At 36.2% G+C, this 72,089-nt stretch overlaps 1 protein-coding gene and 1 pseudogene across 2 annotated transcripts; one reads left to right on the top strand and one right to left on the bottom strand.

The window, feature by feature from the left end:
• Positions 1 to 13,675: 13,675 nt before the first annotated feature.
• LOC124971585 (actin-related protein 2/3 complex subunit 5-like) lies at positions 13,676 to 33,609 on the top strand (annotated as a pseudogene).
• Positions 33,610 to 44,197: 10,588 nt separating this feature from the next.
• On the bottom strand, positions 44,198 to 46,317 carry Tceal7 (transcription elongation factor A like 7). Of its 2 annotated transcripts, none has more exons than XM_047536770.1 (3): positions 46,191 to 46,317; positions 45,475 to 45,545; positions 44,198 to 45,120 (listed from the first exon to the last, which is right to left on the bottom strand). In XM_047536770.1, the coding sequence occupies exons 1-3, from the start codon at positions 46,214 to 46,216 to the stop codon at positions 44,804 to 44,806; spliced, it is 414 nt and encodes a 137-aa protein (XP_047392726.1). In that variant the 5' UTR covers positions 46,217 to 46,317; the 3' UTR covers positions 44,198 to 44,803. The 2 variants fall into 2 exon arrangements, with proteins under 2 accessions (XP_047392726.1, XP_047392727.1); XM_047536771.1 differs by lacking the exon at positions 46,191 to 46,317 and adding an exon at positions 45,646 to 45,686.
• Positions 46,318 to 72,089: the final 25,772 nt, after the last annotated feature.

Below are 72,089 nucleotides of genomic sequence, written 5' to 3'. Positions count from 1 at the left end.
AGGCAATATCAAAACTCATACACTTGGTTTCTGGGAAGTCTTAATGATTAAACTCATGTAGAGGATTTGGCTCATACACAGTCTTCAACAAATATTGATTATGGGTGGGGTGTGGTGGTACATGCCTGTAATTTCAGCCAGCCTCAGCAATTTATTAAGGCCCTAAGCAACTTAGCAAGAACCTGTCTCAAAAAGTAAAATGGGATGGGGATGTGGCTCAGTGGTTAAGTACCCCTGGGTTCAATCCCTGATAACAACAACAACAACAACAACCATACTTTAGTAGAGGACATGAATTTGCAATAAAAATTTTAAAAATTACTTAGCTCTTAATGACAATATTTAAAAAAATAATAGCAGGAGACATAAACATCTTTTTGTTTTCTATAGGCTTTGGTCCCCCTTTGTGAAGGAAAATAAAGAGCTCAGTGGATCTGTGGAAAGAAAAAAACCCTCACACCTTAACATTTTATTTCACTGCTTTTTGATCACATTATTATATCTTCTGGGAAACATGTGCACTTAAGCCCTGGAGAACTCAATATGTTATGGTTTGGGGCTGCTGGACAGAACTCTACTTTGAGAGAGCTGTTAGTCCCTGTTATGTTTCAGATATGGTTTAAGTGTGTCCCCAAAGGGAACAAATGTATTAGAAATTTGGTCCTACTGTGGTTATGTGGGAGGTAATGGAATCTTTAAGAGCTTGGTCCTACTGTTATGTCATTAGGACATTGAGGCATTGCCCTTAATAGGAATTGATGTAATTTTCATGGGACCCTGTTTAGTTCTCACAAGAAGGTTATTATTAAAGGGCAAGCCTGACCTCTGAATTGCTCTCCAGCTTCCTGTATCACCATGTGATATATCCTCACATACTCTTGCCATAATGCCATTCACCATGTGGTGTTGTTGCCAGAAGGCCCTCACAAGAGGGAGTCAATGCTGGTGCTATGCACTTGAACCTTCAGAACTGTAAGCAAAATAAACCACCCAGCCTCAGGTATTTCATTACAGTAACAAAAATTGGACTAATATAGTACCAGTGCCAGACTTAGAGTTAACTTCATGCCCCTCAGCAAGTTATACTGCCTGTACTGGCCTTACCTCATAAAACAGTACAGGCAAGCTCTCAGATCTTTAAGAGAAGTATGAGATCAGTAAGACCTTTAATATATTGTCCCTAGGGAAGATTGAAACATCTTGAATGGCAGCTTTTTTCCCCCAGCTTCATGGGAAGGATTCCAGAAATACATTTGATGTCCTGAAAAGGGAAGGGCGCTTGGTTGCTATAATTTACTTTAAGAATCCCAACGACTCTGCAAAGAAGACATTTCATTTCCATTTTCTATAAAAAAGGGGAAAATCAGAGAATTTAGGCCATGTGCATAAATACATTACTTCCTTAGACCAGAGCAGTAAAGGCCTCTGCCCAACGCCCCACTTTTATAAGATTAACCTTTGGTCCTGTGGATGCTGTCTTCTCCATGTAATGAAAAATCAGTGGGGCAAGATGTGCCTAGTTGGAGTCTCCACTCCTCCCCTTTTAGATGCAACTCTAGATACCCAGGATCTTAAAATATCTTGCTTGTTATTATTTGGATGTGTGTCCTCCAAAGGTCTATGTTTCAAAGACTTGGTCCCCAGATTGGCCATATTGGGAGAGGTCCTTAGATCACTGGTGTCATGCCCTTGAATGGGATTGTGGGACCTTAGCCTCTCAAACTTTCTCTTTGCTTCCTTCTTCATGAGATTTAACAATTTGTTCCACTGCACATTCCCACCATGATATGCTGCACCTTACCAGAGGCTTAAAGTGATGTGATAACTTGATCTTGGACTGGATTCTTTAAAACTGTGTGCCAAAATAGGAATTTTCTCTTTATAAGTAAATTGCCTCAGGTATTTCTTTGTAGTGAGAAGCTGACTAATACAGTTTCTTAGAATATCCTGACTGAAGGACCAGGAACCCATATCGAAAGTCTGCACATGCCCCTTTTCCAGGTCTGTCTTCCTGAAAGTGGGCCACATCCCCTGTGGGTTTACTCCTAGTCCAAGAGCTACAGGTGAATTAGATGATATACCTGGTGATTGGGCAGGCTCAAAATGGCTACGGTTAGGCTCCCTTGCCAAGACTTCTGGTGGGCTATGTTATGTTTTTACTGTGTAGTCAGGGCTGCAAACTGGCTATGTTATGGTTACTCAAGGCCAGAAACACTCTGATTCAGTGTATATACTCAAAGTCATAAACATTTAACTTGTAAGCATGTGCCCCACCCCCACTTATGTAACCTGTTGGCAGTGTGCCTTCTTTGTTTGTCCTGCATATAAAAATGGTCTATGGAAAAGACTTGGGGGTTAATGAAGGCAAAATGGGCTAATGGGGGCTAATGGGGGGCTAATGGGGACAAAATGAGGATTAAGATGAACCTGGCTAGAGTTGAAACTGAAGCCTCAGGCTGGAGGCTGGAGGCTGTGACCACTACTGAATAAAGTGTCTACTATGCTAACTGCATTTGGTATCTTCTTCTACCTGCTAAACCCTAAATGTATTTCCTGGATCAGAGCCCCTGCATGACAGTTGGTAAAGTTCCTCAGGTGAGAGATACCTTAACTGCAGTAGACAGGAGGGACCTATGGCCACAAAGCAGCATGTAGCTCTAGGTTACCAAAGTCCTATTAGCATTAACTCCTGTGTAGAGTTGGCATAGGATGGATGGGTTTCCTGTGAGCATAGAGAAAACTTCTGATTGCCCTGTGGTGAACATGGACCTGGCAGAGCAGACTGTGAACTGAGTTACAAAGCCCAGGTGCCAGTCTGCAGCCAAGCACAAAGATGGCAATGCCAGTGCAGATGAGACAAAGAAACAAACTGAAAAATTGCACACAAGACTGCTGGGGCCATGAGATAAATGTTTCTTACAGATCTGAGAGCAAAGACGAATGCAGCTTTATCAGACACTGCCAAAAAAGGGAGTTACAAGATAAGGAAGAGGCCCTCAGAGCCAGAGTACAGTCATTGGAGGAGGAACTCTGTATCTTGAAAATACCCCTTAGCCTCCCCCATAGTGCCAATGTAGTCCCAGGAGGAGGAGGAGGAGGAAGAGGAAGAAGAAGATTAATGCCTCCAAACCTGACCAGTGGTAATGCAGAAAATGAAGCAGTAGCAGTTGATGGCTCCTATGGGCAGCTGCCGGCAGGGCCAGTAACCAAGTTTGCCACATTCTGCCTGTCAAGTAATAATTTGGATAGAAGTCAAGAGAGACCCTGGTCGCTTTGTTGTTATGCCTATGAGATTTAGGGATGCCAGGAGCTGACAGGGGCCCAGAGAGAGCCCAAGTGTGCTAGAAGCCATCAGAGGAAAGAGACTTCAGGATATACTGTGTTAGGGCCCATTACCTACATAGGTGAACCAGAAACAAGCCATACCTTGGAGGTAAGGCACCTAGACTGTTCAGTGTTTGGTACACTGATAACTCAAGTCATGGACAATTACCTGTGTGGATGTCAGTGACTGTGAAGTAAAAACCAGACACTGAGTTGAGCCAGTAAGTTGAGCTAAATGATGATAGCAAATGGAGCATCCTCCATATGATATATACTGACAGTTGTGTATTGTATTAGGGGCAAATTTTGTGGCAAGAGCTTTGGGAGCTAAGCCCCAGGAACAGGTGATTATATATTACGTTACTGACTCTGTCTAGGGAATGATGGAGCAGATGCTTTGGCTAGGATGCAGTGGTTGGAGTGGGCACCTCCCACTAACTTGGCAGCTTGGTTGCACTGCTGCCCACAGTATGCACATGTGAAAACTCTATGGACTATAGTCAAACAGTGGGGTCTGCCTTTAATGTGGGATGCCCTGGTAAAGGTCTTCCAGGCATGTGTGGTTTGTGGTCAGGAATATCTACACCCCTGATGCTTTGGAGCCACAGATGGCCAGGTTATGTGGGGACACATCCTTTTGACACAATGGTAGATTGACTACATTGGCCTTTTATTGAGGTCAGAAGGAACCATGTTTGCCTTGATGACAGTGGATATAACTACAGGCTTGTCGTTTGCCTGACCTAGTAGTCAAGTGAATCAGCATGCTATGGTTCACACTCTTACAGTGTTGATGGCCTTATACGACTGACCCATCACAATATAAAGTGACCAAGGGACTCCCTTTCACAGGTGAGGATATACAGTGATGGGCAACTCAGTTACAGATTCAGTGGAAGCTGTACACCCCATACCACCCACAGGCTGCAGGCATGATTGAAAGATATAATGGCCTGCTTAAGCAATGACTTAGGACTGCGGTCAACCCACCTTCCATGAAGGGGTGGGCACAGCACCTATAGGTAGTTGTGAGAGCTCTGAATGAGTGTCCCCAACAAGGGGTACCAGCTGCTGTGGAAACTTTTCTACACCACACAGGTCCAGGTAGCAACAGAGGATGTTGAACCTAAACCAGGGTTTGGGAAACAAGGGAATATTCTTTTGCCTGCTCCTACTGGATTGAATAGGGGGAAAACTGGATTGGACATGGCTCTGGACAATAAATCCCCCCCCATCTTCATTAGGTAGCCCTATTAGCCCCATGGAGAAAAGGTTTAGAGTATGATCTCCTTGTAACTAGTGAATGTCCCCCTAGGTACATGTGACTTGGCCAGGTCCCACAGATGGGAAACAGATTTTAAAGGGCACGTTTGTTATTTTCCTTTGACCATTTATGAGTTCCTTGGTGCTGGTGCATACCAGGGATGCTGGATTTCAAGACGAAGCTGTATGAATGTGATATCACTACACTAGGAAGCTGCCACAGGTGACCACTGTGATTTCCCAGGATTCAAAGCAGGCATACATTTTCCCAGATGGATGTGATTTACCTGTGCTAATGCCTGTAACTGCTTTGTCCTTTCATCTGTAGGCATATCCTCATCAACACCATTGTGAACTGGACACACACCTACACCAGAGGTGCCTACTGGGTATGCACTGAAATGCTCATAAGTTTTGCTATACAACTCTGTTGAATCCAGTCTGTCCCTGAACAATTCAACATGGCTGGAAAAGATTTTATTGCCACTTCAATATGAGAGAAAACTGACTATGGCTTTTAGTAATCATAAATGATAGGGCTTCTCTTTTGGTTGTATGTTGTTACAGCTTCTCTTATTGCTGTGGACTTTGAATGCAGGGTTCTGCCCTCCTTGCTAAGAGATCATTGCAGAATACTTCAGATACATAGATTGTATGGTGAGGAATCTTAAAGTGGTGCATTGTTGTGGCAGGTCCAAAATGGTTATAGTTAGCATCCCTCACCATGACTTCCGGCAGGCTATGTTATGTTTTTAGTGTGTAGTCAGGGCTAGGAACTGGCTATGTTATAGTTAGTCAAGTACAGAAACACTCAGATTCAGTGTATATACTCAAGATCATAAACATTAACTTGTGAGCATGCACCCCCACTTATGTAACCTGTTGGCAGTGTGCCTTCTTTGTTTGTTCTACATATAACAATGGCCTATGGAAAAAACTTGGGGGTTAATGAAGGCAAAATGGGCTAAAGGGGGAGCTAATGGGTACAATGGTTAGTTGGAGTCCAGCTATAAGGGTTAAGGGGAGAGCTAATAAAGAGGCAAGCACACAGGATGGCGAAGAGCAATAAGTGACTTCTGTGGGAAAGCCAGTCCAGTTTATTATCTATATCCAGGGTCACATCAAGTTACACTAGGTTACATAGTACAGTTAGCTTTGCACATGTGCAGATCACATAACTTGCTTGCTTCACAGAGTCCACTCATATCAAATGTTATTATAATAAGATAATGTCTCCAGGCCTCAAGGACAGAGGCGTTGCAGAGCATCTCTAAGCCATTCAAACAGGGCACCTATTGTATCTTGAAGAGTTTTCTCAACTCAAGGACTTTTGCTCCCCTGTACGTTGACTGACCTGAAATCCCTATAAACAGGGGCAAAATGAGGACTAAAATGGACCTGGCCAGGAGCTGGAGATGAAGCTGGAGGCTGAAGGCTGTGACCACCACTGAATAAAGCATGTCTACTATCCTAATTCCATCTTGCTTCTTCTTCCACCTGCCAAACCCCAAATCTGTTTCCTGGGTTAGAATTCCCACACAACACCTAGAAAGGTAGATCCTCCTTCACATGAGGCCATTTGGAAAAAGACAAAAAGAAAAGGGAACTTTCAGGTCTTGACCTAGGTTAGAAGACTTTGACCTGGTTCTCAGAGGATGAGCAGAATCTAGATGGAGGGAGAGAAGGAAAAAGAGCAATCTGATTAAACTCAGATCCTGTGCCATTATCATTCATTATTCTATCCTGTCTTATGCTTCCTTGTTGGGCATTTAAATCTATTGATGACAATTTTGGCTGAAAGTGGGGTTAGGGCAAGTCCATTATGGCATGGTCTCTACTAATCCAAGGACTTTCTCACATATTTCTAGGTCATGAAATCTGAATCAGTTTATCTTTCTGGGCAGTACTTAGGCAATTGCATGTAAAATATGTATCTCCTTTGAGTATGTGAATTCATTTCAAGGTGTTCAATCTAGGGAATATTTCATAGTATTCACAATATTTTTCTACAATGAAGTGTGTATACCTCAGTTCCCAGCATCCATCCTGTGTCTTGGACCTGGATATACATTGAACAACCACAGGAGCCTCAGGTAAAATGCAGCAATGAAAGGGCAGTTGGAAACAGATAATCGTTTCAGGCCACACAGACTTACCTACAAGCATGGGCACATGGACATGCACATTCTCACAAACCTAGCATTCTCCCAGATGATTTTGCTAGAGGAATAAGAAAACAAAATTCACAATTGTGCTAAAACAATTTAAATTGCATAAATGGTATGTACCATTCAAAAATAGAAAATTACCATTGGGATATATTAGGACATATTTTTTTATAATAGGAACAAATCAGAAGCAAATGTCTTACAATAGGGATAGGTTAAATTAATTATGTAACATCCATATAATAGAATTCTAAGAAAACATTAAAATGTGATTGTTTTAAATGGAACATATGTTTCCCCCAAACATTTATATGTTGGAGCCTAATCCTCAGTATGATCATGTCTAGAGGTCAGGCCTTTGGGAGGAAATTATATCAAGATGGTGGTGCCTCCATGAATGGAATTAATGCTTTTATAAGAAGACACACAAGAGAGCTTACTTTCTCACTCTGTGCTGTCTGTCCTGTGATGATACAATGAGAAAATAACCATCTAAAAAACAAGAAATGAGCACTCAACAGATATTGGATCTGCTGGTACCTTGATTTCAGACTTCCCAGCCTCCAGAATTGTGAGAAATAAATGTTGAAGCCACCAGTCTATAGTAATTTCTTATAGGAGTCCAAACTGACTAAGATAAAGATCTATGGAGAATAGAAATGAATGTTAAATTTTGACTTATACAATTAGAAAATATGAAAAATACTGATTACAGTCAGTCCTATTCTTTGGATCTGAAACGGCCCCCAAAAGCCCATGTGTTAAAGGCTTGTTCCTCAGCTTACATTATTGGAAGTTGGTGAAACCTTTAAGTGGGGGTGTCTAGTATAATGTTTTAGGGGATTGGGTACATGCTGCAAAGGGATGATTGTGGGGCACAGGTCTCTTTCTGTTTCCTGGCTACCATGAGGTAAGAAGCCTTCTCCAATATACATTCCCACTGTGATGTATTATGCTGTCACAGGCCCCAAAGCAATAAGGTCAACAAACTATGGATAGAAACCTCAAAAACTGTGAGCCAAAATAAATGTTTTCTCTTTTTAAGATGATGATATCAGGTATTTTGTACCAGTAACAGAAGGCTGACTAATGCAGTAATTCAGAGTTGGCAAGAATTGGAAAAACAAGTATTCACATGCACTGTGAGAATACAAAAGAGTACAACATTTTTACAAGTCACTTTGGTATTATCAAAATTTAAAATATGTGTGCTTCGTGACATATCAGTTCCTCTTCTAGGGATATATCATACAGAAATACCACTGTGCAAAATATTGTTATTGTAGTAATTATGGTAATAGTTTTTTTTTTAAAGAAAAGTCTTAAATTTTTGTAACAGGGTATTGGTTTAAGAAATATTTGATCATTCATACAATGCAATGTAAAGGAGCAATGATAAAAAAAATAATGGTTTAGAGTTACATTTACTCACTTGAAAGAAAATGCTCAACATATATTGTTAAGCAGAAAAGGTACACTGAAAATTAAGCCATGTGGTGTGGCACACACCTGTAATCCCAGCAGCTTGGAAGGCTGAGGCAGGAGGATCACAAGTTCAAAGCCAGCCTCAGCAACTTAGTAAAACCCAAGCAACTAAGCCAGACACTGTCTCAAAATAAGACAGAAAAATAAAAAGAAAAGAAAGTTAATACATGTGGTTTTGCATTTTTGTAACAGTACCTATATAATGCATATAAATAAATATATATACTTATTTTCATGTACTTAAAATATGAGCATATAATAAACTCCATTATACATAAGTAAAATACATACAAATCATTCCTATAAAATTCCAGGTTATATATTGAGATGAATGGAATGGCTGATATGAACCTATTTGATTGGCTGACTACACAGCCCAAATTCATCAAGGTCTCACCCCTATTTGGTGCCACAGTTGTTCACTGAGTAATCACATTTAAATAGCATGCATCAATTTTACCCTTTCTTCATGCCCCATTGCCAACCATGGTAAGTCCAAATTCAAGTTACTGCAGGGTCTAAATATATATCAGGATTATATTAGAAGTGGGGCATGGGGTGCACGCCTGTAATCCCAGCAACTTGGTAAGCTAAGCAGAAGGATTGCAAATTTGAGACCAGCCTCAACAATGTAACAAGATCCTAAGCAAATTAGCAATACCTTTATCAAAATTAAAGGGGCTGGGGATGTACCTGAGTGGTAAAGTGCAGCTGGGTCCAATCCCCAGTTCCAAAAAATTATACTAGAAATGTGGATGAATATACACTGAACAATTATACAATATATTTGAGAACAAGTAATTAATATAAAAGGAACTTTTACTTTCTACATGTTGCATTTATATACTAGTGTAAAATTTATATTTTCTAGTTATGCATTAATGTTTAGAAAAACCATTGAGATAACACTTTGAAAATAAGCAGAATAAATAAAATATTGACAAATGTAATACAGCCATGAATTTATTAAATTTTTGTAATATACTGGTATGTGTAAAAAGCAGATTAGCAGGTTACAAACAGTACCCTGCAGAGGATTCCACTTAAAAATATATATATATACACATATATACATATATATGTATAGATGCATAGAAAATAATATGGAAAATATACATAAAATATTACAAGTAGGGCTGAGGTTGTGACTCAGTGGTAGAGCACTTGCCTAGCACGTGTGAGGCACTGGGTCGATCCTCAGCACCACATAAAAATAAATAAATTAAATAAAGGTATCATGTCCATCTACAACTAAAAATTTTTTTAAAAGACCCCAGTTAAGGCTCTCAAAAAATATTAGAAATTGATATGATTGGGTGGTGTTTTCAGAGGGTACAGATAACTTTTTCAGAGGGTCGTGTAATTTTCAATACAGGAAAGTCTGCAAACAATATGATCTCATTTGATGATATTTTCCACACACTTGTCTGTAATTTAGCAAGATCTAAATTAAGGGTCCCCACTACGTGTTTGATACTTGGAGTTCTTGTAATGGTTGAATCCCTCATATTTGCTTCCATTTCCTTGTTGATTTCTAGGAATAGATACATGTATTACTAGTATGAATTGTGACTAACATGAATTAGAAACGAGGCTCTCCTTCCCATCCTTTCTCTTTCCTTCTAATCAGGTTTGAGATTTTCAAGCTATATACAGTTGTTAACATCAGGAAGGAGATATGTTTCTTATAGTTTGCCTGATAAATTTGTTTCCTAAGAACATGTTTTTGCTTGGAAAAGTAATATTTCTAACACTAATATAATATTTTAAGTAGATTGTAAAACAATATTCTTGGTTACCAATTCAATAGTTTTAAAAACGCATATAATGGAGTGATATTGGCTAAATTATATTGTTATATTGTGTGCATGTACGAATATGTAACAACAAATTCCATCAATATGGACAACTATAATGCACCAATATAAAAAGGAAAAAATACCTATGAACATGTGAATAGAAAAAGAGATAGAATTGCATTTCTGCTTTTTCTTGATGTATGGAATTTGTACATAGTTTCCTGATTTTTCCATTGAAATGTTTTTGCAAATAAACATATTTAAAAGCAGGTTATAAAATGATGCAAATATAATTATTTTAGTTATGCTTAAAAATATATATGGAAGAAAAGAAAACCCTCAAGAAACTATACTCAATTTATTTTATTTGATGACTCTTAACTATAAATTTCATCCATTTAATTGTTCAACAAATATTAATTCAGTGCTTACTAGGTATTGTCAACCAAAATTCATACATCCCTTCCAGACCTTTCTTAATTATTCCTCTGTGTCCAATTAGAGTGGAATTACATCTTAAACCAAGACTGAATTTCAAAGTCAGTATATAAGTTGAAATGCTACCTAAGCAAACTTACGTACTACATAACTTATTGATGAAAGTTATAATGTTAGTGGGAAAAAATCAAACGGAAGTATTTAACCTTGAAAGTACCCAACTGTTTCATCAGAATGTGGAGTTTTTAAAAATTGCATTTCTATAATTCTTGTGCATTTTCCAAATTTTCCAGTTTACTTGAAATACATATATAGAATAATATAATACATTCTTTAAAGCTAACTCAGACTTCATTTGTTGTTACATATATATATATATATATATTACAACTGTGTATAAAAAATAAACAAAATATGTATAAATATATATAATTTTAAAATTAAAATATATATAGCTAAGGTTCAAGATGAGGGACTAGAAGAAGGGATGTCAGTTCTCACTGTTCTTGTGAGTGGGACAGAACTCGTTTACCTGTCTGCTGAACACATAAAAGAAAGCATACCATCCATCTTGTATGATATCACTCACATAGAGTGTTGGTACAAGTGTAAATTATCTTGCTGACCTTTTTGGCAGTACCCAAGAAAATAAATAAGATTTTTTCCAACTTCTTTGACCTTGCAATTCCATTTTTAGAAATTTTAAACATAAAATGTATTTACTACACCAGGACACTATATTATACACATTTTCTAGCTAACAAGGCAATGTAAATATTTTTGTGCCATTAAATATTATATTTCATCATGTTAAAATTAATGGCAATTTAGTTAACTCTCTCTTGTTTAATGTTTGTTACCTCTCTATTTTGGCTATCATAACAATTATTCACAAAGATTTTTGCACACAACCATAACTTTTTTCCTAACTAAAAATTTCTGAAAGTGAAATTATTAGGTTTAAGAGTCTGAAAAGTTGTATAAAATATTTATATGTGCATTGCCAAAAAAGCCTTCAAGATAATGTAAATAATTTTACTTGCATTGACAGTCACACACACACACACACACACACACACACACACACACGGATGGTATGTTATTTTAAAAATATTCACCCATTAGATAGGTGAATAAAAGTACCTTAATGTTTCATTTGGTATATTTTTGACTCCTAGTGAGACTGAATACCTTGTACTTATTTTCCACATATGACTTTGGTCAACAACATTCTATTGTCCTTTCAAAAGTTTTCTATCTATTGTAACCACTGTACAGATAACCATTGTTTCAGATAGTCTTGCTTGTAAGGAATAGATTGAGGATAGTTCAGTGAAGTCAAGATTCATAGTGAGAGTTTATGAGGCAGTAAAGAATATGATCTTAAGGGAATATGAGAAGAGGCTGAGAAATTTCTATTGGATGTCTAGGAGGTAGGATGTGAGCACTGTACTGTTCTGTCATTAACTTGGCTCAGTTGCTGTCTCTGTCTCCCATCCTCTCTCATCCCTTTCTCCTCCTATGTCGCATAGGTTCAGCATTCTTCTGATTTCATCTTACTTATGTCAGGCTACTTCAGCTTCCTAGGTACAAACCTTCCCACAAAAACCACATACCCTATTAACCTCAAACTCACACAAATTGCTTAATATTTCAAGTGGTTCACAGAATCCCCCAACTGAGAACACCCGGTCTAGGTTATTCAGTATAGTCATCCGGTGAGAGTTACTTGAGCACTTGACCTAAGCTTGGTTGAGAGGCTACAAGGTGAAGGTAAACTCAGCAGACAGTGGCATGAAGCAACTACCTGAGGCTCCTCCTGTGTTTCCTGGGGGTAAGGAAACCAGAAATGAGAGGTGTAGCAGACTGTATCCATGAACAGAACATAAATGAACCACTTATTTATGAAAATTAAACACTTCTCAAAGTGAAAAAGTAGGAAGTCATTTTTCTAAAACAGGATAAAAACAAGCAACTTGTTAGACTCTCCAGGGATTAATTTACTGAACACATAAAATTTTGACTTATCTTAGAAAAATTTGGGTTTTAAATTTCTAACTGGTGAAATTATTTTGTCGTTTTGAAATCTATTTGGGAAGTACCATTAGAAACACTGTCTAATTGGCAAATATAAACATAAACAAGTCAGAAAGGAGTTCCTATTTAGTAGAATACCTTACTTTTTATTATAAATTACCCTTTTTCCTAAAGAGTATGTCTTAAAGATTTGGAACAATTAGCATGTTTTTAAAATTTGCTCTTTCCTCTGAAGTTGATAGAAAAGATTTTTTAATTTGATGTATTTTAATTTAGTCAAATCACCCAGCACCCTGATAAAAAGAGAAATCTTGGGATACTCATTCCCCCTAAAATATGTAAGCATTGTATTCTTAATTTTAATATATATATATTTTTTTTTGCGGTGCTGGGGATCAAACCCAGGGTCTTGTGTTTGCAAAGCAAGCACTCTACCGACTGAGCTATCTCCCCAGCCCGCATTGTATTCTTTAATGTAAAAAGAAAGATTTTTTTTCAGTGTTGGGAGTTGAACCCAAAGTCTTATGCATGCTAGTCAAGGACACTACTACTGAGTTACACCTCTAGCCCCAAGAGATCATTTAAAATTTAAAAACTGGAATAACAATAACGACAAAAAAGGACACAGAAGAAAGTTAATTTTCCACTTCCATTCCCAGACTCCTTTCCTGATACCCAGTTTCCTTGCCATTTATGTACTACTAGTAAGGGTCTCAGGGGGAAAATAATGACTACTGGGTGAGGAGAGTGGGGATCAAGGAGCAGATTGAAGGAAAATTAAAGCAGAGAAAAACGATGGACAACAACCTCAAGAGAAAAATCTCTTTTTTTTTTTTACCCAAGGTCTATTTTGTGTGGTTCTTGAAGCAAGTGATATACAAATGTGGGTATAAGGGTATATGCTTATACCCTTAAAGAAAACTTTGCACATTTAGAAGTCTCATTTGCTGTGTCCCATGCTCATTTTAGTGTAGAAGAGTTTGGTAGTGGGAATGTGAATGAATCACAGGAGAGGAAAATAGATGATGGATGAGAGTTCTATTTCTACCATTGTGAGTATTTAAACAGCAAGAAGTTGAGTACCAGAGGCCAGGCTGAGAATGGCTTCAGATAAAGAAAACAGATGAGGAGCAACAAAGTTGGTGCTCTGAGAGATAGGGAATGGCTGCGGATGACTGCGGGTGAGTGCCAAATGCTCCACAGCTGCATTTCTAGGTCTTCCCAACTCAGCTAACTGGGAGGTGGAGGAAACTTCAAGGACAGGCCCAAGTAGGTGCGAGAGAAACACGGTGGTGCGGGCTGGGCAGGGTGCGTATGGGGGCGGGGACAGAGCTCAGTGCCAAGGTAACATTCTAGGTTCTGCCTTTTGGTACCTGCAGAGGCCCAAGGAAAAATCTACAAGGAAAATGGTAGGTTTTGAAGGAGGGAAAGGTCTCTGCTGAAGGCCTCCTCAAGGGTACAGGAGGTCTCTCTGGTTATAAAAATGAAACTTTAAAACCATTGGTAGCCAGAGCAGTAAGTTACGCAGAAGTGCCTATGTTCTTGGTGCTGATGTGTCCACCAAGCATTGTCTTTTAGCTTGCTTTATATCTTACATGAGTACTGAAGTGTAAAGTGGAATAAGTGTGAGAAGTATCTTCCAGGAAAAAAGTAAAATCAGGGAAGGAGAAGGACTCTAATAGGCCACTTCTGCAAAATGAAAAAGGAGTTGAGACCAGGAGACTGAAAGAAATATTAGGAACAGACCATCTTCCCAGGATCTTAGAGGGGAGAATGGAATCAATAGTCTTTTGTCAACAATATTGGTATGATAGATACAGATCATACAGAATGGTTCATGGAGTAGATAACAGAGTTAAGACAAAAGCCTAGCCTAGGACACTGAAATTAAGACATAGTCCATTGGCCTTGTTTTTGTGGGTACTAGGGATTGAACCCAGGGCCTCTTGCATGCTAGACAAGTACTCTGCAACTGAGCTACATCCCCAAACCTAGTGACCTTAATGGAGACCTTCCTTATTTATCGCCACTACCACCATGGTGAGTTTTGCCTTATATTTTGAAAATTAAAGTTTTCTCTGACATAAATACTTTCAACCTTGTTTTCTATTTCTTTATCTTCTCTTGATGTACTTTTATTTCTCCAATTGTTTCAAAACTTTTAGTATTGACAGTTTCTACCTGAATATTCCTTTCTGACCAAATCAATGAATCTTTCTTTATCAACAGATGTGTTTCATTCACTTGGCTCAGAAAGATGGCAATTATGTATTTTAAAGTGAAAAAACAAGTTGTAAAAAGTGTGCAAATTTATCATTTCACTTTAAATCATGCATAGTTATGTATTTTATATATACATATATATTCACAGAATCTTGTAGTATTTTTAATAAAATGTATCTGTTTATATGGCAAAATTATGAATAAATTTAATTTTTCTTTTTGGTACCTATATTTCCCCAATTAATTGGTTAAAATTAAATAAAAATAAAAAATTTATTTGTTAAAATTATTTCCCTAATTAAAAATAAATTAAAATTAAAATTATATTTTAAAAACAAATTGAAATAAAATAAACAACTGTTAAAATGATTTCCCCGATTAATTGGTTAAAATAAATAAAAAACTTGCTAAAAGAACAGAAAAAGAGTTTCAATTTAATTTTCAAATTTTCTTATTAAATAATATAATCCTAGTATGTATTACCATATTACATGAATGCATCACCCTTGCCATCTGTGAAATGACAACACTATTAGTCTCTCTAGGCTGCTGAGTGGATCAGGTGAGACACTGAATGTGTGAGCTGTACTGTTTAGATCCTTTGTCAACTCCTCTGCACTTTCAGAACTCCAGACCCCAGAAGAATGCAGGGAGGGCTGATTAATTTTTAACCTCTGCTCAGAAACAAGTTCAGGTAGCTGAGAAGTAGGTGCCACCCTCTTCTGGATACTACTGTTACTTCTCCTTTGTCTTTTTCCTTCTGCTGTTGATGTGTTGCAGTCCTTAAGGTGACAGAGTCCTACTGATTTCTCTCAGAGTACTGTTATACTTATGAAGGTGAATGTCACACAATTGTGTAACTTATATTTTAACAAAGGTGTTTATAAAACAAGTTTTTCTTGTTTACCTTTTAGGTTCTCTGCTTTCCAGAGGAATCAGACCTGATTCCATTTGGGTGGACAGTGCTAAGTCAAGATATGCATGTGAGACTTCATTAATAAAATAAATGATGAATAAACTAGTTACAAATTGAAAACTGAAATTTGCCACCTTCTACCTAAATCATAATAAAAAGTATGTTGTGTGTGTATGTGCACATGTGCATGTGTGTTTATGCATACCTTCCAAGAATACATGCCAGATAGTTATAACATTGGCTTTTTATGCCTAGCATTCTCTTTCCAGAGGTGACTTCTCTCTTGGGATACTACATAGTCCCTCATACAAAAAATAATGGGCACACCCACCTGCTAGGGCAACATACATATCCCAAAGTGTGTAAATTAAAGAGATATGCACTATCTTAAGTAAAAACTGATTAATATACCCAAACTTATCTTACCCTTACATAAAAGAACTTAAAGTATTTTGTAAGATTAAAAATATCCTTTAGGGGATACAGCTCAGTTGGTAGAGTGCTTGCCTAGCATGCACAAGGCACAGGGTTCAATCCCCAGCACCAGAAACAACAACAATGACAAAATGTCCTTTAAAGTTTTAGACTCCATTAGTATGGCAATCATCAAAACTATAAATAATAATAAGTTCTGTGGAGGACATGGGAGAAAAGGTACACTCATACACTGGTGGAACCCAAAACTGGGACAACTGCTTTGGAGAGATTGGTAAAGGAACCACCATATGACCCAGCTATCTCACTTCTTGGTATTTATCCCAAAGAACTAAAATCAGCATATTATAATGATTCAGGCACTCCAATGTTTATAGTAGTGAAATTCACAATAGCCAATTATGGAACCAGCCCAGGTGCCTGTAAACAGATGAATGAATTGAAAAGATGTGAATATATTCACAGTGGAGTTTTACTCAGCCATAAAGAATGAAATTGTGTCATTTGTTAGTAAATGGATAGAAATGGAGAAAATCATGCTAAGTGAAGTAAGTCAGACCCAGAAAGTCAAGGGTAAAATATTTTCTCTCATATGTGGAAGCTGAGAAAAAGAAGGGTGAAAGAAAGGTGGGGGATCCCATGAAAATAGTATTATCAGTGGAGTAGAGGAAAGGGATAGAGTGGGAGGGAGGAGGGACAGGAAATGGAAAGAACTGCAGAATGAAATTGACCAAATTATGCTATGAACATATATGAATATACCACAGTGAATTTCTCCTTTATGTATATCTATAAGACACCAATTTAATTAAATAAATAGAAGGAAGAACAGTAGACTATTGAAGGGGAAAAGGAGGAGGAAGAAGAGGAGGAAAAGAAGTACTGCAGACTGCAATGAAGCAAATTATATTCCATGCCTGTATGAATATGTCAAAATGAACACCATATGTGTAACTATAATGCACTAAGGATAAAAAAAGAACAGGGAGTAAATCTCTTCACTTCTTCAGAGGCAAAGACATGCATTTCTAAGAAGCCAAATAGAGGCAGGATAACATGCAAATTAAAACATGAGTAAAGTACATCATGGTTTTCATAGTATATTATACAGACTGTCTCCTCGGAATCTCTGTGTCTTTTATTAACAATTCACACTTTGTCATCTATCTCAAGATTCCATGGATTATACATACTTCCAACTGAGCTACAAACACATATTATCGTCATGCTTCCCTGAGAGATTCTAATGCACACTGGAGAACCATTGGTAGTGCAGTGGAAACACAGTTGTATTGAGTACAAATATTCCTTGAGACTCAAGTCTTCAAGTAAACAGGTCAAAATGCCAGACAGCCTAGCAATGCACATATTACAGGATCTAAAATATTATCGTATGTTAAGATTTATTTGTGAAAATCTTTCAACATTTTTTACATTGGGATTCATCATACAATAGATGTGCAGGTTTTATGTGATTTTTTTTTCTCTCAAAAAGTGCTTCTGTATTCATGGATTAGGTAAAAAACTATAATCAAGAAAAGTAAGGTATATTTGGGTGTGGTGGTACATGCCTATTATTGCCAGCAACTTGGGAGTCTAAGGCAGGAGGATCATAGGTTTGATGTCAGACTTGGCAATTTAGTGAAACCTCATCTCAAACATAAAAGGGCTGGAGGTGTAGCTCACCTGGGTTCAATCCTCAATACCACAAAAGACAGAAAGAAAAAAAGATAGAAATAAAGGCATATAAGTATGTATGAGCAAGTGCATATTCAAACTGAAAAATAAGTAATCACTACAGATAACATTTGGAAATAGATATAATTTTTTTTTGGAAATAGATATAATATTAAAGCCACATTTTTCTGTTCTTATCTTCTTCAATGCTTTTGTAAAATAAATTAGGGAATATTTTTCACCACACAAAAACCTATTCATTTTTGAAAATGTGTATGTGACAAAAATATTCTTTTTATTTTTTAAAGTTTTGTACAGTTTCAATCTGAATGCCTTTCACAAATTCTGCATATAGTATTAATTATTAATCATATTAATTTGGAATATGAAGAATATAATTGTATTAATAACAACACTCATAGCATACTTTTAGTGTGAACCATGTTCCAGAATTTTCTGAGTGTTTTACAAGCAGTAAGAAATTTATTCCTCAGAAGAAACCTACGAGGGTTATACAGTCAGTGTCTCCATTTTAAAAAGGAGGAAACTGCAGCACATAGAGTTTAAGAAAATTGCTTGATGTTGTACAACTAATAGCTGCAAAAGCAAACTTAAGTCAAATATCTGGTCTCTAGAATCTCTTCTCTTAGCCTCCCAAATAAAGTAGATGATACATATATTAAAATGATGATTGAGATAGTTAGAAACAAACTTCTGCTTTCTTAAGCATAATTTTGAAATTACATTGTTTTTGCTAATATTTAATAGTGGGAAATACCAATTCCACTATTTCTTCTAAGGGTAACCACGATTTTCCTCACATTGAAAAAAAATTAGGCAGAATGGAAGTAATCAGTCAATTGTTACTGGGAACTGAGAAAAAAATGAAAGAGCAAAGGAAAAAATTCTTTATATGATGGACTTGACAAGTCATCACATTAATTCCAAGTTATGAGAAATTAACTTAAGAGGGATTAGAAACTATGAAAAAGCAGGAGATAGGGCAGAGAGAAAGGCTATCCATTAGAAAATGAAGAAAGAAGGTATTTATTGTATGAATGCATACAATAATGTGCTATGTCACTTCTTTCAGTGTTTTGACTCATACGCATGTTGCAAAATGACTAGGTTTTTGTGTGATGAAGAATATACTGTAACTTGTTTTACAATATAATGATGGGTTTATTTTTCTCCTCAAACAAAATTTGGATATTAGAGAAACTTAAAAAGTAAAGGGCCACCTTGTGACCAGAGTCAGCACTGCAGTTTGAACTGGAACAGAGAAATAGTTAATCATGATTAATGGTGGAATTAAATTTGGATGTGTTGAGATTAAGGTACCCTTGAGGCATGCAGGAGGAGAGTTCCAGTAAAGAACTAGATAAAAGTCAAGAGGCAAAAGAGAGGTCTGGGCTAGAGATGTGGAATTGGATGTCCTCACCCAGGAATGTAGTAATAATTGTAGAAGTAGATAAGCTCAACCTAGAAGAATGTGGAAACTGAGAAGAGAGGGGACTTTCAATATTTAAAGAAACAATATAGTTCAATTTTTATAAGTCCAGACATTGGAACTAAATTCACACTCTTTTTCTGGATGTGTGACATTTCACCTATTTTTTAAACATCGTAAATCCCTTTTATAAATTAATGAGAGCTATGGACTTCCCTCAAATCACACACACACCTTAAACAAATGGGTATATTCACTGACACACTTATGGGCACAAAATGTGGAACACAAGTTTAGGCGGTTCACAAGTTTCCTGTATTAAGAACGTGTGATGCAATTTAATCAGTAGGAATGTGAAGTGGGTGAATCAGATAAAAACAATAATTAAAAGGCATAAATATAAATCTATTGATAATTAGAGTGAATGTTAGTGGGATATATACTCCAAATCAGACTGGAGAAAAATAATAAATCATATGCTGCTTACAAGGAATATACCTTAAGTATAAGGATTGAGGATTGTTGAAAGTCAAAATGTCAATCAATCAATGCCTACAGTAACCATAGGAAAACTGGTGTAACAATGAAACAATCCAATAAGATAAACCTAAAGGTAAGAAATAGTATTAAAGATAGATATATTTTAATGATAAAATAGTCAATCTAAGGATTGAGGCTCTAATCCAGCATGTGTGAGACCCTGGGTTCAGTTCCCAATCTCCCCTAAAGATAAGGCTGGCAAGTGTAGCTTAGTGGTGGAAAGCATTTGCACAACTTGCTTGAGGTCCTAAATCTGATCCCAAGTACCCCCAAAACAGAAAGAGTCGATCTAAGAGGAAAACATAAAAAATAATTCTCTACACTTTTTAAATATTGTGTATTAGCCCATTTTCCATTGCTAAAACAAAATACCCAAGCCTGAGTACTTCATAAAGAAAAGAGGTTTATATAGCCCATAGTTTTGGAGATCGAAAGTCCAAGAATGAGCAACTCCATCTATTTCTCCTCTGGTGACATTTGCAGGGCAGATGGTATCACAACAATGGGAGCACACGGAGAAGAAATCACATGGTTAAAGAGGAAGCCAGAAAGTGAAGGTTAAAATTAGCTCTTTAATAACAACCCACTCTCCTAAGAACTACCTGGAGTCTCATAAGAACTACAAGAACTACACTAATCTCTTTTAAGAGCAGTATACCAAATGACCCAACCACTTTCTTCAAGGTCCCACCTCTTAAAGGATCCACCACCTCTCATATAGCCAAAACTGGGGAATAAGCCCCCATCATATGAATCCTTCAGAGACAAACCACATCATGTTGGTTCAACAAATACAAAACTAAATAAAAGGAAATAAAAGGAAAAATAGAGAAATTTAAAGTCATTGTGGGACCTATAAATATAGCACTTTAAGTAACTGAATGAATCAGAAAAACTCGGTAGAAATATTGAACATTTGAGCAAAAAGACTAACAAATTTGACCTAATTCACACATATAGAACATTGTAGCCTACAGATGAAGATTATAAATACTTTTCATGAGCAGATGGAATGTTTCATGAAATTAATCTGAGATCATTATTGAAATACTTCAGAATATGTTCTCTGATGACAAATGAAGATCAAAGTTAACAGATAATAAGCAAATCTCAAAGTGTTTACTTTGAGATATATTTCTCAATAATTTGTGGGTAAAGAAGAAATGGCAATCAAATGTGTCATTATCTTTAAACGAATGATTATCAGAACACAACACGTGAAAATTTGTGGAAATGCAGCCATATCTATGCACAATAAGAAATTCTATGCCCTTAAATGCACATATTAGAAAAGAAGAAAGCCATAGCCAGATGCAGTGGTGCATGCCTGTAATCCCAGCAGCTTGGAAGGCTGAGGCAGGAGGATTACAGTTCAAAGACAGCCTCAGCAACTTAGTGAGCTCAGCCCTAAGCAGTTTAGTGAGGAGTAGGGGGAAGAGGAGGAGGAGGAGACCAAATACCAATGATCTAAGATTTCATGAAAAGTTTGGGAAAGGTGTTCTGGATTTTTTTGTTGTTGTTTATTTTGTTTTGTTTTCTAAAAATGACCTGGCATTAGAGGAAATGTGTGTCAAAATGCTGGCTGAAGATAATCTAAAGGGGGTGGGGTGGGTGGGAACGGGAAAGATGGTAGATTGAGACAGACATTATTACCCTATATACATATATGAAAAGAATTTTTTAAAAAAATATTTATCACTGTCAAAAATGTTAATGAAAATAAATAAGAAAAATTAAGTTAAATAAATAAAAGCACAAAAAACATAATCTAAAGGAACAGACTCAGTGATGATAAAAAATAAGAAATACAGTGATTATAAAAGTATTTTGGAAAAGTTATTAAACAAATGGAAAACTACAGTCTTCAATAATCTGACACACACACGCACACACATACATAACTTTGGGAAAGAAGGAAAATCTGATTTCTAGAGCTACCACATTATGCTATTCACGTGTTCAATTTTCATCCAAAAATGTTACAAGGCATACAAAATAGCAGGAAAGTATAGCTCACTCAAAGAATAAAGTAAACTGACAAGAGTCCCTGTGGAAGTCCAGTCATCATACTTAGGAGATAAATACTTTAGAACATCTATTTTATCTATGAAGTTATGCTATGTCCAAGTATGAATATACCAAAATGAATCAAGCTTTTATATATATAAAAGCTTTTATAAATATACAAATGTGTAAATAACTATAATGTAGTCATTGAAATAATAATAATTTAATAATGATAAATAGTAATGGGGAAATCAGTAGAGTAGAAGAAGCAGATGGGGGAAGGAGGAAGCAATGGAAAGGAAAGACACTGGGGAATGAAATTTTTCAAATTATGTAATGTATATGTATGAATATGCTTAATAAATCTCACTATTATATAATTACAATGAATCAATTAAAAACAACTATTTTAAATATGCTAAAGAAAAATCAGGAAAACAATATGTGAACAATAAAAGAAAAATTATAAAAAAGAAAAAAAATTCTGCAACTGAATATTACAATAAATGAAATGAAAAATTCACTAGAGCTGAAAGATATTAATTTATACATCTAAGATGCTCCATAAAATCTAAGTAGGATAAAGCAAAAGAGATCTATACCATGCCATATCATATTCAAACTGTTGAGAGCCAAAGACAGAGACAATATTTTCCTTAATTTTTTCTAAATATTAGATACAATCTTGAAGGCAACAAAAAACATGCCATGTAAGTACAACAGATCCTCAATAAGTTTATCAACCAATGTCTTATAAGAAACCATGGAGTCAAGAGGGCAGTGAAATGATATATTTAAGATAGTGAAAGAATAAAACCTGTCAACCAGTGCTCAGTGTCCAGTAAAGAAGTCTTCTAAAAATAAGAGAGAAATTAAGTCATTCCCAGATAAACAAAAAGTATAAGTATTTGTTTTTGAGAGACCTCCTCTAAAAGACATGCTAATGACATCCATCAGGTTGAAATGAAAGGATACCGGTCAGTAACAACGCCATATTAAGAAATGAAGATGTCTGATAATTACATGGGCAAACATGAAAGCCAATCTTACTATATTTTTCATTTGTAACTCCACTTTGCATTGCCTGCTTGGTTTAAAAAATGTATAAAATATTTATAAAATCTATATCATTAGGTACAATTTTAAAGATCAGTGTCAACAACAAAATAAAAGTGGTAGACAGAGCTGTGTAGGAGCATAGATTCTGCATGCTACTCAACTTATGTTGCTATCAATTCAAGCTAGGTTGTTATAAATTTATGATGTTTACTATAATCTCCATGTTAACCACTAAGGAAATATCTAAAACTATACATACACAAAAGGAAATGTGTGGGAAAGCAAAACAGTTTACAACAACAACAAAAATAAAGCAAGCAGAAAGGATGGCAATAATGTAGAAAACGAGGGTCAGTAAAAGTACAAGACATACAGAAAATAAATAGTAGAACAAAGTCCATCCTTTTCAGTAATTAATTGAATGTAAATGGAGTAAACTCTTCAATCAAAAAGTAGAAACTGGCAGGATGCATAAAAACCATAATCTGACTGTATGATGTTGACAAGAAATTCACTTTAGGTTCAAAGACACTAAGAGGCTTAACACGAAAGGATGTAAAAGATACTCTATTAGTAAACAAAACAGAACTATGGTGTCTATATTATTGTCAGTAAAATAGAGGTTAAGTTTAAAATGTTAAAAGAGACAATGAAGGACATTATATATAGATAAATGCTAATTCATCACTAAGATATAGCAATTATAAACATATGAAACAAGCAACAGAGCCCTAACATCCATGGCAAAAACACGATAGATTTGAAGGGAGAATAAGAGATGGACGCATCAACATCTCACTTTGTATAAAGGTCAGACCATCTAGACAGAGGATCAACAGCAATTAAGGACTTGAGCAGCACTGTAAATCAAATGTAGAAGACATAGGCAGAATGCATCACATACTGACTGCAGAATACACATTGTTCTCAAGTACACATGGAAAATTCTCAAAGATAGATCATAATTCAGGCCATAGAACAAGTCTCAATAAATATGAGAATACTGAAGTCATACAATGTATCTTCTCTAACCACAATCAAATGTTTTAATACACAGAATAATATAAAGAATTTCTAGAAGCTGAGCAGGTGGCATAGAGGAGAATTTTAAGTTTGATGTCAACCTCAGCAACTCAGTGAGACCCTGTATCAAAGCAAAAAATGAAAACGGTTGGGGCTACAGATCAGTGGTAGAACACGCCTGGATTCAATTTCTATTACCAAGAAAAAATATGCAATAACAAAACCTGATTAAATGTAAGGAGATAACTTTTCCCAGTTAAAATGGTATAATGAATTGAGTTTCCAAAGAAGACACATTAATGGCAAATAACAAAAATAGGTATTCAACATTATAAATTATTTGTAAAATGCAAATAAAAAGCACAATGAGATACCAGTTCATACTCAATATTTGTTATATTTATAAAATAGAAAACAACAAGTTTTGGTGAGGATGTGGAGAATAGGAATTTTGTACATTCCTAATGGAAAGGATAAACAAGTTGCTGTGGAAAAGAGTCTGGCATGATTAAAAAATGTAAGCAGCATTACCATATGATCCAGCATTTTTACTCCAAGGCGTATATGCAAAAGTATTGAAAACAGGCATTCAAACATATACTTGTGGGATTTTCTTTCTTTCCTTCTTTTGTTTTTTAAAATTTTTTTTAACTTTTATTTTGAAATAATTATAGATTCACGCAAAGTTGTACAAATAATCTAGTAAAATCTCAGGTACTGTTCATTCAACTTCCCCCAAGAGATACATTGTAGTAACTATAGCTACTTAAAACCAGGAAATCTTTATTTTTAATTTTTTCTCATACATGTATATAGGGTAATAATGTCTGTCTCATTCTACTGTCCTTCTCATCCCTACCACCCTACCCCTCCTCTCACTCCTCTCTGCATAATCCAAAGTTCCTTTATTCTTCCCCACACACCCCCTACTATGGATCAGCATCCACTTATCAGAGAATACATTCAGCCTTTGGTTGTTTGGGATTGGCTTATTTCACTTAGCATGATATTCTTCAGCTTCCATTTACCTGCAAATGCCATAATTTCATCCTTCTTTAAGGCTGAGTAATAATATTGCATTGTGTATATGTATCACATTTTCTTTATCCATTCTTCTGTTGAAGGGCATCTAGGTTGGTTCCATAGCTTAGCTATTGTGAATTGAGCTGCCAGAAATATTGATATGGCTCTGTCACTGTAGTATGCTGATTTTAAGTCCTGAATATAAACTGAGGAATGGGATAGCTGGCTCAATTCCATTCCAAGTGGTTCCATTCCAAGTTTTCTTAGGAATCTCCATACTGTTTTCCAAAGTGGTTGCATCAATTTGCAGTCCCACCAGCAATGTATGAGTGTACCCTTTTCCCCACATCCTCACCACCTTTTCTTATTTTATTGTGAGACAGAATATCACTAAATTGCTGAGGCTGTCCTCGAATTTGCAATCCTCCTGACTCAACCTCCATAGTAACTGGGATTACAGAAGTGTACCATTTTGAAGTTACTTTATATTTTTGGAAATCAACAGGGAAGACATTTGGTCCCCAAGTTTTGTTGGAGACTTTTTATTACTGATTCATGCTCATTATTGTTAACGTTCTATTTAGGTTTTATATGTCCTCATGGTTCAATTTTGGTAGGTGAGATATGTCCAGAAATTCATCGGTTTCTTCTGGGTCTTCCAGTTTATAGGCACACAATTGTTCATAGGAGTCCACAATGATTCTTTTTATTTTTGTCATATCAATTCTAATGCCTCCTTTTCCATCTCTGATTATATTTATTTGGTTCTTCTATATTGTTTCTCAATTATTCTAGTTACAATTCTATTATCTTTTCCAATAGCCATCTATATATTGTGTTGATCTTTAATGTTTTTTAAGTCTCTGTTTTGTTTATTTCAGTTCAATCTATTATTTTTTTTCCTTTTATAAATTCAGGGTTTGATTTGTATTATTTAATTCTATAGTTTCTTTGTTTAGTTTTTTTTTTTTTTGAAGATCTATTCATGGTGAGAGAGGTGTGTTAAAGTCTCTTAGTATTATTGTGTTGTGATCTATTTGATTCTTGAAATTAAGAAGGGTTTGTTTGATGTACGTAGATGCTCCATTTTGGGGGGTATATATATTTATGAGTGTTATGTCTTATTGGTATATGATTCCATTTAGTAGGTTGAAATGTCCTTTATCCCTTCTGATTTATTTTGGTTTGAAGTCCACTTTGTCTGATATGAGGATGGAAATCCCAGCTTTTTTACATAGTCCATGTGAGTGGTATGTTTTTTCCCAACCTTTCACCTTCAGTTTGTGGATGTCTTTTCCTAGGAGGCGAGTCTCTTGAAGACAGCATATTGTTGGGTCTTGTTTTTTAATCCAATCTGCCAGTCTATATCTTTTGATTGATGGGTTTAGGCCAATAACATTCAGGGTTATTATTGAGATATGATTTGTATTCCCAGTCATTTTGGTTTATTTTTGATTTTTAACTTGACTTAATTTCTCTTTTGGTTGAACTTTCCTTTAGTGTAGTTTCTCCCTTTACTGGTTTTCATTTTTTTAAATTTCCTCCTCATGGAATATTTTGCTGAGAATGTTCTGTAGGCTTTCTTGTTGTTAATTTGTTTAACTTTTGTTTATCATGGAAGGTTTTTATTTCATCTTCAAATCTGAAGCTCAATTTTGCTGGATATAAAATTCTCAGTTGGCATCCATTTTCTTTCAGAGCTTGATATATGTTATTCCAGGAGCTCCTGGTGTTGAGGGTCGGGGTTGAGATGTCAGCTAAGATCCAAATTGGTTTCCCCCTATATGTAATATGATTTTTTTCTCTCACAGCCTTTAAAATTCTATCCTTATTGTGTATGTTAGCCATTCTCGTTATAATATGTGTTGGTGTGAGTCTGCTGTAATTTTGTACATTTGGTGTCCTGTAACCCTCTTGTAGTTGATTTTCCACTTCATTTTTTAGATTTGGGGAGTTTTCTGATATTATATCATTGAAAAGAGCGTGTATTCCTTTGGTTTGCATCTCCACACCTTTGTCTATTTTGATAAATCTTAAATTTGGTCTTTTCATGTTATCTCATATTTCTTGGAAGTTCTGTTCATGGTTTCTTACCATCCACTCTGTGTGCTCAACTTTATTTTCAAGAGTATATATTTTGTTTTCATTGTTTGAGGTTCTGTCTTCCACGTGGTCTAGTCTGTTGGTAATATTTTCCATTGAATTTTTAATTTGGTTATTGTTACCTTCATTTTTGAGGATTCATGCTTGATTCCTTTGATTCCTTTTTATATTCTCTGCCTCTTTAGTGAAGTGATCTTCCACTTCCTATATTTTCTCTCCAATACTATCCTTTATTTCAAAGATCAATCTTTGTGTTTTCTAAACTCCTTCTCTGACATTTTTTCTACTGTGTTGTCTATGGATTCTATTGTTGGAACATCTTCTTTTGTATAAGGCAATTTGTTCCCTTGTATTTTCATGTTGTTTGTGTGTCTTCTCATCCAGCAGTATGGAACTGAGTCAGTACAGATTCTATCCTATAGGCTAAGAGTGTTCCCAAAGGCTTCCAGGACCTCACCTTTAAGAGGAAGACCAATACTAACATCACGGTATTCCACCTTAAACCAAATGGTTCCTATTAAGGCATTTACAGTTTGTCACAATAAACAGAAATGAAGTATTCAATTATTGTCTATAGTATAAACAGTAAGTTTGCTAAAAAGGGTTTACCTTTTCAAATGATGGACAATGAGGGAACATAAGTAGTGTAAGATGTGATGTGTATGAGGGATAGGGAGAGAAGATAGACATAAAAATTTATAGTAAGAGCAAGGGAAAAGTTAATAGATGTTGGCTGTTAGTATGAGAGAAGTGAGAAAGAGAATTCAGGTAGACAGGTAGGTGAGAGGAAAAATATGTACAGATTTATAAAAAATGTAAAAATATAAGAATACACAACAAAACTGTCATATACTATTCAGACATTCTATTCCTCAATAAATTGATGCATGAAATGTATTTATATTTAAAGATGGTAGAGGTGTGAGACAGAGGGTGAAAAAAGATGAAAAGGGGAGGAACGTCTCAATGGGAAATTGAATGGTTGCTTCTGTTGACCTTCAAAATTTTTCTCAGTTTCCTTTCTCCACCAATAGGTGGGGTTGTCTGAAGTTTGATGTTAGCTCCAGTCCAGTGGGTGTCGGACTGGTTGGGTGGGTGAGTCAACAAAAAGATGCCCTCACACCCTCTTTCACTCTTTCCATCTGTTGTGGCTGGCCCCTTCCATCCCTGCACATTTCAGGACTCACTGAGCTGGAGAGCCCAGTTTTCTCCAGTTTCTTCGAACTCTGCTCCCCACCAGGCAACTGCCTCTAGCATTTGTTTTTATGTCAAATATGTATTTGTTTTATAAAAATTTTAAAAATATAAGATTCACAGAACTGAAAATCTGTTGTTTCTCTCAATATTGAATCTGGTAATCAAAGTCTTGTTTGTTTTCCTTTTGGGTCATTAACTCAATGTTAGTTGCTCTATTGTATTTGCACTTTCTTCTAGTCAAAATTCAAGTAAGCAGTAGCTATCTGTTGAAGATAGATAACTTGAGGAAAGAAAAATCAATAGTATTAACAAACAGTATCAATGAATGAACTAAATTTAAAATGAAGGAAAATCCATTTTAAATAACATCAAAAAGAATTAAAACTCTTGAAATAAATTGGATGAGTAAATTAAAACTTACTCTCCAATTTGCAAATTTTTTGAAAGAAATTTCAACATGATGTATATTAAAATTCACCTACTGTCAGATGTTGTGGTGCATGTCTGTAATCCCAGCAACTTGACAGGCTGAGGCAGGAGGGTCCCAAGTTCAAGTCCAACCTCAACAACTTTGTGGACCCTAAGCAACTTAATGAGATCCTGTCTCAAAATAACAAAAAAAGGGTTGGGGATGTAGCTTAGTGCTAGAGCTCTCCTGGGTTCAGTCCCCTGTACCACAAAATATTCAGCTACCATTTTGCGTTAATTGATAACTTGACCCTAAATTCATATAGAAATTCAAGACACCCAAATAACTAAAAGCATCTTGAAAAAGAAGAATAAAGTAGGACACACACTTTTTTATTTAAAAACATACAACAAAGATGCAGTGAAATACTGGTATAAGGATGGACATAAAGATCAATGGAAAATAATTGAAGGTCCAGAAATAAAATCATATGTATATGGTCAACTGAATTTTGATAAATATGCCAAGACCACTTATTGGGGAAAAATAGCCTTTTCAACAAATAGTTCTTGGAGGGAATATTCAAAATAATTCAGTTGATGCTTGCCTTAAACCATATGAAAATTAGCTCAAAATACATCAAATAAGTGTAAGAACTGAAAATATAAAACTCTTTTTATAAACCTATTTGAAAATATTGCTGTAAATCTTTGTGACATTGGACTAGGTAATGTTTTATTGTTCTTTTTTTCCCCCTGCAGTGCTGGGGATTGAACCTAGGGACTTATGCATTCTAGGCAAATGCTCTAACACATCCTCAGTCCCTAGGCAGTGGTCTTTTAGATATGACAGCTAAAGCACAAGCAACAAATTCAAAAAATAGGTAAAGTGGACATCATCACAATTAAAAATGTTTGTACTTCAAAAGACACAATCATGATGTGAACAGACAATCCGCAGAAACATATTTTATGAAACATATAGTTAATAGGGTTTGGTATCTGGAATAAAGGATCATTACTTCCAGGCATGGTGGCACATGCCTGTAATCCCAGCAGCTCGGGAGGTTGAGGCAGGAGGATCATGAGTTCAAAGCCAGTCTCAGCAATTTAGTGAGGCCCTAAGCAGCTCGGTGAGACCCTGTCTCTAAATAAAATACAAAACAGGATAAGGGATGTGATTCAATGGTTAAGTATCCCTGAGTTCAAACCATGAAAAACAAAAACAAAAACAAAAACAAAAACAAGCCCAAACAAAACAAACAAAAAAAATTACTACATTACTACTCAACAATAAGAAGCCAAATACCCTGATAGTATATTGGCAATTGATTTAAATAGAAATTTCTTCAAAGAAGATATTCAAATGATCAACAAGTACATGAAAAAATATTCAACAACATAGCCATCAGGGAAATGCAATTCAAAATCACATTAAAGCAACAACCTGTAGAATAGGAGAAAATATTTGCAAACTACACATCAAATAAGGGATTAATATCTATAATATATAAGGAAGTCCACAAGTTATAGTAGAAAAATAAACAAATTAAAAATAGGCAAAAGACCTAAATAAACATTTCTCAAAAGAAGACACACAAATGGCAAACAGGTATATTAAAAAACGCTCAACATCACTAATCATCAGGGAAATAAAAATTAAAGCCACAGTGAGGTAACACCACATACCTGTTAACATAACTATTATAAAAGATACTGTTAGATAATGTTGGTAAATATGTGGACAATGGGAATTCTCATACATGGTGGGAATGTAAATTAATACAGCCACTATGGAAAATAGCATGGAGGTTCCTCAAAAAATTTAAAATATAGCTACCATATGATCCAGTAATCCCACTATTTAGGTATATATACACAAAGGAAATTAAATCTGAATTTCCATATTGATGGGACTGAAAATTAGATTAAAAATATGAAAATCAGTATAGAGATTCCTCAAAAGATTAGGAATGGAACCACCATATGACATATCTAGCTATGTCACTCCCTGGTATTTATCCAGAAAAACTGAAATCAGGATAGTATAGCAGTATGTGCATATCAATGTTTATAGCAGCACAATTCACAATAGTTAAGTTATGGGAAAAGCCTAGGTGCCTATCAACAGATGAAAACTGATAAAGAAAATTTTATATATATATATATATATATGCATATATATGTGTATATATATGCATATATTTATATACTCTCCTCAGTCACAAAGAAGAATGAAATTATGTCTTTTGCTTACAAACGGATTTAACTGGAGAACAGCATGCTAAGTGAAATAAATCAGACTCAAAAAGTCACTGGCTGAATGTTTTTTCTTATATGCAGGACCCAGAGAGAAAAAATGTGATTAGAAAAGGGAATCATGCCAGGCATGGTGGTGCATGCCTCTAATCCCAGTTACTTCCCAGTCTGAGGCAGGACAATCGTGAGTTCAAAGCCAGCTTCAGGGTGAAGCCCTGAGTAACTTAGTGACTAAAATGGACTGGGAATGTGGCTCAATGGTTAAGAGCCCCTGAGTTCAATCCCTAGTACCAAAAAGTGGGGGGCATATCTCAGAAAAATAGAAGAAAGAACAATAGAGGTAGGAGATGGTAGGGAAGGAAAAGGGGAGGTACTAGGAATTAAAATCAACCTTATTATACTTTGTGCATGTACAAATATATCACAATGACTCCCACTTTTATGTATAATTATAATGGGTCAGTCACAAAAAATCAGTATGCCAAAGAGATATCTGTACTCCCATAGTTATTGCAGCACTTTTCATAGTAGCCAAATATGGATTTAACCTAAATGACCATCCAGTGATGAATGGATAAAGAAAGTGGTTTCTTACACATGATGGAATAGTATTCAGACATCAAAAAGAATGAAATTCTGTCATTTACAACAACATGGATAGAACTGCAGGTCATTATGTTCAGTGAAATAAGCCCGGCACAGAAAGACAAGAACCACATGATCTCACTTATATTGGAATCTGCAAAAGTAGGTTTCATAGAATTTTAGAGTCGAATAATGGTTTGCAGAGGATGGAGAGAGCAGGAGATTGGGGAGAGTTGAGGAAAAGATTGATCAATGGGTACTGATTTATAGTTAGACCTGATGAAGAAGTTCTAGTGTGCTATTACACAGTAGGGTGAATGCAGATAATAATAATGTTGTATACATTTCAAAAAGAAGGATTTTGTAAGTTTTTCCCATAGAGAAATGATAAATGTTTGAGATCATAAATGTTTAACTTGATTCAAACATTATACAGTGTATACATCTATTGAAGCATTATATGGTACACCTTTAATAATGTATCATTGTTGTGTTGTTATGAATCATTTAAAATTAAATTTAAAAATAATGAAGATAATAAAGTGTTATCACTAAAGGTAATATAAAAAGGCTTGGGCTGGGGATATAGCTCAGTTGATAGAGTGCTTGCCTTGCAAGCACAAGGCCCTGGGTTCAATCCCCAGTACCGCAAAAAAAAAAAAAAAAAGGTTCCGTCATTTTGTAAAACAGACTAGCAAATGCACAAACAGAATTGCCATATGATTCAGCAATTTTACTCCTCAGTATCTACCTAAGAGAAATGAAAACATATGTCCATGCAAAATGAGTACACAAATGTTCATGCAACAGTACAATAGACAAAAGACGCAAACAATCCAAATGTCCATCAACCAATGGATCAATAAATAAAATGTGGATTAGCCATACAATCGAATAAATGACAATAAGGGGTTCAATAGAGATATATGCAGCATCAAGGATGAACTTTGAAAATATTTTTCTAAGTGAAAGACATCAATTACAAAAGACCATATTTTATGAGTACATTCATGTGAAATGCCCAGAATAGGCAAATTTCTAAAAGCAAAGATTTTTGGATGACATTTAATGGGTTTCTTCTTAGGACAATGGAAATATTTCAAAATTGTGGTGATGGATACACAGCTCTGTAATATACTAAAATCCATTGAATGTTGTATCATTAGTGAATGAATTGTTTGGTATTTGAATTATATCAAAATAAAGCTGCTTATTAGAAGTGAAAAAGTATTCTCTGGATTCCCTGGTGATTCTTTTAAATATAGACAAAATAATGCTCACTCACACAAACTCTTCCTGACACTGAGAACAAAGGGAACACTTCCAAGCTTTTGCTAGGAAGCCCAAACTCCTATCTTCTGGGGACAGGTGAGAGAGTGGAGATTAAGTTAATAATCCATCATGCCTATATGAAGAAGACTCCATTTAAAAAAAAACATGCTACACCCAAACTCCATGGGACAAAGGTTTCTATGCTCAGGGCCATCTAGACCTCACCTTACGTATCTCTTCCTCTGGATGCTTATTTGTATCCTTTAAAATAAACTGGTAAACATAAGTTGAGCGTTTCTCTGAGTTGTATGAGCCATTTTAACAAATTATCAAAAATGAAAGAGGTGGAGAGGCAGCACCGAGGAGGCCTTGCCACGGGTCCAAGTCCGGGAAGTCGAAGAACACGGTGTCGTTGCCCCGCTTCCCGAAGGTGGACGTGGACAAGTACGACGAGAACAAGTTCGTGGTCGAGGAGGGCGGGGGCGACTGACAGGCTGGGCCAGATGAGGGCGAGGTGGACTCCTGCCTGCGGCAAGGAAACATGGCGGCTGCTCTCCAGGCAGCTCTGAAAAATCCCCCTGTCAAGAGTCAGGCGGTGAAGGATCGGGCAGGCAGTACTGTCTTGAAGGTGCTCATCTCTTTTAAAGCTAATGGTATTGAAAAGGCCGTTCAATCTCTGGACAAGAATGATGTGGATCTCCTAATGAAGTATATTTATAAGGGCTTTGAGAGCCCATCTGACAATAGCAGTGCTATGTTACTACAATGGCATGAAAAGGCACTTGCTGCTGGAGGAGTAGGATCCATTGTTCATGTCGTGACTGCAAGGAAAACGGTGTAGTCCAGCAGGAACTGGTTCCACCGTGGGAGTGGGAATTGCTGGCACAAAGACCAAAACAACCAAATGCCACCGCTGCCCTGTGGGTAGCATCTGCTTCTCTCAGCTTTGCCTTCTTGCCTCCTTTTTCATGTCTATAAAGAAGAGAATTACATACCAGATTTCCTTTCATGGAAATTGGGATAATGTGGAGGAAATTTGGCATCAGTAGGATTGTTTCATCCTCTCATAATAATTTCAATGATGTGTATACCAGTCTGTGTATATTATCATGTACATTCAGGTTAATTGTGCAATCTTAAACCCCTATCACCTGATTTCTGTGCTCTTTTATATTATTCTTGACTAATACTGAGGGATTTGATCAGAATTTGAGGCCAGTTTCCTAACTCATTGCTAGTCAGGAAGTGATCTTTATTTAAAAATAATAATAATAAATAGATAAATATATACATATATTTACATTTACAAATATGGATATATTTATCTATTTATATGAGAAACTGGCAGCTATTAATTGCAAAACAAGACCATACTTCTCTTACTTAAGCAAAAGTGTGAGTGAAAACCACTACTAATTTCCACTTTTATTTCTGCTTACCTCCAGATTATGCTGTGAGTTTTACGAATGTTACTTCCTTTCATCATTCAATTATCATGGTCTCTTGATTTCTTTGTGGTCACCCAGGATCCAGAACAAGGAATCTTGTTCTATACAGGTGTATCTATAAAATATCAGAGCCTATTTGGCATGATATTAAAACCTTTGTTTCAATAATATGGCTCCCTTTGGGGAAGCTACTCCAAATCAGAAAGGATGTAGAAACTATGATATAGTTCAAACTCTGGGCAGCCTCTGAATGAAATACTATTTCTTTAGAAAAATAGTAGCTGCCTTAGACATTATGATGATGTATATGAATATTTAATATACCATTTAGTATGCCCTATAAATGTCCTCAGTGTTCTTCAGGGTAATTAGGATTTCAAAAGATTTGGTTCAGATCCAAACAAATTACATATTCTGTGTTCAGCTCAGTGTTTTTTAAAAAAAGAAAATGCTACACAGCAAAAAATTGTTTACTTTTTGGGCAAACCAAATCGGTTCTCAAAAAGTGACCGGTGCTCATAAAAAGCTATTATTACAGAATAGCTCCAAAACAAACCACCCAAAAACATATGACCAAGAGGGAAATTAGCCTGTGTTTAGTATTTACATTGGCTACCAGTTTCATAATCACTGACTTATGTGAAAACTGATGCAGAAATTCTTTAAACTATGCTGTTTTTGATACCTGCTCTTTGTTTTTTGTTTTGTTTTGTAAAAATGATAAACTTCAGAAAATAAAATGTCAGTGTTGAATAAAAAAAAAAGAAAGAAAATGAAAGAGGTGGGTTTGTTGCCAAGTCAGAGAGAAGAATGTAATATTGGGACTGTGTGTTTTGCATGGCATCTGAAGGGAGAGGAGGTAATATTGTAGTACTAAACCCTAAAAACTCGAATTGGGTGCCAACTCTGCATGGATAGTATCAGAACTGAATAGAAGTGAATTGCAGAATACATTGTTGTTGTCAGCCATTGTGGGTATCAGGAGGAAAAACTCCTGTAGGTCTATTTTACACATCTAAAAACATTTCATATTTCCTCAAATAAAAAAATATCCTCAAAGCCCGGCCTGGTGACACATGCCTATAATCCCATCAGCTTGGGAGGCTGAGGCAGGAGGATCACAATTTCAAAGCCAGCCTCAGCAACTTAGTGAGGCTGTAAGCAACTTAGCCAGACCCTGTCTCAAATAAAACATAAAAAGGGTTGGGGATGTGGCTCAGTGGTTAAGTCCCCCTTTGGTACCAGGGATGATACCAAAAAGAATGTCCTCAGTTGTAAGATGCATCATTTAATTTCAGTACTCTTTTTACTACAATATAAATATGAACACCCATTGTAAAATACATTCCAATTTCAGAAATATTAGGATATTGAAAACTATCTCAGAACTCCTAAATATGGTTAATTATGTTCATACTATGTATAATGTTCCAATCACAGCCATATTATGGTTTATTTCTCTGGTGTCTTTCTGTTCACTATGTAATTAATATTTTTGGCATACCATATCAGCAGTATATACACACATGCACACACAGTGCATACACCTTGATGGTTGATGGCTTTGATTTAAAAATATTTGTTTAGACTTTTTGCATAGTCTTTCAGAAAAGAGATCTACCTATGATTTTCCTTTCTTATAATGTCATGTCACAGGAAAGACAGTAGAAAAATCAGACTTTACCTTCTGATGTGCATAAATGAATATATGACCAATGTAACTACACACCATGTACAACCAGAAGAATGGGAACTTATACTCCATATATGTATGTCAAAATATATTCTACTGTCAAGTATAACTAATAAAAACAAATTTAAAAAAATTTAGAAAATAATGCCCTTGTCACATTTTGTTACCAAGCTTATGTAGGTTTTTAGAACACTCATCTACTCTTTCCATTTCTTTTCTTGTCTCCAGAAGAACAAGAAAGTAATATCTGAAATTATTCATAGGACTTGAAGTACTTCAACACAGTTTGATTGTAGGAGGTCCATGTCACCAGTGTTAGCCAGTTACCAATTTCCACTCACATCATCTCTGCCCTCTCATTTCACTTTCTGCCCAACACCACAACACCCATTTTTGTCTTTTGCAAATTTGAGAGATCAAAAGTGACACCTTCTCATTCTTTGGTTCTTTGGTTCTTTGAGATTGGCTTATCTCACTTAGCATGATATTCTCCAATTTCATCCATTTGCCTGCAAATGCCATAATTTTATCATTCTTTATGGTGGAGTAATATTCCATTGTATATATATGCCACAGTTTCTTTATCCATTCATCAGTTGAAGGACATCTAGGTTGGTTCCACAAAAAAAAAAACAACAACAAAAAACCCTCTGGGGGGAAAAAAAGTGACACCTTCTACCCATAACATTTCATTTTCCTGACTCTGTTTACAATGTAGGAGGTATAGTTTTTTTCAGGGCTAGTGGCTAGTTGTACACATTCTCTGACAATTTTTTTCTATCATTCGTCCTTAAGGCATCTACCTCCTATGTTTACTTTTACTTTTCTCAATAGTCAGTTATACTTATTTTGCCTTTTTTTGGACATATTTGGAATTAATACTGAGTAGGATGTCAAGATAGGATGAGTGGAATTCAAAAGTAAGGATTTTCTTTTTAATATTTTTCTTTTTCAGCAGGGGATGTGGCTCAGTGATAGAGGATTTGCCTAACATTCATGAAGCCCTGGGTTCAATCCCCTGCACAACAAATTTAAAAAAGAAAACACTATTTTACTTTTTCTTTCATTTCTCTTTTCCCTGTCAACTTCTTTTATTCTAATAATCAAAATTCTAATACACCTTTTTATTATTTGGTGAAAGAAAATATTCAAGGTAAGAAAAAATCATGTTTTCTGAAGAAAACTATTTGTTTCAGTAGAGAGATATTGCCTTCATTGTATGAACATGTACCAAGTACAAAGTATTTTTATTGGCTGCATATATAATAAAAGTTTTCAAGTGTTGAAAAATAAATTCTTCTGACCTAGAACATGTAGCTTACAGTATCCCTCACCCATGCTGTGTCTAAGACCTTTCAATTAACCTCCAATACAAGGGGCCACAGGTGATATTACTGAGCTGTGACTGAAATTTGCCTTCCTATGGTTAGGGGAAATTCTGCACACTGTCTTCCTCAACCCCAGGCAAGCTTGTTGGTTATCCTTACTCACAGGGCTTAGGGCTTCTCTGGACCCTGACTATTGTATTCTCTGGCTTACAGGACCTCTCAGCAAGGCATAGGTCAATATTCAGGGAACTCTAACATGCTGACCAGATTGATTAACCTAGATCGTGTGTTCTCAGCTGATGAAGTCTATGGGCCACTTGAATTGCATCAAAGTTTCCTGGGAGGTGGGAGGACATGTCTATTAAATAAAGTCCTTTGCCAGTGTAAAATTTCATATCATTTACATATTTTTTATTGACTCGTGAGATTTTTTTTAATATTCTGGAAACTAGACCTTTATCAGATTTGTGATTTGTAATGTTCTCTCCTATTCTGTAGGTTGCCTTTTGAATTCCTAAATGATTTCCTTTGGTATATGAAAGTTTTAAATCTGGATAAAGTCCAGCTTATCTATTTTTTCATGTTATTTGTGGTTTTGGTGTCATTCCTAAGATTCTTTGCCAAATATAAGGTGATGAAGATTTATCCCTGTTTTTCTCCTAAAACATTTATTGTTTTGACTCACTGTGTTGGTATCTAGCACTGAGCAAAGCACCTTCCTTTCTTATTCTTCACAGACTAGCCATGTGCAGGAGAAGACCCCCCCACCAGTCGGCCTAACTAGATTAAAGGGACCTATATCAACACTTTCCCTCCCCCTGGTGAAGCAGGTAACTATAGTTTTGCCTTGTTTCACTCTGAACAGAGCTGTGTGGTTAGGGGAGAACCAATAGTGTCTCCTAGTCCAAGTTACCACCTCCATTTCCTTCTACTCTAGGCAGCTAGATCAGACCTGTCAGATCTCCAGGTCTTGCAATATAAAGCCATTTTTTTGGGCAGCCCCAGAGAAGTTGGGGATACAGAATGAATGGTCAAGTCTTTTCCTCCCTAAAGGGAAGCTGAGAGCTGGAACTTTTCATCATCTAGCTCTGTGCTTAGCAGGGAAAAAGATTAATGGTGACACTAGCCAAAGCTATCACCTCCCTTCTCCTCTAGGGAGCTAGATTTTGCTGAACCAGTCAGAGATCCAAGATATGCAAGACAAAAGCCAGTCCTCTAAAGAATCCCCTGGAAAAGTAAATGCGATAGACATAAAGTAGCCCCTTCCACCTGCTGGGCAGAGTTGGGAGCTAGGACGTTTCTTCCTGATTACATGGCACTGTGCCAGGGGCAGGGCATCTGGGGAGAAGGTGTTCCAAATCTCCTGACCACCTTCTTTGGGTCTGCTTTTGCATTCTTTCGGGGTGCAAGACAATTTCAATTAGTTTTTGATTTCTCACAAAGGAAATATGTCTGTGAATTTTTGCTGTAGCCATGTTTGTGGAAGGAATGGGGGAAGTGGTGGTCCAGAGCTTCCTACTCTTCCATCTTGGTAAAGTCACTCTTTCTGTATTATTTATCTTTGCCCTAATTTCTATTATTTTCTTCCTTCTATCAACTTTAGGTTTAGTTTGCTCTTCTTTTTCTAGTTCCTTTAGGCATAAAGTTAGTTTGTTCTTTTTTTTTTTGCGGTGCTGGGGATTGAACCCAGGGCCTTATGCTCGACAGGCAAGCACTCTACCAACTGAGCTATATGCCCAGGCCAAAGTTAGTTTATTGTCTGGGAAGCTTTCTTTTTTTTTTAAATGCAGGGTTTATTTATGTGGTGCTGAGAATCGAACCCAGTGTCTCACATGTGCTAGGCAAGCACTCTACCTCTGAGCCATAACTCCAGCCCCTTCCTTTTTTTTTAATGTAACTGTTTAAACCTATAACCCCCCCACCCCCCAGAGCTAATTTGCTGCCTCCCACAAGTTTTTAAGTTGTATTTTCATTTTCAGTCATATTAAAGTATTTTCTAGTTTCAATTCATTCTTTTATATATTTTTTTTTCTTTTTTGGCAGCACTGGGCCTTGTGCTTGAGAGGCAAGCACTCTGCCAACTGAGCTATATCCCCAGCCCTTGATCCATTGTTTTTTAACGGACATGGTGTTTAAGCCAGGAGTGGTGGTGTATGCCTGCAATCCCTGGAAACTTGGGAGGCTGAGGCATGAGGATCACAAGTTCAAGGTCAGCCTCAGCAACTTAGTGAGACCCTCAGTAACTATAAAGACCTGTCTTAAAATTTAAAAGAATAAGTAAAAAATGACTGGGAGGGTAGATCAATCCACAGTTCCCTCACCCAAAAATTGTGGTGTTGAATATTCACATATGTGAAATTTCCACTTTTCAGTTTGTTTTTGGTTTCAAGATTGTCTCCACTGTGGTTGGAGAAAATACTTTGTATGATTGTATTCTTTTAAATTTTATTGAGGTTTATTTTCTGAACTCAATATGGTCTGTTCTACGTAATGCTCCATGTACACTTGAGAAAAATGTGTACTATTCTGTTGTGTGATGGGATATTTTGTGTATATCTATTAAGACTAGTTGGCTTATAGCATTGTTCAAGTTCTCCCTTTCCTTATTGATTTTCTGTCTAGTTGTTACTTCCATTATTGAGTGTAAGCTGTTGAAATTCCAAGTATTGTTATAGAACTGTCCATTTCTCCCTTTAATTTATCAGTTTTTGCTTCACTTATTTTGGGTCTCTGTTTTGTGTGTGTGTGTGTGTGTTTGTGTCTGTTTACAATTATTATATCTTAATATCTGACTGGTTAAGCAAGGGCACTTAACTACTGAAGCCACATCCCCAGCCCTTTTTATTTTTTTATCTCGAGATATGGTCTCACTTGGTTGCTTACAGCCTTCCTAATTTGCTGAGGCTGTCTTTGAAACTGCATTCCTCCTGCCTCAGCTTCCTGAGCTGCTAGAATTATAACCATGTGCCACCATGCCCAGCAACAATTGTAATATCATTTTGATAAATTGTCATTTATCAGTATATAATGTCCTTTTTATCTCTATAAAATTTTTCAAGGAAAGTTCATCATAATTTTAACTTATCTGTATCTTTGAATCTTAAGTCTGCCTTCTCTTTAGAGAAAAACAGAAAAAGAATCTGCTTTAGAAAGTGTGAAGGTGGATTACATCTTTTCAAAAATGTATTCAGTCTATTTGTTTTTTAATTGGCAAATTTAATTTAATTTTTCTAGTTTCTGTATTGGATACTTTGGCATCTGGAATCTTCTTGACCTTAGAGTGTCTGCTTCCCTCAGAGTTAGCTGAATTCCTAGAGATAGCAAACAACTCAGCTGTGAGTACCCCTTTCATTTGTAAACCAACAATTCTAGAATCAGTATCACCAACCATGTCATCTATCAGATTTTCATATTCAACCAGTCCTGGATAACTTCTATTCCTGAACCACTGAAATTATTCAAAGTAGCCAGTCCTAAACCTGTTTACCCTGTCACAAATATTTCTTCCAAGAAAACCACAATAAATATTCTTACCTTTATTTTCCCCATTATTACTCTACCTCATGATTGACTCTCGTGTTTCTCCATGTTGCCTTGTATGGCATGCTATATATTCTGTTCTAGGAATCTGTGATTATAAGACCTTCTTGTTTCATGATAGTCATTTCTGTGTCTGTGTGTATTACCATACCTAATTAAATCAAACTTGGGGTATCCTTAAACACTAATGAATTACATTTATTAATTACTGATAGGGAAGAACTTACATCTGCCATTTTGCTATTTGTTTTCTACATATTTATAATTTTTGTTCCTCAATTCCCCCATTGCTGCCATTATTGTGGGTAATTGATTTATTATCTTCTGTACTCTTTCAATTCTGTTCTCATTTCTTTCTTTTTGTATCAGAGATTGAACCCAGGGGTTCTTAACCACTGAGCGACATCTCCAGCGGTTTTTTGTATTTTATTTAGAGACCAGGTCTTGTTGAGTTGCTTATGGTCTCACTAAGTTGCTGAGGGTGACCCTGAACTCAAGATCCTTCAGCCTCAGTGTCCCCAGCTGTTGGAATTACAGGTATGCACCACTGTTCTTGACCTGTTCTCATTTCTTTTTCCATATTGTTTTAGTTTATTTTATTGGTTCCCACACGGAACAAAATTCATATCTTCATTTTGTAACAATATGTTTATTTAATTGTAACAATTTGTTTTCAGTAAAAGAACTCTATTATAGCTTGATCCCCCTTTATGCTATTATTTTCACAGCTAATATGTTAATACCAAATGTATATGATAACATAGCTTTATAATTATTTTTTATGCATTTGTCTTTTAAGTCATATAGGGGAATAAAGACGAGTTATAATCATATATGCAATATTACTTGTTTTTATGGTTACCAATGAGGTTATCATTATCTTTGTCCTTTGTTTCTTCATATGATTTTGAATTTCATAACTTCTATCCCTTATTTCAATTTAGACTTTTTCAAAGTCTTGTTAGAGTTCAGTAAGTACAGATGGAAATTAATCTTGATATAGTATGAATGTGCCTTAAGTTATTCAACCAAGTCCCTATTAACTTAAATGAAGTCATTTCTTTATTTTTTCCTTAAAAGCAATCCTACCTGTGCTGGGCTCGGTGGCACACGCCTGTAATTCCAGCAGCTCGGGAGGCTGAGACAGGAGGATGGTGAGTTCATTGCCAGCCTCAGCAACAGTGAAGCGCTAAGCAACTCAATGAGACCCTGCTCTAAATAAAATACAACATACGACTGGGAATGTGGCTCACTGGTTGAGTGACCCTGAGTTCAATCTCCAGTACCCCACTCCCAAAAAGAGCAATGCTACCAGCAATGAATATGCTCGTGTACATTCTTTCATTTCTAGATTCCTCAAAGTAAGATGTCTTGGTCAAAAAGAATGTGCTCTGTTATATTTCCCAGCCTCCCTTGCATATATTTTGGGGCCATAAAATGCAATATAAGACACTTAAAGACTTGCAAACAATTCTAAGTGATCCTTTTACTCTCCCTGAAATAACCATGGAAACCATGTGTGCCATCTGGAGTATATGACAAGGAGAGGAATGCAGGCTTGATACCTGGATAATCAATTGTGCAGAGCCAGGCAAGAGAGCCAATAACCCTCTCTGGATAGGCAGATAATACCTTACCATTTAATTATTTATTTGACTATTACCTCCTAGCAAGCCTGATTTGGTAGATACTCTATTTACATATTTTCTAGAGTTTTCAATCTATGATGAACACAGTTTTGACTGGTAAGTGTCACTAAATATGAATTATAAACCAGCAGTGTCTTTGATGATCAGGAGATTCTCTCTGCAGAGTTTAGCTGAAACAGAGTCTATATTGAAGTTTTATAAGGCAGGAGTGGATGCAGTAATTTCATCAGAACACCACAATGAAAATTCTGGCACCAAACGCACAGATTCTGAATCAATGTATTTAAGAGTATGTCTGTGTGTGGGGAGAGATGTGTCAGTATTTTGCATTTCTAATAAGCACTCTAGATGATTATGATGTAAGGAGATTGCTTATGAGACATAACAGTTATAAAATATTACAATAGTTTCATACACTGAATATGGGAAAATTCCCTTTTCTGCTGGATTCCTTTTGACAATGTAAGTTATAGCTTCTAGAAAAGTAGATTTGTTGTCAATTTTATGTAATCAGAAGTAAAAGTGGGCTGGGCACGGTGGCATAGGCCTGTAATCCCAGTGGCTTGGGAGGTGAAGGCCGGTAGATTGTGATTCAAAGACAGCCTCAGCAATTTAGCAAGACCCTGTCTCAAAAAGAAAATATAAAAAAGGCTGGGGATGTGGCTCAGTAGTTAAGTGCCTTTGGGTTCAATCCCCAGAGGCAACTAATAATAATAATAATATAAATACTAAGTAAAAGTGGGCAGTAAAATTCTAACTAAACAAACATTTATTACATACCAACTGCATGACCCTGGGTTTGATCCCCAGTACCAAAATGGAAACAAAACAAGACCAAAAAAAAAACCCTACGTGTTAATGACTGCATTAATGGATGGAAAAAAAAAAAGACATAGTCTTTAATATTAAATGCAAAATGTTCAGCTGGGAAATTAGTCTTAAATGTATAATTACATACATAAACATGTATATATGTAATTTGTAAGGCTAAAATATATATTATATTTTATATATACTAGTCTTACAAAACATTTTTACATGTTTCAAGAGAGGTTGGGGTAGAAAGCAGGGAACTTTTACCTTAGATCTGTTCTCTGAGATCTGTTCACTGCATCACTTTGTGCAGTTTTTATGTTTCCCAAGATTCTCCTGAACTAGTAAGGCAGGCCTGTCAGGAGAGCTCAGGGAGAGATCATCTCACAAGAGGACAAAACCTTACTCCTTGGCCTTAAAAGCAGCAACTCTGATGACAGCATGACACCTTTCACTCAAACTTGTATCCCAAATGGATGCATCACATCAGACTCCTATGGACACAAAGGATCCTGTGATTGACAGCAGAAGTGGCTGTTTGGCTGGGCACTGTGCAAGACATTGATTGCAGCCCCAGCAACCCTAGAGCAGTCCCACTTATCGTAAGCATCAGTATAAAGCAGAGAGAGGGTGAAGAAGACAGTGGAGTTCAACACAGAGGACTCCTGGAAACTCAGTGGGGTTTTGCCACTCAAGGCCTCAGTGTACCAGCAGTGGAGGGGGCCAGACAGGGCAAAGGACCCAGCAGGAGCAGCAGCCATGGCCACTATGCATAGTGGGACCCAGGGTGGGGGGAAGACAGGCGTGAGGCTCGATGGCTGAGGACTAGCACGAAGCCCCCACATCTGCCTACTGGACTTGTTCCTGAGCACAGGTTGAGTCAGGCCAGGCCCTCCCTCAAATAATTGGGGTTCTGTAGCATAGGTGGAACAAGGTCTCATCAAGCACTGCTCAGAGTTACTGGATCATTGCCCCACAGTGTCCCTGTGAGGCAAATATTTTCCCCATGAAAAGACTGAGTCTTAAGCAACTGTATCTGTAATGATTGCCAGTTTTATTTCTCTGGCAAAGAAATCCAAAGGCAATTTGAAATTTACATTTATTATATACTTCTATTATGGGATTTATTTAGTGTTTCTCTGCCCTCCAAAAGGTCTTTTATTTTGTCTATTTTAGTTTTCTTTTTAGGTGTATCACAAGTAACACACACACACACACACACACACACTCAACATATTCATTTTCTTGGAAAACGAGAAGATGGAGATAGGTAAAAAAAAGAAAAGAAAATACAAATTACACAGATCCACTGTTTACCTTTGGTATACAATAATTCAGACATTTTGCTTTGCATTTTGTCATATATAAATGTACATATAAGATATATATATACATATATATATTGCTCTGTAGTGTGTTTACAATATATAATGAGCATCTTCCCATGTAAATGAGTGAGCCCCCTTATTAAAGAGTGTGATGGGGTCAAAAGATGAGATGTTGACAAGAATCATATGTAAATCTAATCAACACTGAGGGATTGAAGTAAAATAAAAGCAAATATTAAGCAAGAAAATACAGATAAAAGAAATCATTGGCAATATTAATAACAGAAAGTAAATGCTTTCAGGCGGAAGTGCCTTAAATAGGATATGGACGGTCCCGAGAATGCCTATGGTTAGAATGCAGAGCCCTAAATTTTTTTCTCAGACCCCTTATCTCTTCTAAGCACCTTTCCATCTCATCTCCCTCTCTTGTCATTTCTTCGTCCTTAAAATGCCTATAGTCTATGTCCTCTTTAAATTCTTCGAGAGACTGAAGCAGCCTCTGTCTAAAATTCCCTTCGGTTTGCTGGCGTTCAAATTCTCCATAGGGACGTTCTTCCTCCCTCTTTGGCATGCTGCACTTGGGCTTTCCTTCATTTTCTTTGCAGGGTTTTTGCATGATGTTGTTTCCAGCTTAAGTCCAAGGAGAAAAATGTAGAGATGATTGTTTTTTTTTACTTTTGCATCAGGACGATCAGTTTCTCTTTGAGGCAAGACACTAGCCTGATCTCCCACAATGGCCCCACAGGTCCAGTCTCCTTAAGTTGGAAACATCTCAGCTCTCTCCCCTCTCTCAAGTCCTCCTCTTTCCCCTCCCTTCCTGGAACCCACCATTTATCCAGCAGAAAAGGCTAATGGCCTCTCCCGTGGGCGGGAGAAGGAGGACAGACCTGGAGGTGGACTGTGAAGTGCCAAATTTACCCAGCTTTTGCCATTCCCAACTTCTACCCTCTGAAATGTCAGTCTAAGTAACTTCCTCGCACTGACCTGTGCAGTTGTGGGGTAGTTTGCTGCTCTTTTTCTTGCCTGGAGGTGTCTGTGAACACAGGCTTTTGGACCTGCAAACAAAAGGAAGGAGGCGGGGAAGAGGGAATTATTTGTGAATCAACCAGCCCCAGAGACAAGAGACACATTATCTTGATCCAGAATTCTCATCACCGTCGTCCCTCCAAATTTTCTACCATCCGGTTCCCTTCCGGTGCCCATCTCTTCCTCCAGGAATTCTGTGCCTGCACCCACCCCTCACCCTCAGACCCGTAAGGCTGACCATCGCCCATCCCCCGCCCCGCCCCTCTCCACCGCAGGCCAACGTTGAGTGAGGCAAACTGTTTTCAAATTATCTCTAAATTTCTCTTGTCCCCAAACCACAATTGCAATCTTTCTCCACCCACCAACCCACACTCCAGGTCTACCATTTTCTCCACAAATTGGGGAAAGACAAGGAGAAACAGAAAGAGAAAGCTTTCCAGTATGAGAGAAACTGAGTTTTCTTTCTAAACTATCACTAAATCTCTGCGTGCCGCTCAAGAGACTTCCACCTATTCCTTGGTTCCCACTTCAAAACATGCAATTATCTCCCATCAATTTGCAGGGATTTGGGGAGGGCAAGTCCGGGCATATTAATGTTAATAGATTCAGCCACTACCGCCCCAGGGGTCCCAGCGGTGGCTTCCCACCAATCTGCTGGGATGTAAGGAATTTACCTCTTTCTTTCCTTGGCCACAAGCATGCAAGTCTGTAGGGCAGTAAGGAGCTGGTACCCAGAGGAGAAAGAAGCCCGGGAATATAAGGACTTGGGTTCATGTCAGCTTCTGATCACGTGAGGATTATGTCATCCTCCAACTCCGGCTCCCACCTCCCCCTCCCACCAGCAGTGCTGCAGAAGTGGACCGGTCTATCAACCTCCCACCCCCGCCACACCAGGCCCTGTCACTCAATTTTGACTTTGCTAATTTCAGAGGTCAAAAGTGGCCCCTTCTCCTTGTGGTTGGAATTTGCCTTTCTCTGGTTACCAGGGAGGGGCTGCATCTTCCCATAGTTGTATTAACCATTGTTACTTTTTAGTGCTTGTGTTGGGAGAGAGAATTACTTATTCTTTTGTAGGTTACAAAAAAAGTAGTATAGTCTATCTTCTACTCACCCTCTCTCCAGCCACTAATAACTGCCATTTCCCTTGCAGTTCAATCATTGAAACCAAAGAGGAAGGATGGAGTGAGTTAGGATAAAAGGTAATAATAATGACTGGGATTGTAAGATTTTTAAAAGTATTGTTCTGATAATTTTCTAATATTTTTCAGTTTTTCCATAAATTTAACATGATTTTCATAATCATAAATATGATAAATATATGTACATTCAGAAAAAAAGATTCAAGATAGGAAGATAAAGACTCAGGCACCTGTTTCTGCTACTGAAGTCATAATATAAATATAGACCCTTCAGGCCAAAACATCTTTGGAAGTTTAAAATGTACAGGCAGCTGGAGTGGGCATGTGAAGTCCTTCTCTTAAGTGAATCACTGAGGTCACAATCCCAAAGTACCCTGCCTGTAGATTTTCAGATCTCAAAATCCAATCATAAATATTTGTTAGTTTGATATCAGTGTCATGCCCTCTAGCTCCCAGTTGTACCATGCCCTTCTGTTTAGTTTAGTAGTTAGAAAGAGATCATAAAAAGAGTGAAGCATTGTTTCCATAATTTTTATCTATCTATCTATCTATCTATCTATCTATCTATCTATCTGTATTTATATTAGGAACAGGGGATTGAACTAACTCAGCTGCACTCAATATATATCTATTTATATTAGGTACAGGGGATTGAAATCAGGGGCACTCAACCACTGAGCCACATCCCCAGCCCTATTTTATATTTTATTTAGAGACAGGGTCTCACTGAGTTGCTTAGCGCCTCACTTTTGCTGAGGCTGACTTTGAACTCATGATCCTCCTGCCTCAGCCTCCTGTGCTGCTGGGATTACAGGCGTGTGTCACTGTGCCCCATTGTTTTCCTAATTATTAAGGAATGATTAATTGTGATAGAGGCAAGATTCATTGATAGAGTGAAAATTCCAGAATCCTCTGTGAAGCTCTTTTGTTCGGATAGTTAGATTCAGTAATAAATGACTGGAAATATACAGATGCCAAAAAATTTCCTTTTTAATAAAAAGCATGGCAATGGACAGATCCTAGTTTGAATTAATTGTTTTACTTACATGTTGTATTTAAAACTTGGATACTGAAACTTCTTGCATTATTTCCAAAATAAGACTAATAATTTTAAATATTTCACAGAGTTGTCCAGACTAAATGACATACTTTATATAAAACATTTAGTACAAGATTTATGAGTACCAACTAATTCAATAAGTGACCAATGCCCATTGATTACCACACAGGGATCAGGGGAATTCTTCGATTTCCTACTCTGCCTTAACTACCTCTATTTAACGAAGATGGTCATCAACTCATGGACTAATACAACAACATTTACTCGTCTCTTTGCCTTATGTCTTACCACCTTCCAACAAAATGATTCTAATAGTTACAATCATAGCAACATCCTGTGTTATTTTACTTCATTTTCCAACAGTCTTATTAGATAGGAGACTCTAGTTGATCTAGGCATTTCACAGAGTACCTTTCAGCTTATACATAAAAGTTCAGGTATGAAAATGCATGGGAATGTAAGCAAAATGACACACTGAGCAGGGTGCAATGGCACATTCCTGTAATCCCAGAGGCTTGGGATGCTGAGGATAAAGAGGATCACAAATTCAAGGCCAAAATTTGTCTCCAAATAAGAAATCAAAAGAGCTGGGGATATGGCTTTGTGTTTAAGCACCCCTGGGTTCAATCCCTGGTACCAAAAAACAAACAAAAAAGCAAAACCAAAAAAATGTAATATTGAGTTACATTTGACTTGTTTCCCTTGTAGTGGCTGATGGGACTTAGGTAAGGACAAGAGGTATTATTACTTACCCGCCAAATCCTCCAATAATTGGGGTAAGATAACCTCATAAGAATGTAACGAAAGGCATCTAAGCAGGTTCTAATTTACAGAACAATTATTCTGGCCTTCTCTTCCCCAAGTTTATGAAAGGAGACATGTTGGAGTAAGAGATAAAGAATTGTAGGAGCTGTTGACTTTTTAGAGAGTTCAGTGTTGTCATTATAATAACAAGAAGAGTATCAATAATATCTAACACTCTATGTTTCTTATGTTGCAGGAACTCTAAAGTACTTTACATATGCTGGGTGTGGTTGTGCATGCACACCTGTAATCCTAGCAGTTTCGGAGGCTGAGGCAGGAGGATTGTAAATTCAAAGCCAGCTTTAGCAATTTAGTGAGGCCCTAAGCAACTTAGCAATACCTAGTTTCAAAATAAAATAAAAAAGGGCTGGGGATGTGGCTCAGGTGTTAAGCATCCCTGGGTCCAATTTATGGTACCAAAAAAATAAATTAAAATAAATAAAGTATTTTACAAATATTGACTAAATTAATATTCATTGATATTCATAATGCTATTATTATGAAACTAAGGAGTACAGAAGTTAAGTAGTTTGCCTATAGTCACAGAATAAGTGGAAACATGATTTTCTTTTACATGAATTAATTATTTTAATTGACTATGTTAAAAATACTGGGGGTACCCCCAAGGAATCAAACACATGCTCAGAAAGTAGCTCAGCAAGGCAAACATTACTTCTGCTGAAGGGTGTGCTTCCAGGGAAAACCCAGCAAGCAATCTCACTTGGGTGACCAGTTTGCCTGTTTTTATCCCTAACACAGTACTGCCTCTTGCTCTGATAAGAGCAGCCTGAGGTTACAATCTATGCAATAGACTAGTTTTAAAATTGGGGAGGGCAAATAGAAGGGCTATAGTTAAAATGGCTACAACTGGATCTCAAAATGGCTATGATTGTATTGTACACCCCAATTAAGACTAAATACTATATTTTGAAAATGGACCATTGAACTTTCTATTTCTCACAATAAATAAAAGTTGTATTTATTATGGACAACATGATTTTAAAATATGTGTGCATTGTAGAATGGCTCAATCAAGTTAATGAACATATGTATTAACTCATAATTTTATTGAAGTAAGAACACTAATATCTACTCAGCAATTTTTGAGAATATTTTAAACTTTTGTTGCCATGTTATACAATAGATCACTTGAATCTATTCCTTCTTTCTAATTGAATTGTTGTATCTTTTGACCAATATTCCCCCACCCTTCATCTCCAGGGAATAACCATCATTCTCTTCTCTGATTCTATGAGTTCCACTTTTGTAGATTACATATATAAGAAAGATCATGTGGTAAAAGTCTGCCTGCTTTATTTAACTTCACATAATTTCTTCCAGGTGATTCCATGTTGTCACAAATGATAGAATTTTCTTTTTTTCTAAGTCTGAATAATATTCCTTGTGTATATATTACCATAGTTTCTTTATCAATACATTTGTTGTTGGATGCTCAGGTTTATTCAATATCTTGGTTATTTCAAGTGATACTGCAATGAACATGGGAGTTTAGCTATCTCTTTGAAATGCTGATTTAAGTTCCTTTGGTTACATACCCTATAGTGGGATTGCTGGGTCATGTGTTGGCTCTCCTAATTACTAAGAAACTCCCACACTGTTATCTATAATAGCTGTACTAATTTACAGTCCCAGCAGTGTGCAAGGTTTCCCTTTTCTTTATATCTTTGTCATTATTTGTTATCTTTAGCCTTTTTGATAATAACCATTCTTACTGGGGTGAAGTGGTATCTTATTGTAGCTTAATTACCGTATCTCTGATGATTAGCAATGTTAAGCATTTTTTCAGATACCAGTAGGCAATTTGTGTGTCTTCTTTTGAAAAATGACTATTCAGGTTCTTTATTTTTTAATTGGATTATTTTCTTTCTTGATAGTGGATCATTTATTTATATATTTTGAATATTAACTCCATATCAGATTATGGTTTGCAAATACTTTCTCCCATTCTTTAGGTAGTCTCTTAACTCAGCTGATTGTTTCCTTTGCCATGCAGAAACTTTTTAATTATATGCAAACCTGTTTGTCCATTTTGATTTTGGTTTCTCGTACTTTGGGTTTGAAATCTAAAAAAATCATTGCCCAGACCATGCATGGAGTTTTTCTACTATGTTTTATTCTAGAAGCTTTATAGAGTCAGGTCTTATGTTTCAGTCTTTAATCCATTTTGAATTGACAGTTCTGTATGATATAAGGGTCCAATTCTTCTGCATATGCATATATAGTTTTCCCAACTCCATCTATTGAAGTGACTGCCCTTTCCTCAGTGTGCGTTCTTGACCCTTTCTTGAAAATCAATTGACCTTAAATTCATGGATTCATTTCTGGGCTCTCTATTCTGGAGTTGGCAGGGGGAGGATGATGCAGGTAATGTAAAATTGTCCCTTCTGTAATTTTCAATATGTCTTTTCTTATTTCTGTGCTACAACCAATTGTTATAATCTCACCTGGTTTTCTTAGCTCTTGCAAAGGTAGTTTTGTGTATTGATTGCTGTTCAAGTTGATGTTTCTTGGGGGTTGGGGGAGCACTGGAAAATCCTGTTCTTCCATCTTGCTGACATCTAGCTCCTCATATTTTAATTAATATTTAAAAGAGGGTAAAAATGAACAATGGAAAGAGGGTAAAAATGAACAATGGAAAGATGAGACATATAAAATAAAATATCAAGATATTGAGTTTAAATCCAATTATATTAATAATTACATCAAACATTGTGTAAGTATACAAAGTAAAAAAGTATGTGTGATGGTTGATTTGGGGTGTCAACTAGATTGAATTAAGGCATAATAAGGCAGCTGACAAAACATTATTTATTATTAATGCTTCAGTAGGCTCTGAGCCCACCTCACATGCTAAAATGGAAACCCAGGTATTTTTGCTTTTGATTAGACTGTTCGGTTCGACTATCCCAGGTGTGTCTGTGAAGGTATTTCCACTGAAGATTGGTATGTGAGTTAGTGAACTGAGGGGTGAAGATCCTCACTCACTGCAAGGGGGCACCATCCAATCAGTTGAAGGTTCAGGTGGGGAAAAAAAGGCATATTTTCACACTATCTTTCTTGCAGCCAGATGACCTTTTTCTCTTGCCCTTGTACATCAGAACTCCAGATTCTCTGGTCTTTGGATTGCATGACTATAGTCAGTGTCCCCCTGGTCTCTTGTGTCATTAGTTGCAGACTGAAAATCATATCGTCTGCTTCCTTGGTTCTGAGTTCTTGGAATTTTTACTAAGTCATGCTACCAGCTTTCCTGATTCTTCAGCTTGCAGACAACCTATTGTGGGACTTCTCAGTCTCCATAATCAAGTGAGCCAGTTAACCTAATAAATCCCTTTTTATTCCTCTCTTTGTAACCCTGAGTAAAACAAAGTGGTCGACAGATGGAATAAAAATGCTAAAACACTTATGTATTTTCTATGAGAAAAAGACTTTAAATATAAAGGCATAGGGTCGGGTGTGCACATGCCTGTAATCTCAGCAGCTCGGGAGGTTGAGGCAGGAGGATCACAAGTTCAAAGTCAGCCTCAGCAATTTAGCAAGGCCCTAAGCAATTTAGCAAGATCCTGTCTCAAAATAAAAAAATAAATAAAAAAGGACTGAGGATATGGCTTGGTGGCTAAGTGCCCTGGGTTCAATCTCTGGTTCTAAAAAAAAAAAAAAAAAAAAAAAGGAATTAAATGCTGATACATGTTACAATATAGAGAAACCTTGAAGACATTATGCTAAGACAAACATAAAAGTACAGATATTATGTATTTCTACTAGTAACCTAGGGAAGTCAAATTCATAGAAACAGATGGTAGAATAGTGATTGCTGGAGGCTAAAGGAAACAAGAAATGAGGGATTATTATTTAATGAATACAGACCATTGGTTTAGGAATATGAGAAATTCTGGTGATGGATGGTAGTGATGGTTACACAACAATGTGAATGTCGATCATGCTACTGAACTGTACACCAAAAATTTGTTAAAATTGCATTTGTTTTACCATAATAAAAATACATTTTAAAAAGATGAATGAAAAAAATAAATTAATGAAGAAGCAGCATGGATTAAGAGTTCTAAGATGTATATCAAAGGTAATGTGTATGTTATTGAATCTGCATTCAAACAAAGGTAAATAACAAACCATGATATTTATGAGATAAATGAAAATTTGAATGTTGAATAGATATTGGATATAAAAAGTTATTGTTTTAGGTGTAAATAATATCATAGTTAAGTTTTAAAAGGCCTTATCTTTTAGATACATACTGATTTATTAACACATGAAATTATATGCTTTTTGGAATTTTATTCAAAATATGGTACGAAAGAAGTGGGTGGGAATAAAATAGATTAAGAATTGGATACCTATGAACCTAGCAATTCTATACCTACTGTATACCCATCAGACATGTACAAGAATGTTAATAGCTACCCTATTTGTAAATCACCAAGAACTGGAAAAAAATATCCACTAAGGGAAAGTTAATAAATACATAATGTTATATTCACACAGTGATAGAATGTGTGGCAATGAGAATGAATGAACCAGATTTATACATAAAAAATTGATTGGATTCCACAACCAATTTTCTATAAGAAAGATCAAATGAGTCAAAGTAGTATGCTTAAACTTATAAAACATTGAAATGCTAATAAAAGTAGATACGAGTGCATATGTAGGTGATAAATCTCTGAAAAGGAGCCAGTAAATACTGTAAAAGTTGGAATAGTGGCTGCATCTGGGAAGAAGTTAGGATTTTTATGATTAGAAAAAACACACCTATTGGATACAGGTGCTTTCAAATTCTATTTCTTGACTGTGTTTGGTTATGTGTTACATGGGTATTTATTGTGTAAGCACTCATATGATTTATGCATTTTTCTATTGGTATTTTATATGTCACAATTAAATAGTAAACTGAAGAAAAGATATTGATATAATTGGTAAATATTTTAGCATAATCTGAATTATTCTATTCCTAAAAAGAGATCAGAAGCCTGGGGTTGTAGCACAGTGGTAGAACGCTTGCCTAGCACGTGTGAGACACTGGGTTCCATCCTCAGCACCACAAAAAAATAAATAAGCAAAATAAAGGTACTGTGTCCACTTACAACTAAAAATGTTTTTAAAATGTTTAAAAATACATCAGAATGGATGAAATAAATAGATATAAAAATGAGACAATAAAAGTCTAGGAACAAATAAAAGAATGGTTAACTGAAATTCACTTATGTATTGGGGAAAACCAATAAAACTTATCAATGAGGACTGATTGGGTAAGAAAATATATTGAAGAATTAGAATGTATAAATATAAAAATACAGGATTTATGTGGATGTAGGTAAATAGGAAGTTCCCCAAACTGTTGCAGGGTATAAAATGGTACAATGATTCCGAAGGCAAATAGAACATATCTAAGGATTTACATAGGGATCCAATAGGGAATATGCTAAAAAATGGTATAAAGCTACACATTACGATTTTTAATATTCCTGATCTTCACACAATCTTTGTTGGTGAAAGGCAAGTTTACTCTGGAAAAAAAAAAAGAAAAACAACCAAAAAACCCTGCCATAGTCAATAAAACTGAGTTATCCATATAACTAAATAGTACATCACCTTTAAAAACGGTGAGGTAGATCTAATATGTGCTGAAGTAAGATATTGCCAAGATAAATTGTTCATGGTAAAAAGAATATAAAAATAATATAAATAAATGAAAATATAACAATATACCCCAAGCTCTCAACCACATTTAAAGGAATTAGAAAAAGAATAGGTCCTTACACCTTCAGAATTCAGTGAAAGGTAGCCACTAATTTTTTAAATGTTCATTTGTATATGTCCATTTGGAGTGGATAGGTAGTTGAGGAAGACAGAAAACCTAACCATAAGGATCTGATATTTATCCTATAAAGACTTCTGAGAACATTTGCTTTGGGGATTTTCTGCTGTGTTCCATCAAATTGTAGTGCTAGAAACCAGATGTGTGGGGCAGTAGGCTATCCCATGTAATCCCACATCAACCTATGAGGTAAAGATTCTTTTCAACATTTGACACATGAAGAATCTCACAGGTCATCTGCCTGTGTTCTCTCATTACCATCTGTCTCAATTATCAGCCAGGTGCTCTGGGACTTACACCTGGGCTTAGTGGTTCCTTGGTTGTCATCTACTACAGAAGGAAATAGATGCTAAGAGACTTAGTACCCATGGGTAAGTGAATGTTTGGGGGATCCTGGCACAATTCCATTCTATCTGTCTGTCTGTCTGTGTATCTATCTATCTATCTATCTATCTATCTATCTATCATCTATCATTATGTAAGAGGAAGTCTCTGTATGATGTCCAGGCTGATCTCAAAATCCTGAGCTCAAGCAATTTTCCCACTTTAGCCTCCTGAGCAGATGGGACTATGAGAATACACCACCATACCAAGCCTGCATGCAATATTTTAAAATTTCACATATAAATGTTTAAAACAATTTATATCTGACCATTTGAACCATTTGCAGAATCATGGGGAATGGGTCATAGGGGTATTAACAGATGACTGTATTAGTCAAGGTTCTCCAAAGAACCTGAACTCAGGGGTTCTCAACCACTGAGACACATCCCCGGTACATTTTATGTTTTATTTTGAAGCAGGGTCTCACTAAATTGCTTGGGGCCTTGCTAAGTTGCTGAGGCTGGTTTTGAACTTGCGATCCCCCTGCTTCAACCTCCAGAGCCACTGGAATTAAAGGCATGTGTCACCACAATTGGCCCCTCCATATTTATGTTTAAAGTCTCTTTCTCATAGAAAGTATACCATCCAATCAGCTGGAGGCCCAGAAGGACTTATTTTAAGGAATGTACTCATGTAATTTTGGAGAATAAAAAGCTTCATATCTACAGGGTGGACTAGTTGGCCTTAGACTTGAGAACAGTCAATATTTCAGTTCAATTCTACCAGCAGAATTTCCTCTTAATCAGAGGAGTCAAATTTTCACTTTATTAAGACTTTTGGTGATTGAGGCCCATCCACATTATTGAGGGCAATCTGTTTTACTCAATGTCAAGTTCATCCAAAATTGAAATATCAAGTTCATCCAAAAACAACCTAAGAAACATCCAAAATAACATCATAGTCAATAATAGAGCTACCATAGGGAAGAAACAATCAGAAAAATAACTTGTTTTGTTGGCTTATTATTTTAAATTTGGTCTAATCATGATGGCTTTTATTCTTCCTTTAACCAGAGTGCCCTTCCTTCCTTTCTTTCCTCCCTTTTCTCTCCTTTTCCTTCATTTTTCTTCTTAGCATGTACAAGTCTTTTGGTTTATTCAGTTGCCAAGCTGGGAAAAGGCTTCCTTCTGGAGTAACAAAAATACATTCATGAGCCAGGCACTTTTATACATAGGGTGGGGGTGGGAGAGAGATTGCAATATATTCATACATAAACATTAACATATTTTATTTGTCAGACATTTTCTTTACTTTATCCCACCCCCACCCTAAAGAAGAAACAAGTTTATTATGGTTTGGATCTTCAAAGGCCCCCCAAAGTTCATGGGTTGAAGACTGTCCCCAGTGTTGCAATGTCTAGAGGTTGGGTTTTGGGGAATTGATTGGATCAATTGGGCTTTAACCTTATCAGTGGATTAATCCATTTGGTGGTTTGAGAGTTTGAATGTGCAGGGCATGATAGCACATGCCTGTAATTCCAGCAACTCTGGAGACTGAGGCAGGAGTATCAAGAGTTCAAAGCCATCCCCAGCAACTGAGCAAGGCTCTAAGCAACTTAGCGAGACCCTGTGTCAAAATATAAAATAAAAATAGGCTGGGGATATGGCCTAGTGCTTAAGTACCCCTGGGTTCAATCCCTGGTATAATAGTAGTAATAATGATAATAATAAAAGTAATAATTTGAATGGATTACTGGATGGAAACTGTGGGCAGTTAAGAGATGGCTGGAGAAGGTATGTCACATAGGGCATGGCCTTAGGGACAAAATCTTGCCCCTGGCCTGTTTCTCTGTCCCTTTCTCTTCTCTCTCTCTCTCTCTCTCTCTCTCTCTCTCTCTCTCTCTCTCTCTCTCTCTCTCTCTCTCTCTCTCTCTCCTTCCCTCCCTCCTTCCAATTACCATGAACTGAGCACTTTTCTTCTTCCACTCCCTTTTGCCATGATGTTCTTCTGCCTTAACTCAGGCCCAAAGCAATGGGATGAGTTCACCATGGACTGAACCTCTGAAACCATGAGCCAAAATAATTTTTCCTTCTCTAATTTGTTCTTGTCTTGCATTTTGGTCAAAGTGATGAAAAACTGACTGACACAAGGTTCTTATAACATTTTAAAACCAATTCCATAGAGCATCTATATAAGAAAGTTCCTTATACATTCAGTTACATTAACATCATGATATGGTTTCAGGTCAATAATTTCTACGAACATTTTTGCACACTTGCACAATATTTTTACTTACTACAATTTCCTCCTTTTTCATTAAGACAGGACAACTAAGTCTCAGCAGAAATACTCATTAGGTTATGAGCATTCTCCTCTCTTCTTAACGTTGCTATACATTTTCACAATTTATGACTCAATTACTGCTTCACATTTTGATTCCACCTTGTACATGACAATTATAAAAAATAGGAAAAAACACAACTAAAATAAAGAAGAGAATATATGGCACACTTATAACAATTTGTTTTCTGTTTTCCTTTAGATACCCAATCAACCAGGATCACATACAGGTTTCACTATTTATTGTAGAGTATGTGAAAAGATTTAATTGTCTCACGCATTTTATAAATGTTTATTTCTACATTTTAAATCATTTAAGTAAATGCAGTAAGACTCATTTATAAGGGCCCATACTTTTTCTTGTTCAGCTAGAAGGAAATTTAAAGCTAGAAATACAATACTGCTAAAACTCTTAAATTCAGATTGTGTTAAGCTGAGATTTCTCTACAGGAAGGTTTTTTTAAATTATTAATTTTAGAAGAGTTCCTGAAATATTTACAGTGGATATGGAAAGTGCACAAACTTCTACTCCAGGAAATGGTATACAGATGAAAAATTTCATCATTTAGAAGTTAAAACTGAAAGCATAACTGCTCTCTTAATCCTTTTTCCATTTATCTTTCAGAATTTTGTTGTTTCCTTTTTTTTTTTTTTTTTTTTTTTTGGCTCTTGAAAAGTTTGGATGCCAAGAGTCAGGAAACATTCTCTACAAAAAAGGAGTCTGTTTAAACTCAAGGGATGATCTTAAGGGTCAATTTAGCCAGAGATAGCCTGGTGGGAGTTTATGATATAGAATGTTCATGCTGTTATTGCAGATACCTTAACAGGTTTGGAGTAGTGTAGGCTACGTTTGAAACTGAACTCTCCATAGAAAAACAATAACTGTGAAAGGGTACATATGTAGGTACATCTATACAAAAACTGGGACATAATAGACTATAATTAAAAAAAAAGATGAGTGAGAAATCCACACTCCCACCATTTTCTTTTGTGTAATTATTCAATTTAATTCAACTCCCTCAGATGGGCATAGTGGCATGTGCCTGTAATACCAACAGTTCGGAGACTGAAGCAGGAGGATCATGAGTTCAAAGCCAACTTCAGCAATTTATCAAGGACCTAAGCAACTCAGTGAGACCCTGCCTTTGAATAAAACATAAAAAGGGCTGGGGATGTGTCTCAGTGGTTAAGCACCCCTGGGTTTAATTCCAGGTACCTAAAGAAAAAAAAAGAAATTAGAGGACACAAACTCACTCAACAAATCATATTAAGGTCCCAGAATAACCTTGGCACCAAAACCTGGCAAGGACAAGGAAAAACATAAACACATATGCAAAAATCTTCATCAAGATATTAGCATATACTATCCATCAATATATGGAAAGGATAAAGACCAATGCATTTAATCTAGGAATGCAAAATTGGGTTAACATTTAAAAATTAAGTAATGCACTCTATTTATTGTCATAATAAAACAGAAAAACTGCATGACTATTACAAAATATGCATAAAAATATTTGACAAAACTCAACACCTATTAATGATTTTTAAAAAAAATCTCAGCCATTTTCCCCAATGCTAGAAGGAAACTATGATAAACCTACAGGTAATGGGATGTGGTGGTGAATGCACATAATCCCAGTGGCTCTAGAAGCTGGGGCAGGAAGATCTCAAGTTCAGAGCCAGCCTCAGCAACTTAGCAAGGCCCTAAGCAGCTCAGGTAGACCCTGTCTCTAAATAAAATATTAAAAAAGGGCTGGGGATATGACTCAGTAGTTAAATGCCCCTGAATTCAATACCTGGTACCAAAAACAAACAAACAAACAAAAAATAAGAAAACCTACAGGTAACACAATAAGTAATAATATATTTACATTTTTCCCTAAGATTATAAATAGGGAAGGATGATCATGATCATCAATCCTATTCAACATTGACTTTATTTATAAATGTCTGGATTTCTGGATTTTTTCAATAAATAAAATTCTAGAATCTACAAAAATGTCTACTAGAACTAATAAGTAGGGTTAGCAAACTTGTAGACTGCAAGATCACTGCTAAAATGTCTATATAGGGGTTGTGGCTCAGTGGTAGAGCACTTGCCTCGCATGTTCGAGGAACTGGGTTTCATTCTCAGCACTATATATAAATGAATAAATAAAATGAAAATCCATTGATAACTGAAAGATATTTTTTAAAAATGTCTATATACTAGAAGTAAATAATTGAAATTACAACTGAAATTGTGGTTGAAATAAAATCAATACCATAACAATAGTTTGATGGTCTGTGGGATAATGCTAACAAAATATATATCAAACATGTACACAGTAAGCTACAAAACACAGTAAGAAGAAAGAAAAAAATTTAAAAAAATATAGAAATACATCATTATTCATGGATATTTATGAGGATACTCAATATTGTCAATATGTTATAGATATTAAGATATTATTACTCAAAAAATCAAAGGGTGAATGTTCTCTATGATATGTAGATGCTAACACAGAACAAGGGTGAGGGGAAGATCAGTAGATTAGACAAAGAGGAATGAAGGGAAGGGAGGGGAACAGGAATAGAAAAGACAGTGGAATGAATCAGACATAACTTTCCTATGTACATATATGAACACATCATAGTGAATTCCAACATTGTGTACATTCACAAGACTGGGATCCTAATTAGAATAAGTTGTAGTCCATGTTTGTATAAATATGTCAAAATATACTGTCATGTATATCTAAAAAGAACAAACAAAAAAATTAAAAGAAAAAATATATTATTCATGATTTTTGATTCAGAGTGATCTCAATAAAAACCAAGCAGGCATCTTTGTAGAAATTAACATCCTGGCTCCAATATTTGTAAATATGTAGAATCAATAAAATCAATTGTAAATATGGAGAACAAGGCTGGAGACTTACATATCCATATTTTTTTGTATTGGGGATTCCTGGATACTTAAACACTGGGCCACCCTCCCCAGCCCTTTTTATTTTTTATTTTGTGACAGGGTCTCGCTAAATTGCTTAATTCCTCTCTAAGTTGCTGAGGCTAGCCTTGAACTTGCAATCTTCCTTCCTCAGCTTCCTGAGTCTCTGGGATTACAGATCTGTGCCACCATGGCTGGTTTACATAATCTTATAATAAGAAATACCTTCAGTGACTAAGGCAGTGGTGTTAGGGTACAAAATTAATGCATACATCCAGGGAACAGAATAGTCCCAAATATATGTGGTAAACTAATTTTTCAAAAAAAGTGTCAATATAATTCACAGGGCATCTTTGAGCCTTCGTTCACATTATATGCAAAATTAATTTGAAATGAATCATAGGTACAAGTGTAAAATTCAACAATATGAAACTTTTAACATAAAACACGGGAGAAAATATTTGTAGCATTGGGATAGGCAAAGATTTCTTAGACAAAAAGAGCATGGGTCATAAATGAAATTAATTGAAAATTGAACTTCAACAAAAGTTAAAACTTCTACTCTTTGAAGGACTTCATTAAGAAAATAAAGTATCAATATAATGATTGGGATAAAATATTCACAGTGCTTATAGATAACAAGCAGGTTATGTATAAGAACTCTTTGAACTCAAACTAAGACAAATAACAATAAAAATAGGGTAAGCGTTTGGGTACAAATTTCACAACAGTAGAACTGCAGAGCACATTTCAAATACTTCAGAGTGTGAAAAGATGCTCAACACCTTTACTCCTCAGGGAAATGTAAATTAAACCATTTTAAGAAAATCACTATGTATCAAGTATAAGGAATATAATTATGAAGGCTTACAATATCAAACACTGTTGAGATGTGGAGCAAATGGAAATTTCATATTTTGCTGGCAGGAAATTTTTTACATTCATTTGAATTTCAGAAATTTAAGAATTCTGAGAAATTTGGGGGGAGTTTCTTGAAATTTTAAACATATGCTTATAGTGGTCTAGTGGTTGGGATTTGGTGCTCTCTTACATATACTTATTATAGGACTCAGCAATTCTACCCTTAGGAATTTACTTGAAATAAATGAAAATGTACTTCTACAAAAATGTACATGAATTTTATAGCAGTTTCATTTATAAAAGCCTAATATTGGAAACAGCCTAGCTAGTGAATAGTCAGAGAAAAAATGAGGTCCTCAGTCCAAAAGTCCCTCTATTAACTAAGTCCCAACAACAACTTTGTGAATGAGGAAGTGAATCCTCCCTCAATTAAACCTTACTTGTAGCCTTGTCATCATCTTTTTTGGTTTTAGCCTTGTGAGATACCTTGAGGTAGAGTCATTCAAATAAGTTATGCCTGGTTTTTTTTTTGTTGTTGTTGTTGCTTTAATACCAGGGATTGAACCCCAGGTCCTTAACCACTGAGCAAATCGCCAGTTCATTTTTTTAGTATTTTATTTAGAGACAGAGTCTAGCTAAGTTGCTTAGTGCCTCACTTTTGCTGAGTCTGGCTTTGAACTTGTGATCCTCCTGCCTCAGCCTCCCAAGTCACTGAGATTACATGTGTGTGCCACCCCTCCTGGCTGTGCCTAGTTTCTTGACCTACATAAACTGAAATGACAAAATGTTTGTGTTTTCAAGTCATTAAGTATAGGGGTAATTTGTTATACAGCAATGAAGAACTAAATACACTAAATACAGTGGAAAAATAAACTAACATAAACTATTCATGCAGATGATAACGTGAATGAAACCAAGCACAAAAATGTATATAATTCTACCTATATAACATTCTTGAATAGATAAAACTGGTCTGTAGTGATAGGAATCAAATTGTTAGTTTCCTCTAGTGAAGTGTTTTTGGGATACTAACTGCAAAGGGGCATGGCTATTTGGAGTAATGAAAATGCTCCGTATCTTGCAGGCAGAGATCACATGAAGGTATATACTTGTCAATACTCATCAATCACTTGAAATGTACTCTTCATATATGCACAGTTTATCATATGCAAATTACAGCTTTTTAGCACCTGGGTTTGAATTCAGGAGCTATTTACCACTGAGCTACATTCCTAGTCCTTTTTATTTATTTTAATTTTGAGACAGGTTCTTGCTGTGTTGCTGAATCTGGTTTCAACCTTGTGATCCTCCTGCCTCAGTCTCCTGAGTAACTGGGATTACAGGCATGTGCCACTACACCCAGTATATATTATATTTCTGAAGTTAAGAAGAATGATCAAAACAAAAATACTACTACAAGATGAGCTTAATGCCACTGCAAGGCTATGAAACCACTTAGGACAGTGAAAGGCTAGACAGAAATCAAGTGTGATTGTCATAGCTTTGTAGTAGTTTTATCCTAGATGTGTATCCCCTGCTGAGTGAAAACCCAAATTAATTCCTGAATGATTGCATGGAACTGAAGTATAAAGAAATGAAAGACTTCTAATTGTTTATTGTTGTCTTAGCATGATCCTGCCTTATGTATGCTTGTCCTATAACTTGCCAAATGCCACCAGGGACCTCTGGACTGCCCTAATGCTAAATACCCTTAACTGTCCATGCCACACTTGATGGAGAGCAAGGATTTTGCGTCACTTCCCCCAACTCTGTTCTCTCTCAGCGGGAAGCAGCTTGGAGATGTCATTGCCCATTTTTCCATAGAAATTGAATGTAGAAATCGACAGTAGGTAAATGTAACAGTGGTCCACTTTACAATGTCATAAGGGCTTTTAATATAGTCCTTGCTGCTCTTTTGTTGACATTTTTCACTTTTTTTTTCTGTTTAGGTATATATGACAGTAGAGTGTATTTTGACATATTATACATACATGGAGTATCACTTATTCTAATTAGGATCCCATTCTTGTGGTTGAACATGATGTGGAGTTTCACTGGTCTGTGTATTCATATATGAACGTAGGAAAGTGATGTCCGATTCATTCTACTGTCCTTCCTATTCCCATTCCCTCTCCTTTCTCTTCATTCCCCTTTGTCTAATCCACTGAACTTCTATCCTTCCCCTCCCCCCTTGTTGTGTGTTAGCATACACATATCAGAGAGAACATTACATCTTTGGTTTTTTGGAATTGGCTTATTTCACTTGGCATGATAGTCTCCAGATCCATTCATTTACTGGCAAAAGTCATAAAGTCATTCTTTTTATGACTGAGTAATATTCCCTTGTGTATGGACATGTTTCTTTCTCTCCCCACCACTCTCTCTGTCTCTCTCCCACTCTAATCTCTCCCCTCCCTAATCTTCCCCTCCCTACAATTTTGGGAAACAGGATTACCTTTGTTACCCATCCTAGGTAGATTTATCTGTCCTTGAGCACACACTTACCAGAGGAACTAAGCAATTCAGATTTGGGGATGGCACCATAAGATGTAAGAAGTGACTATTTCCCAAATTAACAAGTGAATTACAACTCCAGATGGAGAACATGCAGAATGTAGCCTTTGCATCACCTGTTTAAAAACCTCCAGTTACCCCAGTTGGTGAGACTTAGCCTTTGGGACTGGAGTCCTTTGTGTTTCTCCTTTGCTGGCAAAGCAATAAAACTTATTTTTCCTTTTTCTCAAAAAAGCATCATTTTTACTCTATGGCTTTTTCAAAAAGTGGTATGTTGCTGAGCATGGTAGTACATATCTGTAATCTCAGCAACTTGGGAGGCTGAGGCAGGAGGGTTGCAAATTCAAAGCCAGCCTCAGAAATTTAGCAAGGCCCTAAGCAACCTAGAAAGACCCTGTATCAAAATAAAAAGGGCTACGGATGTGTACCCCTGGGTTCAATCGCTGGTACCAAAACCAAAATAAAACAAAACAAAAACAAAAACATCACTGAAAGCCTGTGTATGCCAATTTGGAAATCCCTACACTTGTCAATAGGTTATGAGTTTTGAAAAGGTATCTTAAATCATACTTATATTTAAAAACTTGTAAGTTTTAAAGCATTCTTACAAAAATAAAACCCAAAAGCATTAAAAATGTATAGGGTAGTGAGATAGTATAAGGTGAATACTCTTGTAACCAATACCTGGATTTAAAAAATGGAACTTTTTCAGCCATCCTAGAAGCTCCTCCATGTAACTTGTCCTTGAAGGCACCTCTTTTCTCCAAAACGAACGATTATTTGTACTTTTAGAGTAATCACTTTGGTTTCTTAGTGGTTTTATCTCCCAAGTGTATATTCCCAGGTGCTATAGACTTGCCCATTTTCCATTTTTATACTTATTTAAAATCTTTCAATCTAAGGTTTTTCCTCCATTTTTCTCCTTACAAATTATTTGTGAAAGAACCTGAGCTGTTGTCTGACTTGTAGAATTACTCACAGACTGAATTCTTTTATATATAGTTTTATTGTTGTTGATGGACCTTTATTTTATTTATTTATATGTGGTGCTGAGAGTCTAACCCAGTGCCTCACATGTGCTAGGCAAGCGCTCTACCACTGAGCCACAACACCAGCCCTTACTGACTAAATTTTGTTGACGGCCTACTTATGGTGTACTTAAGTACACCATCTTAAATGTGTATCCCCTGCTGATTCTCTTTCTTCTATTTCCTGAAATTTGGCAGTTATACCCAGGGATTTTATTAGACTTGGGTTTGATCCCTTTGGATGAATAGGGAGTATTGTTTTCTTTCATGAAAAGACACATAATGGCTGTTTTTTTGCTGTATTTGGATGTTATCAGCCTAATACTTAATGCTATTGAGAGACAATCCTGTAATTTTCATGTGCTTAAAAAATACGTGTGGTATTGGCTTTCAGTGACTAGCTAGCGAGTTCCCCTCTTGATACTGCCTGCAATTCAGTTTTTGTAAGTCCAAAGACTTAACTTAAAAACTCTTTTTCCTTATACATACATACACACATACAAATGTATACATGTCTGGGTGTATATAGTTATATATGCATGTATATATTGATATATTTATGTATACATATATAGCTTTTAACTTAATATGTGGATATTAAAGCATAGAGATTTAAATACTGACTGCAACAAAGAGTTTGCTTCTGTGCACTTTGTACCATTTTGTGACTACAGGTCCTCTGTTGATATTTTCAGTCATCTTTTAGTGAAGTCCTGTGCTTTTAACATTAATTAACGCAACTTGTCTCATTATTTTTTCTACTTACCTTGTTTTGAAATCTCGGTCTTTTCTAATTCTCATGACTTCCATAAACAGTGAACCCTGTCTTTCTTCACTGTGACAGCTGAAACCGTCACTCTCCTGGTTTAGGCCCTTATCATCTTACATATGAACTATTAGGGCAAGTCATTCTCTGGTGTTCCTCCCTCCATCTTCTCTCCCTCCTCTTCAGAGAAATTTAAATTAGATTTCCAAGGTCACATATATGGTTGCTGCTGAGCTTGGGAACCAACCAATGTTTTGGAATGAGAAATGTCTCAGTATGCCCCTATGTTCTCTTCCATCTTCTCCAGCCATCCTCCTTCCCTTTATTCACTGATGAGTCAATAATTGTTTGGGGGTTCTATGGATGCCCAGTGCTACCATCTCAGAGGAAAGCTCTACATTGCTCAAAAAAAATTCTCTCTGGTTGGTGTAAATACCATTTTACATGAGGCCATTTAGAGAAAGAACTAAAAACATAGATGAGACTGTCCAGGTCAATAGGTTGTAGGAGTTCCAGGAGTAAGGCAATCGCCAGGTTGGCTTTAAATAGAAAAAGCCTCAAGGAGGAAAAGTACTTTGACCTGGCTTTCAGAAGGTGGTCAGGATCTAGAATTAGAATGGGCAGGAGAGAGGAGACTTGTTTAAGGAACCCAAGCCCTGTGACCTTACACTAAATTACGCTGGCTACCTTGTGGGTAAACGTCCACTGCTCCTTCTTTAGAGGTGCCTATTGATGATGTCTCTCATCTGAAAGAGGTTCATAAAATGTAATCACTTTAGGAAACAAAGTCTAGAAATCTCTGTATTCTCCTAAAGACTTTTAAAATTTATTTCCAAGTTTTGGAATCTGAATTTGTCAACATTTCTAAATAGAACTTAGACAAGTTCATTAATATATGCATCCTTCTTGAGCTCACAAATCTATTCTTGGCATCTTAAGGAAAAAAAATCAATGACAAAATTTAATCATGACAGAGTTATAGTTAAATATATGACAGAGTTATAGTTAAATAGTATCAGGTTCACTGGATACTACACTCATATTCACTGGATTGATATATTTTTAGACATAAATAGAGAAAAACTTATGTTTTGCTCTATACTGAATTGTGTGTGGATATATTTCAGATGATCAGCTTTGCCGAAGCTTGGCTATTGATTGTACCTTTATGACATCACTCATTTTAGTTAAGATTGCTAATTGTACCCACTGACAATTTCCCCAATCTTCCTCTAATAGGGTTCCCCTCCCCAAAGTTTTAGAACAGCTGCTGATCACTAGCTAGAAGTTAACATTCCCGAATCTCTAAATGTGTTGCAATAAAATGTGAGCAGATGTGGACTATACAACTTCTGTATAATTTCTTTGATTGGAATTATTTGCCTTTTACTTACTCTTTTCTCTTTACTGTACTCTCAAACTCAGATGAAGTGTAAGAAAAATAGTTCAGAAGGTAGCAGAGCCACAACATAGAAGACATCTGACTTCATAAGACAGGTCCACTTACCCATAATTTTCTCTCTACTTCTGGACTATTTTGTGTAAAGAACAAGTATACTCTAGTTTGTGAACCAAAATTCTCTGTTGTTTGAATCATTGTATTTTTGATATCTCTATGTTATAGGAGCTTATTTTGTGCCCTAGGTATAGTTGTGAAGGAAGTGATTGAAAACTATAATCACTTTTTTTCTGACATGGAATAATGGGGTTAATCCTAGTTTGTATTTGCTAACATTTTTATTTCTGGTGGTTTTATGTATAGAAATAATTTGTTTTAATATGTAATTGCATTGATTTGGGGGTGTGACTCAACAATAAAGTGCTTGAGTAGCATGTACAAGGCTCTGAGTTTGATCTCCAGCACTACAAAAAAAATCATATAAGTATGTTCATAAATAAGCATTGGTTGCATTTTATCTCTTGCCATCCATGCAATATACATAATAGAATTCCACTGAGTATGCTGTTTCTAGTCTCATTTTATATTACTTAAAGTACAAATCAGGAAAGAATTTCTGTAGTAAATACCCTTTTGTAGTATGTTTCAATTGTTTTGTAGAATAAATTAAATGGAGAGCCAGGGAAGATTGAGGACTTTAAGTTTCTTCTTTTAAAAGTATTTTGTAGATGCTGCAGGACTTGTTAAAGTTATGAATATTGATTGACATTAGCTTTATACAATGGGACCTATTATTTTATTTTTCAGTACTAGGGATCAAATCCAGGGCTTCACACATACTAAACAAGCACTCTACCACTGAGCTACATCCTCAGTCCTAGAACTAAATTATACGATAGTTAATAGTTTATTTAAGCTGAATAATCTGCATTTCTGTTTTGTTATTTCATTGTTTTTCTCATGTAATTGGTTTACTATATATGCATATAATGAATATATATGCATAAATCTTTCCACACATTTAATTTTTTTCCTGTAGAATAGAATGTAAAATGTGAAATAACTATATTGAATAGCATGAACATTTCTAAAAAAAAAATTAAAATTACTATCAAATTGCCCTCTGAAAAGAATGTACTGACTTTTATACCCCCGATAAATGAGAATGTTTTAACTTTAACCCTGTGAAAAATGATCAGTTTGCTTTGCATTTAGTGAACTTTTTAAAAAAATATAAAATACAATGATGTAAAAATGCCCCAAATCTTAAGTATATAGCTCAATGATGTATAAAGAAGTAAAACAACTTAACCAGCACATAATGTAAAATAAAATAAAGAAGAAAAATGACATTACCAATACCATAGAATACCAATGTCAGTTATTAGTCCAGGCTGCCACTACCCTGAATTATAATATCTCATACTAGTGAAACACTGTTTAAATTCATACAAATGGAGTTATACATGAAATACTTTCCTCCCTTTGACTTCTTTCTCTAAACATAATCTTTATGAGATCCAATCATATTGTGGTTACTTGTAATTTGTACATTTTATTTGCTGAATAATATTCCATTATTGAAATATGTAATTACTTGATGAATAACAATTGCGTTGGCAATTTTTTAAAAAAAGTGATGTTATGAGTCTTTTGGCAAAATAGCAGCTGAGTAAGAACCTGCAGAAATTACCTCCCCACAGGCACACTAATTTGAATAGCTGGTCACACACCAAATTATCTTCACAAGAATAAGGAAATCAATGAGACCACAGTGCCTATTCTTAGTATAACAAAATGAAAAGACGTGTTGAAGAAAGTAAGAAGGAAGAAACTGCCTGTGTCAACCCTCCCACAAATCAAAGTGTCCCAGTGTGAACACAGATACCTCGTACTGGGGGAAGGAGAGAGAATTAAGTCCAGGCCTTAGACTTGAAACCCAGTACCAGGTCTGTAAATGTGAAACAAAGTGCTTGGTAAAGCCCCACGACTCCTACCACCCACAGACTGAACCACTGGAACTGCATTTGGCTAGGCAGCTGACTGCCTCCACCACTCTTCCTCCAAACTCAGGCTGCAGAAGGAGGGCAAAACTTCACCCACCTGGGAAGGAGCATGAAAGGACACTGCTTTGTCTTGGAGCTCAGTGCCAGGTCCATTGCAGTGGAACCCTGCACTTAGTAGAAACTGAAAGCCCCATACCCTGATCAGAACTCACAGATGGAACCTCTAGCCTGGTCCCAGCATCAGGCAGTGAGTGGCCTATGTACAAATGGAATATACTTAAGTTTCATCGTGCAACATTTTCAGCCTTAGAGTGGGGCTGGGGCACACACATCTTCCTCCAGAGATTGTTTAGCCCCAAGTCTGTGAGACTCTGATGCAACCCAGCTTAGCATTAGCCTTGGTGACCAAGATACTGTCTCTACCATTTATTCTCCTACCTGAGGCAGCAAAGCTAGCACCAGGAAATTGCTCACAGAAGGGGAACAAGGACTACCTTAGCATCAGGCAGAGATATGTGTTATGGACTCAAGTTTCTGTTTGTATCACTATTGGCTGCAGCATGGGCCTCAGTGCACCCCTAAGACTACCCAGGTATTTTAACTGAGATTCAGGTATGACCCAGTTTAACATCAGCCTGGGTAGCCAAGGGTCTGCTTTCACCAATACTACCTCAACCTCAGGCAGCACAGCATGGTATAAGCCACCATTTGTTGGAAGTAGGACAGAGTACTTACTAATCAGAAAGCATTGCTAGGTTAGTAATCATAAGATAGTATACAGGGCTGGTGAAACTTAACACTGGGCAGATCCTAGTGGTCCCCATCCCCAGGCCTGCCTGCAGATAAATCCTATGGGACAGTTCAAGTGCCAGGGAAAGAAAATGACACTGATCTATTTAACTTCTACGCCAGTCATCATCGCATGTGACTGATTGTAGTGAACTTGAACCAGTATTGTGCTGGTCTTGGGAAGTTGTGGGCACAGGGGGTGATACAGTTTGGCAGCATTGGTTGTCACAGGCATGACATAGGAACTTAAGTTTGCTCCATCCACAGTGATTCTGCCCAGAGCTGAGCAAAATCCAATGTGCCTGACCACATGCCAGTAAGTGTGGATGAGGCATCTGCTCCTACCCCAGACCAAGGGAGAGTCTTGTGGAGAAAGACTACTCTTTCTAAGTACTCTCCTATTTCATTAAGAACAGTATATTTAGAACAAACCCAGGCTTAGATTTCCCTCTAGCACTGAAACAGTGATAACATACTATCAAAGTACTCCCAGCAAACCTGACCTGGGTTCCATTCATTGGAAGTGACCTTAGGTTCAGAGAAAGTAAATAGCTTGCCTAGAATTTCTGGTAAAACAAGTACAAACATAGCCAGATTAGGAAGGAATAAATAATTAACCCTTCAGTACCCAAATGACATTGCATGCCAACAAGCATCGAGAACTTTCAGAAAAATATGACCTCACCTGGTACTCAAACTAAAGTGCCAGAAACTGACCAGGCAGTAACCAGTAGAGGAGAACTCTCAGGAAATTTAAACCAGTGGTGGTTAATGAAACTTGGTGAGCTAGAAGGAAAAAGATACATGTTTCAATACTTCAACAGAGAAATTTAACAGAGATAGAAGCAATTTGAAAACATCAAACAGAAATCCTTGAGCTTAAAAATATACTCAGTGAAATTTAAAATGCAATAAAAGGCATTATTATCAGAATAGAGCAAGCCAAAAATGGATTAATGAGCTACAAAACAAGCTACTTGAAAATGCAGAGAAGAAAAAAGAGTAACAAGGAAGAAAGTCTATGGGAACTCTGGGACAATATTAAAAGATCAAATTTTTGGATTATTGTGATTCAAGAGGATATAAGAAACCTAACATTTAAAAATTTATTCAAATAAATAATAAGAGAAAACTTCCCAAACCTAGAGAAGGATATAAATATCCAGAGATAAGAAGGTGAAAGGGCACCAGTCAGGTTTAACTCAACCAATCTATCTGAGATATCTTATAATGAAGTTCTCAAAGACAAAAGAGAAAGAGAAGATTCTCATGGCAGAAAGAGAAAAGAAACAGCTCATGAGTATGTCTTTTTTTTTTTTTTTTTTTTTTTTTTTGCGGTGCTGGGGATTGAACCCAGGGCCTTGTGCTAGGGAGAGCTAGCACTCTACCAACTGAGCTATCTCCCCAGCCCATGCATATGTCTTAATTCACTTGACAGAGGACTTCTCAACTGAAACTTTACAGGCCAGAAGTAATGAAGTCAAAAATTGTCAACAAAAAATACCATACCTGGTAAAGCTACCCTTTAGAAATGAAAAGAGAGATATAGACATTCCCAGACAAATAAAAGCTGAGAGAATGTATGGCTGCCATACCAAGACATAAGAAATGCTTTCAAACTGAAAGAAAGAGATGTTAATGAGTAAGAAGAAAACAAAGGAAGTAAAGAACTTACTGATAAGAATAATTATACAAAAAATTCAGAATATTCTAGTATCATAAGCATGGTATGTAACTATCCACATCTTTAGTATGAAGACAAAATAAAACAATTATAAATAATAGCCACGTAATATGTTAAGAGATGGGTTATAAAGAATGGTATAAAATGGGACATGAACAATTAAAAATGTGGAGCTGGGTGTGGTGGTATATAACTGTAATCCCAGTAACTTGGGAGGCTGAGACAAGAGGATCACGAATTCTAAACCAGCCTCAGCAACTTAACAAGGACCTAAGCAACTTAGCAAGACCCTGACTCAAAATAAAAAGTAAAAGGGGCTAAAAGGGGCTGGGGATATGGTTCAGTGGTTAAGTGCACCAGAGTTCAATCCCCAGCACCCACAACCAAAAACTGAAAATGTGGGGAGGAATGAAGTGTAAGTGTTGTGGGTTTTTTTTATTAGTGTATTTTTATCTGGTTCCTTTGTATATTTGTTACTGTTCTTATTTTTCTATCATTCAGTTGCTATCCTTTCAAAATAGTGTGTTATAACCAAAAGGTATCTTTTGTAAGCCTCATGGTAATCACAAAGCATAAATCTCTAATAGACAAACCAAAAATAATAATCAAAGAATAAAAGTACACAAGTAGGGTGAATCACATGACTACAAAATAAGACTATAGAGAATAAGACTCCAATACAATAAAAAGGTAAGGACTTTAACACCCCACATTCAGCAATGGACGGAATTTCCAGAGAGAAAATCAACAAAGAAATGTCAGTTGAATTTGTTGAACAGCAAATGGATCTAACAGACATCTAGAGAACATTCCATCCAACAGCTGCTGAATGCATATTTTTCTCATCAGCTCATGGAACATTATCCAAGATAGATCATATGATAGGCCACAAAACAAGTCCCAACAAATTTTGAAAATTGGAATCATATCCAGTCTCTTTTCTGATCACACTACAATTAAACTAAAAGTGAATGACAAGATCATTGGAAATTATATAAATACACAGAAATTTAAAAACTTGCTTTTGAATAACCAAAGCATGAGGGAAGATATCAAGAAGAAAATTAGAATAT

This window comes from Sciurus carolinensis, chromosome X, assembly GCF_902686445.1.
Source record: "Sciurus carolinensis chromosome X, mSciCar1.2, whole genome shotgun sequence".
Classification (NCBI taxonomy): domain Eukaryota; kingdom Metazoa; phylum Chordata; class Mammalia; order Rodentia; family Sciuridae; genus Sciurus; species Sciurus carolinensis.
The sequence above is the reverse complement of the archived record's forward strand: the minus strand, read 5'-3'. Positions and strand labels throughout refer to the sequence as shown.

Excerpts from the sequence above, each read along its gene's own strand:
- Tceal7 (XM_047536770.1), bottom strand. The coding sequence starts at position 46,216 with ATGCTTGTGGCCAAGGAAAGAAAGAG. Across the intron at positions 45,546-46,190 it reads GTGGCCAAGGAAAGAAAGAG|GTCCAAAAGCCTGTGTTCAC; the intron begins GTAAATTCCTTA and ends TTTTGTTTGCAG. Across the intron at positions 45,121-45,474 it reads ACTACCCCACAACTGCACAG|CTGGAAACAACATCATGCAA; the intron begins GTCAGTGCGAGG and ends CTTGGACTTAAG.